The 72,089-nt window shown below is 38.4% G+C and overlaps 1 long non-coding RNA gene across 1 annotated transcript; it reads right to left on the bottom strand.

Moving 5' to 3' along the window:
- Nucleotides 1-54,735: 54,735 nt before the first annotated feature.
- Nucleotides 54,736-71,341, bottom strand: LOC114095941 (uncharacterized). Its single transcript, XR_003583330.2, has 4 exons — nucleotides 71,230-71,341; nucleotides 67,412-67,686; nucleotides 54,920-55,596; nucleotides 54,736-54,796 (listed from the first exon to the last, which is right to left on the bottom strand). It is a non-coding gene; the product is annotated as an uncharacterized lncRNA (long non-coding RNA).
- Nucleotides 71,342-72,089: the final 748 nt, after the last annotated feature.

Genomic DNA, 72,089 nt, shown 5'->3' with positions numbered 1-72,089 from the left:
GGTCTTCTGTATTTCCACTTAAAACAGGATTTTTTTTTTTTTTCTGAATCTGTGAAGAATGGCACTGGGATTCTGATGACAAAGGCATTGAATCTGTATATCTCTTAAGGAAGTATGAATATTTTAACAATATTAATTCTTCTAATCCATGACTATGGAAGGTCTTTCCATGTTTGTGTCTTTCCATTTTTTCTCCTTTTTTTTCTTTTTGATTAGTGTTTTGTAATTTTCGTCATAGAAGTCTTTCGCTCTTGGTTAAGCCCATTCACATTTAAAAATGGGGAAATAATCTGAATAGACATTTTTCACAAAACAAGAAATATAAATGAGCAATAAATATTTGAAAAAGTGTGTAGTAATATTAGTCATTAGTGAAATGCAAATCGAAACAAAATGAGATCCCATCTTACCCCAGTCGGAATGGCTATTATAAAAATTAAAATAGCCAGATGTGGTGGTGCATGTCTGTAATCCCAGCGGCTCAGGAGGATTGTGAGTTCAAAGCCAGCTTCAGCAACTTAGCGAGGCCCTAAGCAAGTCAATAAGACCCTGTCTCTGAATAAAATATAAAAAGAGTTGGGGATGTGGCCCAGTGGTGAAGTGCCCATGGGTTCAATCCCTGGAACCCACCCCCCCAAAAAAAAGAAAAGAATAAAATGCTGCGGAGGATGTGCAGAAAAAGGAGTTGCTGTACGCTGATACACTGTTAACGGGAATGGAAATCAGAACAGCCATTATGGAGGAACAGTGTGGAGGTTCTTCAGAAACACTGACAACAGATCTAACCATATCCCACCTCTGGAGAGATATGCAAAGGAAATGGAATCAGCGTACCCAAGAGAAACCTTCATGCCCATGTTTATTGCAGTGCTATTCACAATAGCTAAGAAATGGATTCAGTCTAGGTATTCATCCAAAGATGAAGGATCAAAGAAAATGTGTGTGTGTGTGGGGGGGGGGGGGGCGGGTGTGCGAGCACACACACGTGAATAAAAACTGGTACCCTCCCCCATCTCTTTTTGCACCAAGCTCAAAATTCAGCCTTAGGAAAGAAAATGGGGTTAATGGGGACTACTATGAATAAAGCCTGTCTGTTTCACAGGGGCCCCATGAAGGAAGACTAATGAAATACTTCAGAGTATCACAGTCATCTAATCAAAATAGCCCACTGAACAGAAAATGATTTTGAAAATTACACATACACATATTTATGTGTGTGGAAAATACATATGGAAATCTACACATACGAAATATACGTCACTTAAATATTATATTTTAATTAAAATATTCATTCAGTAAACTTCTTTATTTATTTATTTATTCTAATTTGTTATATATGACAGCAGAATGCATTTCAATTCATAGTACACATACAGAGCACAATTTTTCATGTCTCTGGTTGTGTACAGTCACACCATTTGTGTGTTCATACATGTACTTAGAGTAATGATGTCCATCTCATTCCACTGTCTTTCCTACCCCACTGCCCCCTCCCTTTCCCTCCCTCCCCTTTGCCCTATCAAAAGTTCCTTCATTCCTCCTGTGCTCCCCCACCCCCACCATTATGGATCAGCACCCTCATATCAGAGAAAATATTTGGCATTTGTTTTTTGGGGATTGGCTTACTTCACTTAGCATATAGTATTCTCCGACTCCATCCATTTACCTGCAAATGCCATGATTTTATTCTCTTTTAATGCTGAGTCATATTCCATTGTGTATATATACCACAGTTTCTTTATCCATTCATCTACTGAGGGGCATCTAGGTTGGTTCCACAGTTTAGCTATTGTGAATTGAGCTGCTGTTAAACATTGATGGGTCAAGCTGAGTCACTGTAGTGTACCATTTTTAAGTCCTTTGGGTATAAACAAAGTGAGATAGCTGGGTCAAATGGTGGTTCCATTCCAAGTTTTCCAAGGAATCTCTATACTGCTTTGCAGATTGGCTGCACCAATTTGCAGTCCCACCAACAATGTATGAGCATGCCTTTTCCCCACATCCTCACCAACACTTACTGTTGTTTGTATTCTTAATAGCTGCCATTCTGACTGGAGTGAGATGAAATCTTAGAGTAGATTTGATTTGCATTTCTCTAATTGCTAGAGATGTTGGACAATTTTTCATATATTTGTTGATTGTATATCATCTTCTGAGAAGTGTCTGTTCAGATCCTTGGCCCATTTATTGATTGGGTTATTTTTTTTAATTTTTTTTTTGGTGTTAAGATTTTTGAGTTCTTTATATATCCTAGAGATTAGTACTCTGTCTGATGTGCATGTGATAAAAAATTTGCTCCCATTCTGTGGGCTCTCCATTCACCTCACTGATTTCTTTTTCATTCAATAAATTTGGATTGATTCAATAGTCAGTCTTTGGCTTCAATAGTAGATGGGTGACCAGTGATCGGAACTTCATGCTATTTTGTTTTTTCATTCATTTTTGTGTAAATCACAGTCCTAATGCAATGTCCCTGACTTCTGGTTTCTTTTTCTTTCAAGTTGACAGAATATAAGGATACCTGGGGAATCGTATGAAGTGATCTCTGGCAAATTTTCTGACTTCTTACACTCATTTCATTCACATCTAAAATGACAATAACTTTTTAAAGGCCTTATCAAATCTCTACTTAACATTAAACTTTGCTTTCACAGTCATTCTTTTCTCAGTTATACTTTATTAGATTACATGACATTTAGCTAAAATATGTTTACAATAATAATTGTAGCCAACATAATAAACCCAGCTGGCTTCTGTGTCTGGTGGGATGGGAGGGGGTAAACGAAGAAGCAGCCCCTGTGGGTGGGGCTGTTAGTGTGTTTTACAGAAAGAGTTGGAGTACTGGTAAACTTAGTGAATCATCTTTGTGCAGACCAATTCAGAGAGTTTCTGCTGTTTTGTGAGTTTCTGTGTCTCCTGCCAGGAGTCTCCAAGGCTTTTCAGAGCTTCTTACTTGTTACAGCTGTGGAATAAAACATTCTCCACAAGGAGAGCAGGGGCAGGTCTCTTTCTACTTTACTGTTAAGAAACAGATTCCAATTTCTCCTGTGATAAACTCAGTGTTCAAGAATGATGACGCTCCCTCACCCTGCTCTGTTCTTGATGAACATCAAGCTTTTTCTCCATCTGTTTTTTTTTAATTTATTTCTATTTGGTGGCCATATCATTGCCTCCTACTTCAGCAGTTTTATTATCTTTTTGGACTCTCTCAGATACATTGTGGCAACTTTATTCCTTTGCTTTATTCCTCAGCATAAAGTCTACAGTCAAATGCTTTTCAGTGCTCATTTTCCATTTTCTTTCTAGGGAGGTAGCTAAATTGCCTTGACTAAATCTCTGCACAAGAACATTAACGGTTTCCATTAAGATGAGGAGGCTCCCAAGGAGTTCCCGTCATTGAAGGGTTAAGAAAATACTAAGAACGATTTGAAAGTCAAGCCTTGAGACAGTGTCCTGTGCTCGTCAGCTTGCTATTACTGTGACAAACACGGGAGGAGAACAACTTACAAAGAGGAAAGGTCAGAGGTGTCAGTCCACGGTTGTTTGGCGGTGGCTTTGGTACCATCCGGATGGGGAGCGTGTGGTAGAGGAAAGCTGCCCACCTGAGGGAGACCAGGAAGGGCGGAGAGTTCCCTTGACGGGCGTGTCCTCAATGACCTCACTTCGTGCCACCAGGCCCCCCCCCCTCCTAAAGCTCACCACCGTCCATTAGCATCGCAGGAGGGCAAACAGGCCTGTAGCAACCTGTGCTTGGGAGAGGACTCTGAGAGTCAAACCACGACATGTGCCTTCGCAGTTGATGGAAGTAACAGGGGCACTTGCGGGACAGTCCCCTGTAGCACAGGAGGTGGGGGATTCCTTATGGTTGGAGAACAAAAGGAACCAAGACACCCTGATTCTTAAAGAGCGAGAGGAGCTAACCACACCCCGACTTCCCACCCCCCATACAGTCTCTCCCTCTTTCCTCGACCTTTGGACACTTGCTTTCTCACTTGTTCTCATGACTCTGGTGCTCCTTAAGGTGTACAAACCGCACCTCGGACTTGCGTAGTAAAATGTGTTTCAAACAAGGTGTGTGATAAACACGGAAAAGTCTCCAAAGGAAAACGTGATTGGACAATAGAGGAGCTCAGTGATAGAATAACTGCTTACAAAGGGGTAAATTGATTCTGATTTGGATGAAATATCTCAATAGAAATAGCAGGAAAAAACATCTATGCCTATCATAGACCAGGGGTGTGGCTCGGTAGTGGAATGCCTGATTAGCATGCATGAGATCCTGGGTTCATCCCGAGACGCCTCCCCACTCCAAAAAAGCCCTCCAAAATGAAATATATATATATATATAATCATATATATATATATATATATATAGAGAGAGAGAGAGAGAGAGAGAGAGAGAGAGAGAGAGAGAGAGAATATCCATTTATATACACATCCATGCCTTGTATTTTACTGAGTGAATGCTAAGAAGAAAATACCTGGAAGAATGTATACCAAAATATGTGTTATCCCCAAATGTTGGAATTAAAAATACCTTCACTTTAATTCCCTGTACTTTCTGAATTTTTAAAATAAGAATGAATTAATTTTTGCTAAAGAAACAAAATTGTTTGCATTTGTTGGAGACAAGGGAAACTTCAATAAATACATGCTATAAGTATATCAAAACATATTTCTACCCCACTGCAGAGTTTAATGTGGGCCAGGTCTCTCTTGTACCCCTTCATGGAAATATCAGAATACCATTAATATCCTGGGCATGGACTTGTGAGTTTTTAAAGTGTACATCAACATAAATCTGTATAATTGGGAGATAAAAATGTATTAAAAATCATTACTCATAAATTCTAGCACATTTGCAAGAACAAAAAGAAGAAGAAGAAGAAGAAGAACAACAACAACAACAACAACAACCACCCAAAACCACTGTGTTCATCCAGTACAGGACCACAGAGACAAAGCACAGTGTTTCTTCATTCTACCCATGTGCCACTCAACTGAAGCATAGCAGAGGTCACACACATCAAGTATCAATCTGCCTGGAGCAAATGCTACTAAAACACAAAAACTGTCTTTGTCAGCACACTGTCAGATTCAAGACTAAGGAATTATTAATTCAGGAAAATTCTAGGGTCTTATATTGATTCATAAAAATATTTTGTTTGTAGAAGTGGGCTTATAAAAAAGCGAACAAAGCTGAGAAAACAAGAAGTTCAAGTGCCCAAGGAAGTGTAAATTGAACTGGGAAGGTTGAAAAGAACGGGACAGGGCCCCCTTTCTGAGCTGCTAGCTCACAGTCCTAAGACCTTCTGTGTTAAGGGAGATGGGAGAGAAGAAAGAGGAAGAAACAGAGATAATCTGTATTTATTTCTAAAGTATAACACTAAAGAGATAATAATAAAATAAAGGATATCAAACCCTCCCTAGTCCATTTGAGCCCAGGTTAAAAAAATAAATCCTTCCTATTGATTGATTTGGGAGGGGTAAAGAAGAATGTTTCGGAAGAGATGAGGAGAGAAAAAGAGAAGTCTAACCTGAGTCAGCTTTACCGGTGGCAGTGCCGATGAGAAAGCAAAGGACTGACTTTCTATATTTTTCATTTCCTGTGATCCCCCTTCAGATAAGGGAGGAGGACAGAAGTTTAGCTGGTTAAATCTGCATTCGGGAACACAAGTGGGTGGCCATGGGTGCACTCAGCAGGTGTACTGGGGTCACCGCTAAGGGCCAAGAAATGTGCTCAAGATGTGACCGAGTCCAGGACACAATCTTTTTCCCTCCAGGAATTTCCTTTAAGCTCAGGAAGAACTTATACTAAAGACCATATTTCTGTAATCATCTCCTTCCTAAATTTTCACACTATTTCACAATTCACCCACTGAGGAAAAGGGGAGGCTAGATTTGATCAGGGTTATTTGTGCATATGGAAATATCACTGCGACCCCCATTAATCCAATTATTAACACGTACAATTAATTAATTAAATATTTTTGGATTCACCTACTAATGAAACATTTTAGAAGTTTCTAAGATATGCTAGGTTCTGTGTCTAGGAATAGTGGATGAATACTGAATAATACAGAAGCCTAACAGAGTGGAATGTGCACAATGGGATACATAATGTACATGGAATACAGAATAAATGATAAAAATGATTCCTGCCTTTGACAAGCTATCAATCCAACACAGATAATTCACATAAATTAACAAAAAAAATCAGCCAAACAAGACCTAAAACCATAAATTACATAAAATGTCATTATAGATCTAATATCATTAGAACTTGAAATAGTGGATAAAATAAAATTGTTTAAATATTTTTAAAATAAACTCAAAAAATGAGGGAAGTTCTTCAGGTATTCATACTTAGAGAATTCATAGTTCTTTTCAAATATACATAGAAAATTTACAATAAACAACTACATATTAATTAGCCTTACCATCTATGCCAAAAGAATTCTTTTTAAAAAATGTGTTTTCCCCCCTTTGGTATTTCAATGAGAAAATTCTGAACTTTAAAATCTGAAATGGGTTCCCATGTACTGTTCATGTATATTCATCTGAACTCCTTTTTATCCCAAATATATATAAACATCTTTGTTTTTCCAACAAAATAATAAATATTTATGTTTTAAATTCAGTAGATGCTGAAAAATGAAACAAAAAGGAGAAATCTTTAAATCCTAAAATAATAATAATTGCTTACATTTTGGTACAGTTTTTTTAACATTTACTAACTAAAACACAATATGGATATATACATATTTATGTTTTTATGTTTATAAAAATTTAATTCTATGCAGAAAATCTTTTCTGTCCATTATTAAATAAAATTAGAAATCAAATATGCTTTGGAATCCTAAAATTATTGTATTTTTCATTTGTGTCTGGAAAAAATCACAACAGAATTTGGAGAACATCTAAAATAGATCAATACAATAAAATTTTTTCATATCAAAACTTGTTAGGATATAGCTGAAATATTAGCTTTATACATTAATAAAGGAAACACTATAGAAAAGTAGTAAAACTAAGAAATTAGATAACTCCCCATTGACTAAACCCAAAGGAAAAGGAAAAGGCGTAAACAAAAAATTAGCAACAATTAATAAAATAGAAACAAACAATTTATCTGGAGAATGAGCAAAAGAAGAATTTGTCTGAAAAAATCTAATAAAATTAACAAACCATTGGTAAGGTGGCTAAAGAAGATAAAATGGAAGTCCCAAATAAAAAACAATTAGAAATAAGAAAGTTTTTTTAAAAAAAGAGTATCGTATAGAGAAACATTTTAAATGTCAAGATTTACGAAGTGTTCCAGAAAAATAAATGTCCTATGGAATGCAAAACTTTCTGGAGAAGAGAAAGGTAATGCTCTTGCACTTGCCTATCATGTGTGAGGCACTGGGTTCAAATGTCAGCACCACATTTAAATAAATAAATAAAGGCCCATTGACAAACAATAAAAAAAAAGATGAACACAGTAAAAGAAAAGAATGTTATAGGCCAATCTTTTCTAAGAAACAAAAACATAAAATTAAAATATTATTTGTTAAAAAAAAAAATCAAATACCCACAAGGGAAGCTATTAGCCAGAAATTTGAAGAAGACAAACGTTGGTGAGGACGTGGAGAACCAAACCCTTGCGCACTGCTTCTAGGAACCGGGAATGTAAAGTAGTATCTATCGCAGTGTGATCTAGCAAGTCCAGCAAGTCCTCAAAAGAATGGAAAGCAGAGTCCCCAAGAGAGATTTGCAGCCGCATTCTTCTGAATAACCAAGACGTGAAGAGCTGCCCCCGTTTCCAGTGACAGAATGGAGTGACATAAGGTCGTGCACGCATCCGCTGCAATATCATTCAGCTTTGAGGAGGAAGGAACTGCTGGCCCTCGCTACACTATGGATATGTCGCTAAGTAACATAAGCCAGCCAGTCAAGAAAAGTCCAATACTAGGTGATCTAGGTGATCGCACTTAGATGAGGTCCCCACAGTAGCCAAATTCATAGAGACACAAAGCAGAGGGGAAGTTGTCAGGGGTTAGGGAGGAGAAATACAGAACTATTGTTTAGCAGGAACAGAGTTTCTGTTTTCCAAGATAAAAAGATTTCTAGCAATGGGTTGCTCATCAATGTGAATATACTTAACACTACTGAACTGTGTGTGCATAAGTGGTCACAATAGTATTATAATTTTATGTTATGTGTATTTTACCACTGTTTAAAAAAAAAATTGCCAGTCAGATTTGGCAATGATATCAGAGGGAAATTTGTTATGTTCAAAATTAAGAGCAACAGAAATGAAAAATATCTGAACAAATATCAAAGACTGTATTTCTCCTCTTAGGTTCTTTATGACACTTCTGATTTTTGAAAAGAAGTCATGCCGTTGCTTGGTATAGCTGTCAATGCATGCAGATGTAATGGGTGGACACAGGGGTCAGTGGGGTGGAGACAAAAGCCTATGTGCTTTCAGAATCTACATTTTCTTTGAAGTGGTGAAATATTTAAAATCATCCTTTACCAAAAAGAGATTTGAACAAATGGAAAAAGTTAGATATGTATTGTAATCCCTAGAGCAAATGCCATTTAAAAAAAGAGAGAGAGAGAAGATCTAAAATCTAATAGATAAATTAATATAATATTAAAATGACTCAAATAATCTACAATGAGGCAGTAAACAGGGAAACAAGTGATCAAGAGAACAAAGAGAAAATTCCATTGTACAGCAATAATCCTATTAAATGAAAATGATCAAGGATCTTAACACAGCCAAAGAAAGGTGGAAATTTTCAGATTCAATTTTTGAATGATTCAGCTGTGTCTTGCCTATAAGAAACACAGTTTACATAAAAAAGACATAAGAGGGTTCAAAATTTTAAAATGGAAAAATTCATAGCATGCCAACAGAAATCAAAAGCAATTTGACTATATTAGTCTCAGTCAAAGTAAACTCCAAACAATAGATATTATAGAGATAAAGAGATACTGGAATAATGACTTTACAGTGACTTTACAAGACTACAATACAAACCTAACAACAGATACGGAAATACAGGAAGAAAATCTGACCCAGTCAATAAATGGAAGAGGAAACAGAAAAATCCTGAATTATAACTGGAGACTTCCCAACTCTTTTCTCAGTAATTACAGCAAATGAGTGAGGACATAGAAAACATGAACAAGAGTGCCAACCTTACCTTGGCCCAAGGGACATTCACAAGCCCCTCAACCCACAGTAGCGGAAGGCACATTCTTTTTGAGCATACATGGAATGTTCACTGGGATGGATCTTATTCAGAGCTGTCACACAGACTAATGTATTAAAAATAATGGAAGCCACTAAAATGTGTTCTCTATCACTATCAATTAAACTTCAAACCAATAACAAAGTCAGCCATAAAATTCCCAAATATTTGGAAATTAAACAGCATACCTCTGAATAATGCATGAGTCAAAGCAGAAGTTAAGAGAGCAATTAGAAAACATTTTTTTTTTTTAATGAAAATGCAACAGATCAAAATGTCTGGGATACCAGGGAAGCAGGGTTAAGTGGTATTTATAACAACAAAGACCCAGGAAAAGAGATTTCAAAAGATCAGAGAAGAAATCAATAAAATAAAATTAAAGTAAAAAAAAATACAACAGAGAACTCCAAGCAGGTGGAACCAAAATCTGGTGACCACATATAGAATTTCTATTTCTGGCTATTATGAACATGCTTGTGTCATACTTATCATCCCACAAAAAGCAACAAAATAAATAACTAAAATGCAAATAAGAAACATCTTTAAATATAGATAAAGTAACAGAGAGCTACCAAACCACCCACCACTTGAGGAATCAAGATTTTAGAGAAAAGGAAATTACCTTATTATCATCCCAATATTCTGTGTCATTTTCCCCCTCAAATTATCTGACAATTGGATGGCAGTACAGGACCCAAAGACAGAAATGCCACAGGAAGAAGTGACTAAAGAGCAGAGAACCTGGATTTTATGTTTTCAAATTATAGACATAGGATAATAAAAATTGGGACCAAGGGCTCACCAAGGGGAGAGGACCCTGGTAATCATGACAGGTTTGCAGTTGGTACGCTTGTGGTCTGCCCAGTAAAGTAATAACACACCAAAATACAGAAGGCCTTTCCAAGACTGACTCCTCAGCTCAAATTAGCTCAACTCCTGATCAGATTAATGTAATCTGTCTAAACACCTGAGAAGTCCATATGTAAACATCATCTGTAGAGAGAGATCATCAATCAGAATATTTATAATTTTTCATATATAACATTTAGCACTCAATAAAAAAACTGCCCTCCACATATGGAACCAAGATAAAGAGAAATAAAATAACCCCATCAATAAATGGGCAAAAACATAAAAAGACATTTTTCAAAGGAAGAAATACTATGTCCAACAAATATATGAAAAAGTGTTTAACATCCTTAGTAATTAGGGAAAGGCAGATCAAAACTACACTGATATTTTCTCACTCCAGTTAGAATGACAATTATCAAGAAAACTAATAATGTATGCTGGTGAGCCTGTGAGGGGGAAAGGTACACTCCTACCTTGTTGGTGGGATGCAGACTAGTACAACCACTCTGGAAAGCAGTACGGAGCTGGCTCAGAGAGCTAGGAATGGAGCCACCGTGACCCAGCTATCCCACCCCTTCACACTTACCCCAATAACTAAATTCATCATCCTGTAGTAATACAGGCTTGTCAGTGTTCACAGCAGTGAGTTCACAACATCAAGTGATGGAACTAGGCCAGATGCCCATCAACAGATGGATGGCTACAGAAAATGTGTGTAAATACACAATGGAATTTCACTCAGCCATAAAGAAGAATAAAATTATGGTATTTGTTGGTAAATAGATGGAACTGGAGAACATCATGTAAGCAAAGTAAGCCAGACTCAGTAAATGCAATGTTTTTTCTCATATGCAGAAACGAGAGCAAAACAATAAAAAGAGGCAGGGGATGCCCATGAAAATAGAAGGGAGATGAGTGGAGTAGAGGGAAGGGATTGAGGGGAAGGAAGAGGGAAGGGGAAAGGGAGGAATTATAGAAGGAAATTCACCAAAGTATGCTACACAGTGAATTTCACCTTTATGTATCTCTATAAAGCACCAGTTAAAAAACAGTGAATCAACAGAAGGAGGATCAGTAGCATAGAGGAGGGGGAGCAGGAGGTGGGAAAGAGGAAGTTCTGAGGACTGAAATGGAGTGACTTCCTTTCCTTCCCATTCCATCCCATCCCATCCCATTCCATCCCATTCCATTCCATCCCATTCCATTCCATCCCATTCCATCCCATCCCATCCCATTCCATCCCATCCCATTCCATCCCATCCCATTCCATCCCATTCCATCCCTCCCATCCCATTCCATCCCATCCCATCCCATTCCTTACAACCCTTTATTTACTTTTCTCCTCTTTATTGTCATACTTTCCCTATTCCCTTCTTGTGATTTTTTTTTAGTCTCTACATTCAAGTAAACTATTTGAGGCCAAGTATTTTTTTCAACATCTGATTTTAAAAAAGCAAGTATGATTGTCAAAATGGACCCATTAAGTGTAACTATAATGCACTAATAAAATATTCTAAAAATAAAGTAGCTCTTTAAAAAATTGAAAAGAGGAGGATTTCAATAGAGAACTGAAGTCTAAAAAAATCAAATAGAAATTCTGAGGCAGATAATTGTGTATTTTAAATTAACAAATCAATAGATGAGTTTAATAGATTTATAGAAGTAAATATACTACACATAAACTAGAAAGTAGGCAAATATAAAATATCTAGAATTTAACTATATATAAAAAACATGTTTAGAAATAATCTCAGAAAAAAACACATGATACAGAAAAGTAAAAATAATGTTTAGGATAGAGGGCTAATGTACATCACCATCTAGATTCAAGTTGTCTAATTGTCCAATTAATTTGTATTTAGAAGGGAAAAGAGAGAGTGTGTGGTAAAAGTATATATTGCAGAGATAATAATAAGGGATTTTTTTCAATACTGTTTTTAAAAAGTGAATAAAATCAATGATTCAAGTCTTGCTATGGACTCAAGCAGGACAAAAAATAATGAAAATTACTCATACACACATCAAGACACAACTGCTAAAAAATAGCTAGAAAGAGAAAATTATTTAAAACATATAGAGAAGAAAAGGGACATTACCAAAGAACAACAATAAGAGTAACAAAAAAAATTCTGACAAAGAATGAAGTCAAAGACTACAGAATGATACCTTTGGACATTAACCTTGGACATTAACAGTAACTGCAGTAATTTAAAATATGTACACATTTAAACAAGTAATCTCATACTTGTTTAAATGAAAGAGGGGAGAGATTGTAGGTAGAATTCAAATGTTCTGAAGTCCCTCTTTGCACTGAATAGGAAGTAATAATCATATTGGTCCACATTAGAGTCTAATAAGACAAGAATACATGGTGCAATATCTAGCCTAACTACTAAAGAAATAGCAATAAGAAATGAAGAGAGAATAATACTTAACTAAAAAGTAAATAAATAGAGAAAAAGAAATAAGCAATAGATGTAATAAAAATTAGTAGTGCAATAAATTTAAATTCATGTATAACAGTAATTTGATTAAATATAAATGGAATAAAATTTCAAATTAAAAGAAAAAGACTGTCAGGCCAAATTTTAAGTTTTTTTTTTTTTTTTTTTTTTTTTATGCTGCTTTAGGCCTTACTTTAAATATAATGACACAGGAAGGTTAAAAGTAAGATAATTTAAAAAAAAAAAAAATATATATATATATATATATATATATATATATATATACCATGCAAATGTTAACTCAAATAAAATTGTCATAACTGCACTAATGTGAGGCAAAATAGATTTTAAGCCAAGAAGTATTACTAGAGAAAAAGAGTGATAGTTCATATTGTTAATTTGGTCAATTTTCAAGGAAATGTGACAATATTAAATTTAAATGTATCTAAAAAGAGAGCTTCAAAATATTTGATTTGAAATAAACTGTGATGAAAGAAAAATAAACTGCCAATTATAATGAGAAGTTGGCATATATCATTACTATACTTGTGTTTCATCTGCAGTGGGACAGTTTCTTGCACGCTGACAGCTTCCCTTATCTAGTGCCTACACATCTTTGCTTTTCAGCTTGGGGACTTTCTCTAGAATTTTGGGAACATACATCTTCATAAATATACAATTTAAAATACAGGGGAATTAATGCCTCTGGGTGCATTCCACAGCTAATGGAACTTGGGTGTTAGTAGATAAGTTGTTTTGCCATTCTGTTCAACAGTAGGAAAATTCTAATGCATGTGCTACACATTATTTTAGGGGTCTCTAAGGACATTAAGCCCTATTTAGAGTGATAACTAGCTCAGTATAGTGTCCTTTATTTACTTTTCTCCTCTTTCTGGTCTTACTTTCCCTATTCCCTTCTTGTGATTTTTTTTTTTTTTTTTTTTTTTTTTTTTTTTTGTCTCAACATTCAAGTAAACTATTTGAGGCCAAGTATTTTTCTCAACATATGATTTTTAAAAAGCAAATTAAACCACTATTAGCTATCTTAGTAATAAACATCAAAAACACTGGTAAAAATATGGATTTTGAACAACACAACTAACATAATTGACCTAAATGAAATGCAGTGTCTAAATGTGATTTTTGCTGTTCCCAGAAATCACAGAATACAAATCGCATTTTCTTTAAATGTTGTTTTTAAATTTACAAGTCCTGTAAAAGAGATTTTTCTCTGTACTGATTTCTAGACTAATTTCTTTCTGATTAAAGAGCACATGCTTTAAATATTCTGTGACTTGTCTTATAGCTTAGCATATGGACAATTTTGATAAATATTCCATGTGCATATGAAAAGAATTTGTATTTTGATGGGTAAATGTAATGTGGTACTTTTGGTATTCTGGAACAGGAAAAAGACTGTAAAAACTAAAGAATTTTGAATAAATTATGCACTTTAACAATAAGGTATTATTATATTGGCCCATCATTTTTACCAAATGTAACATAATAATGTAAGTGCTAATAACAGAGGAAAGTGGGTGTGGGGCATATGGAAACTCTGGATCGTCTTTACAGTTTTTCTCCCAAAAATGAAAGTTTATTTTAAATGCAATGCCAATTATAATTCCTAAAAAATAAGACACCCACATATAAATCTAACAAATACTATAATGGATCCATATGATTAAAATTATAAAATGTTGATAAAATCAAAGAAGTTCTCACAAATAAATGGGCTGACATACTATGTTCATGGATTGGGAGGTTCGGCATAATGTGGATGTTAATTTTTCTCAAATTATCATATATATGTATATGCATTTTTATAGCCTATAAAATTTTGTTATATTGTTATGTAAATAATTACATATTATATAAAAATTGTATATTATATATAGTATATAATATATTTTAGGAATTTTGAATATCATATATAATATATATTCTATGTATACAATATATTTTTTCATATAATATATACAAAATATATTATACATTTGATTATACATATATGTATAAAATACATATTTTATGTATGATTTATAATTTTATATTTTATATATAATTCCTGGAAAAATTTCAGAAACAACCTTAAAAATATAGAAAATATTGTTCTAAAATATATATGAAAGACAAAAAAACTAAAGTAGCCAAAAATTTTTAAAAATAAGAATTAAGTGAGAAGACTCACTCTCTCCTGTTTCAACATTTACCATATAACAAAAATAAACTGGCTAATGGATAAGTATATAGATCCAAAGAACAGACCAGAAACCCCAGAACTAGACCCATAGAGGAACAGCCAATGAAGTTTTGGCAAAGGTGCAAAAGCAATCCAAGGGTAGAAAGATAATCTTTTCAATAAGTTGTGCTGGAGCAATTGAATATCACTAGCCAACTACCAAACTTCAACCTAAGTCTCACCTTGTGTAAAACATAACTGGACATTGATTACAAATTTACATGTTAAGCTGTAGAGCTTTTAGAAGACAACAAAACAAAATATTTGGAACCAAAGACTTATGGCATCTCAAACTAACACTGAAGACAAAATCCCAGAATGGAAAAAACAATTAAAATTTACCAAAATCTACAAGTTTTGCTCTGTGAAAGACCTGTTTCAGAGAATAAAAGAACACACTGCAGACTGAAAGAATATGTTCACAATCCATATATGTGGCAATGGACTCATACCTACACTGTATGCAGACTCTCAAAACTCAACAGCAATTTTGTGATTTCAGATCTTACATTGACTTCTTCAATTCAATTCAAATTAATTTTGTGTATGTAGTAAAAAAAAAAAAAAAACAGGTCTAATTTCACTCTTTTGCACTTACATGTCTATAGTTTTCCCAGCATCCTATATTGAAAACTTTTTCCTTTTTGGTATGAAACCAAAACCTCAGGCAACAAAATAAGAGACAAATGAGATTGTGTCCAATTAAAAAGCTTCTTCACAGTAGAGGAAACAATCAATAAAAATAGAAAGCAATCTAAGGAATGGGAGAAAATGGGTGCTAGCCATATATCTACTAAGGGGTTTGTATTCAAATATATAAGTAACTCACACAACTCAATAGCAAAAAATCAAATAACCAAATTTAAAAAGTTGGTAAAAGATATTTCCCCAAAGACATACAAATGTCCAACAGGTACATGAATAGATTCTCCACATTGTTAATTATTAGAAAAATGCAAATCAAAACTGCAATAAGATATCACCTCACATTTGGTAGAATGGCTATTAAAAAAATAAAATAAAAGATAACAGGTGCTGGTAAAGATGTGATGAGAACCCCTCTTTGTACACTGTGCCTGGCAATATAAATTTGTATAGTCAGTTTGAGAAAACTGAATAGAAGTTGCTCAAAAAAATTAAGATAGAACTACATATGACCCAGAAATTCTGCTTCTGGATATATATTCAAAGGACATAAAATTAGTACCTTAAAGAAATGTCTGCACCTCATATTCACTACAGCATGTCTCACAAAAGCTAATATACAAAGTCAACTTAAGAGTCCACGGATTGGCAAATACCTAAGGAAATTGTGCTACATACATACAAATTAATATTATTTAGACATAAGAAAGAACAAAATCCTGCCATTTACAACAACATGAATGATCCAGGCACAGAAAGACAGATGGCACATGATCTCACTCATACATAGAATTTAAAACATTGGAATTCTCAGAAACAGAATAATAGTGGTTGCCCTGAGAGGTGAGGAGGACAAATATGGAAATGTTGGTGGAACGGTGTAAAGGTTAGTTGTAAGATGAACAAGTTCTGAAAATCCAATCTAATTTAAGGCATGTATGTTGATGAATGTATTAATCAATTTGTGATAATCATGCAATATACATGTATATCAAATCAGCACAATGGACAATTTCAATATATTAGTGTTTACTTGACAAATATTTTTAAATAAGAAAAAAATGCCTCAATAGTCTTAAAAGAAAATAATCCAATTAGAAAAAGGGTAATTCACATGGAAAAAAAATCACCAAAGATGAATATAGATGGTAAATAAGCACAAGAAGAGGTTCAATCTCACCAGGTATCAAGGAAATGCAAATTAAGGCTGTGATATCATTTTAACATCTATTAAACTAGCAAACGTGAAATAATGACAATTCCAAACATTGGCAAAAATTCAAAGAAAATGGATCTCTCATCCATTATTAGTAGAGATGCAGACGGTATAACCACTCTGGAAAATAGTTTGGCAGTTTCCTAAAAAACTAAAATGTAGGGCTGGGGTTGTGGCTCAGCAGTAGAGTGCTCGCCTCGCATGTGTGAGACCTGGGTTCGATCCTCAGCACCACATAAAAATAAATAAACAAAATAAAGATATTGTGCCCTCTATAACTAAAAAAATTTTAAAAATAAAATAAAATGTACTTATCACAGGACTCAGCAAACAGACTTCTACCCATCTGTCTCAGAAAAAAATGAAAAGTGATGTTCACAAGCAATCTGTCTATGAATGTTCAATTGATTGACATCTGGAGGGAATCAATTGGTTCCCCAGATAACTTAGCATTCCCACGACGGGGGCTCATGTTAACCACAAGTGATTCACCACTCCCAGTATGGTTCCAGTCTTCCCCGGTGTTGTGTGCCTCAAATGAAAGTTTTTCATCCTACAAAAGTTGGTCATAGTGAGCAAAATTCATACAGGTTGAAATCGAAGATGCAATGTATAAGAACTGCAAGAAAAAAATTGACTTTCACGTGAGTGCTCGTAATAAAATTATTTTTAAATAAAAGGAGAACCGGCCATAAAAATATCTGGAAAGAAAAATAGCAGTTGCTTTTAAAGAATAGGATGCCAAATACATTGGCATATTATTTTCCAAAATAATCCTGAATGGCTGCTAACAGTCAGTACTATTTAGTACGGACTTTTGAAGTCTGTCTGGGGGTAACACCATCCAAGTCATGGTCAGAAATATGAAAAGTGTGGGAAGGAACAGAAGACTTTAGAGGCTGCAGAATGTGCCGTTTATTTCCACGTTCAAAGGCAGAAGAGAGGAAGCCAAGAAGATGCCTTTATTCCTTTGTGAGATTTCTATTGTTCATCATGCTCTAATTATGAAATTTGAACTTAAAAGGATGAAAGGGAAGCTCAGTCCTCTGTATAAAGTATATCTTTTCTGGAAACAGTTCTTAACCGTTTAAATGGCAGGTTTGCGTACCCTGGGCTGACCTGATAGTTAAAGCAATATTCTGTAATACCCAAAACAGTCTGCAAAGCTGTGTTTCTTGATTCATTTGTGTTCCAGACAAATTAGAAGGCTGTATGGCAGAGAGAGAAAACACTGCTAATCTTTCATGACTGTTAGGTGGTTTCACGAAATGTAATTGTGGAAGCAAATTTCTCAGTTACCAAAAAAAATATAGAGAGAGATGTTGTGCTATTTTCTTCAACTCAAAATGAATTCATTTATTCCTTAATCACAGAAAAAGCAACAGCTCTCCAACTGAACAAGAGGAGATGTAGGAAATTTCTACAAAGCAGAATTTTAAAATAAAATGAAAAAAGGACTTGGAGAATACTTTCATTTCTTTGAAGCACAAGCGGGAGTTAAGAGGAGCTGTGGATGCGGCAATCCAGAATTAATACCTTATATTTGGAAAATCAACATGTTTGGGGATATGAAAAGCGCAAAACAACGTGAAACGAAATAATCTTGGGTCATTACGCATCTACAGTATTTGCCCGGCTCAGGCACATTCAGAGTTATGTTAAAGACATAACAGTCCCTACTTCCATTCAAGGCATTTTTTTCAATAAATGAAACTCCAGCCACAAAAGCAGTTGACAATGTGAAATTACAAAAAAAAGCTGTCAGAAGGCCTGTGTGGGAGATACATTCGCCATAAGCACAAGAGCTAGGAATCTGAGAAGCTTTTTTAATGGATTCAGAGACCTTTGAAAAAAAAAAGGTCTCCTTCTCCAGTAATTGAATTTGACACCAATGTTCTTTGGATGCTAGGGCTGTACAGGGTATTTTCCCATCCACATCTAGGCTAAATTGGAGATGGTGACCTCTGATAGACTAGAGCAATCCAGGAAGTAATAGAAACCTCACTTCATAGAAACTGGTGACAGGTTGGGATTAAACGCTAGGCTCGCCAGGAACAGCCAGAGTCCTTCGTGGGGACCCACAGGCTTTAGTGGAATGGAGATTTTAAAAAACATTCTACAAACGCTTCCTTTTTCAACTTGCTCTAACTAAATTGAAAATTATAAACTAAGATCACCTCACAATGGAGACACAGCCAGGACTTAGATCCAAAGGATATGCCTGAGGTTCCTTAGTTCAATGTCATTTTGCAGAACTCTGTAACAGTGGCTGAGAAGTACTGCAGAATGTGGTCAGGGCTCTATGCATAAGGATACTCCTTGTGTTACTGCCTCAAAGGGTGAATAAGTCAACACACCTAAGTGTTTAAGAATAAGGAACTGGTTAAGACAAGGCACATCAGAGAGGGAGTTTTATGCAGGCATTTATAGAATCTTTTTAAAGAATATTTAATTATATTTCTCAAGCTACATTATGAAGGAAGCAAAATAGAGAATTACCCATGTAATGAATATACATATATCTGAATATATAATATATGCATAGATTAAAAGTCTAGAAATTATTGCGTGAGGATCACCATGCAATTAGCTTATGAAAGGTTCTTTTTGATATTCTTTTGCTAATCTGCATGTTCACTGCAATGAATATATATTATTTTCTAACCAAAAAACTGAAAAATCGAGTGTAAGTATAGTTACAGTCCTTTTAACCACTAAAATGTTGGCTGTACTTACATGCTTATTGTTACTTCATCTACTAGAAAAGGTTTTATTTAAAACACTGTGTTTGGAACGCTGAGAGAAGGTCCAAAGTATACAGTTGTCCCTTGGTATTCATAAGGGATTGGTTCTAGGATCACTGTGAATATGAAAATCTGGGGATGCTCCAGTTTCTTATATAAAATGGTGTAGGATTTTCATATAACCTACACACACACTCCTGTGTTTCAAATCCGCTGTAAATTATATAAAATACCTTACACTAAATAGTTGCTATCATGTGTTGTGCAGAGAATAATGACAAAAAGTCTGCACATATTCAGTACAGACGTTATTTTTTGAAAATATTTTTGATCCAAGATTGGTGGAATCCCCAGATGTGAAAACCACAGATATAGAAGGCTAACTGTACATATGTGCATCCCTTCCCTCCCAGAAGTGCACAGAGAAAAAGGAAAAAGAATTGAGAATAGAGAATGAATTTTCCTCTGTTCTGAAACAGAAAATGATACAAACCTCTTCAACAAACTTGAAAAATTATATGCAAGCTATAGTTCCCTCTTCCTGGTCTTTAAAAAGACTAGAATTTGCACATGTCTTAATCATTTATTTCCCTTAAAGATTAACTAGTTGAACAAATTTTGACATATCCATACTATTAGAAGTAATGATTTCAATCTAAACAAATTGATTTATAGACATGTATTATTAAATAAGAAAAGAAAGACACTTAAAATTATATGGTTTCAGATATAGAAGAGGTAAAGATATATGTATATTATTTGTAATTATGTATTCCTATAAAAATACATATATACATGTAATTGTGGATACACACACACAGAGTCCCTGACTTATTATGGTTTAACTTACGCTCTTTTCAATTTTATGATAATGTGAACAAAATATGAATTCAGTAGAGACCATACCACACATTTTGATACTTCCCGGAGCTAACTGTATGTGGCAGGATACTCTGGTGTGATGCTGGGCAGCAGCAGTGAGCTGGGCTCCCTGTCACGAGGGTAAACAACTAGCACTCCACAGTGCACTGTGCTGCCAGTGTTTTTTGGATATTGTGTTTTGTGTTTTCACATCCCATTGTGTCTACAAAACACCCATCTGTGTGTCTACATGACATATCAATATTTATTATAAAATACACTTTGTTTCAGATGATTTTTCCCAACTGCAGGCTACCATAAATGTTCCAAAACATACATGTATGTCCGTTTGTACAAAACAGTGACTTGCAAACTCTTTATGACAGATGGTATATATGCATGAGAAGGAGAAAGAGAGAGGTTATGTGGACTTGGAAAAATGTGAAAGACTCGTCACACATGGACGTTCACCTAATAAAGGAAGAGAGAACTAATTAGATGTCAAGTAAAATAATCAAAATTATTTTTACATCATCCACATAAATGTTTATTTCATGAATGAACAGTGTAACTGTCACTGGAGTTGTCTTCCTAACAAAAGAGCCAAACAAAATGTATGAGTCAGCTGTTTTCCCATGTTGAACAGGTAGAACAGGATGTCATCGCTGAGAGAAGGAGAACGTATGAGACAAGCTCAATGAGTGTGAAGTGCAATTAGACCTTGGGAAGAGGTGGAACCTGGATTGAGCACCACCGGGATCCTCCCTCTCTTCCTCTGGGTCTTACTTCTGTTTCTCTTTGCCCATCAGCTTCACTCTCCATGAAAGCTGCATTTCTCCACGTGGCCTAAGACAAGGCCAGAGATGCAATTTGTCCACAATTGCCCTGATTTTCTGCCTAACAGTATCTTTCTGCCACAGACCAGCAAGAGCAGCAGTCTTGATGAACCGAGGAGGCAGGTATTGGAGTTCCAGATGGCTGAAATCAGTTGGAATTTTCAGAGCAAGATTTATGAGGAAATTGAACTAAGTAGGGAAGGAAAGATCAATTTCATGGGGATTCACTAGACTGCTAGGCTGAGAATTAGACGGATTGTGCTACAGGGTCAGATTCTGCAAAGTTAAGCAGAGATGGTCTGCCACATGAATAAAAGCCAAAGAATAATATTAGGAGACCATCCAGCCAAAGCCAAGAGATCACATTATACTAGTAACTGATAACATTCAGTTAACCATCTTATAGAGTAAGAAACATAAGATTTGGACCAAAAGAGAAATAGACCAATCTTCACAAAGTATAAAAACAATCTTAACAGGACCAAAATCATTAGATAGGATTTAATGTGCAAGAAAAAAAAATTTAATACCTTTTAGAGCAACACGATGTAATCCATATTTCCTAACATATACCAATCACAATGTCCAGCACATATACAAAAATTAGTAGAAAAGGGACATACAATGCTGACGTGAAGAACTTCATGGACTTCCTAGCAGATTGGAAGCAACCAAAGAAAGAGTCGGTTAATTTGAAAACAGATAAATAAGATTTATCCAGTGCTAAGGACAGAGGAAAAGGGTTGAGACACAATGAATAGAACATTAATAATCTTTAAGAGAATATTTAGAAAAGGATAAGAAAAAGTCAAGCAAAAAAAATTTTAAGAAATTATTCATAGAATTTATCAAATTTAGTGAAGAGGACAAACCTGTAGTTCCAAGAAGTTAACAAAAACAAACAGGAAAAACAGAAAAAAAATCTACTCCAAGGCACATAATAATCAAACTGGTAAAAAACAAAGATAAAGAGAAAACTCTAAAAGTAGCCAGAGAATAACCACATACTAAATACAAGGGAACAGTAGTATAAATGATGACTAATGTTATATTAGAAATGACATTATCCACTAAAATTGGATATTTATATTTATTTCATGAGCACAGAGTTTATAAAGAGAGACAAGAAAAACAACAACAAAAAAGGACAAATAGGAAAAAATAATAGACATAAAAAACTACCCATGTCAACAATCATTGTATATGTTAATGGACCAAATAAACATTACAAATAAAAGGCAATGATTGTTGGACCGTATAAGATAATAATAATAATAAAAAAGTCTATTCACATATGTGTGTTGTTTAAGGAGATATTCTTTTAATAAAGTAAATGTAGAAACTGAAAGGTTTCAAGTAGAAAAAGGTAATGTCAATCAAACAATAGCCTAAGAAAGTTGGGGTGAGTGCATTAATATCTGATATAATGGACGTAGATAAGGAGAATTGATGGAGATTTTTTTAAAAGGACATATTTAATAAGAAAAGAATACTTTTAAGGAGTTAACAACAACTATAAGTGTATATGAACCTAATAACAGCACTTCCAAATACACGAAGAAACACTCAAGAACTAAAGGAACAACAGGCAAATGCGTGCCATCAGTTGGGGACTTTAACATGGTCATTCTCAGTAATTGACCGACGTATTTAGGAAGGATTATTCCTCCTAAGGCATCTGGGTCATAAATAAGTTCTAACACATGTAGTGACTGAAATATCATACAGTATGTACTCTGACCAAAATAAAGTTGAATTTCTAAAATAATAAGATATCTACCTTGTCCCAATTATTTAAAAGTTAAACAATATACTTCTAAATAATACAGGAGTAACAAAGGTTATGAAAACAATTAGGAAATATTTAAACTGAAACATAATAAAAAATGATAGACCAACATTTGTAGGATAAAACTAAAGCAATGATTAGAAAAAAAAAAGATCATAGCCTTACATGGCTATATTTAAAAAGAAAAATGGTAAAACTCACTTTCTGCCATAAAGAAGTTAAAATTTAAACCAAAAAAAATCATATTAGCAGAACAGATATAGTTAAAAGAACATAAATCAGTAAAGTAGAAAACAAATAATAGAAGAACTTAACAAATCAAGAAATTGGTTCTTTGAGAAAAATTAATAAAATTGACAGCCCCCTAGCAGGAATGATCAAGAAAAATAAGAACGAAATCATGAAATAGAAAGCAGGCAGGAAAACAACCTGGTGTGGTGGCACATGCCTATAATCCCCGTGGCTCAGGAGGCTGAGGCAGGAAGATCACAAGTTCAAAGCCAGCCTCTGAAACTTAGAGGACCCTGAATAATTTAGCAAGACCCTGACTCAAAATAAAAAAGGTTTGGGAATGTTGCTCAGAGATTAAGAAGCCCTGGGTTCAATCTCCAGTGCCATGCTTCTGACACAAAAATAAAAAGAAATAAAACAGACAAGAGAGAATTAAATCAGAAGTTGATTCTCTGAAAAGACTAACAAAACAGATAACCCTAGAAAGACTGATGAAGAAAAAAACAAGTGCATATTACTAAAATTAGGAATGGAATCGGGGATTGTCTTCTGTATTCTCCATATCCTGTAGACATTAAAAATCCAATAAGGGAATATTACAAATGACTTTATGTCAGTTAAATTGACAGTATAGATTAACAAATCATTTGGCAGAAGAGCATAGATAAAGTAAAACAAGAGAAAACAGAAAATCTAAATGCACTCTATTTAGGGATTTCAATTTGTTATCAAAAATCTTTCCACAAAGGAAATTGCAAGCATAGTTGGATTCCCTGGTGAATTCAAAAATTAGGAAAGAAATAATGCCAATCTTGCATGAATTCTTTAATAACACAGAGAAGAAAGAAAACTAGAACTAAATATTAGAAAAAGTTTAAAAATCCATTTACAATATAATTCCCAAACATAAATACTTAGACGTAAATTCAACAAATGATGCATAATACATCTGCAGTGGAAACTACAAAACTTGCTTTAAAAATTAAAGATTTAAAAAAATGGAGAGATTAACTATATTCATAACTGAGTGAGTTGACAGGAAGATATCACTTCTCCTTAAATTTGTCTATAGATTTATCCCAATGTCAATCACTACGCTGGCAGCATTTTTTTTTTTTTTTTTTTTAGGACGTATGAGTCAAAGAACCTAAAATAGCCACAGTATGTTGAGGAAACAAAGTTGGAGGACTTAGTATGCCTACTGAAGATATCCAGTGATCAGAACAACATGGTATTGGCATAAGGATAGGAAAATAGATCAATAGAACAGACCAGAGAATCCAGAATTAGACAGACACTTATGTAACCAACTTTTGATGAAAGCATCTAAGTAGTTAGTTTAATGGGAAAAAGAAAGGTGTTTCAAGAAATGGTGCTGCCCAAACTGAGCAACCACATGGATCAAAACTGAACCTCAACCTTTATCTTACCCATAAATAAAATTTACCCAAGATGGTCAATAGGTAACGAAAAATATCAAAATTTTAACGCTTCTAGAAAAATAAAAACAGGAAAACATCTCACAAACTGGATCTAGGAAAAGAGTGCTTAGGTAGGATACAAAAAGCAACAGCCATGAAAGAAAAACATTTGTAAATTAGAATTCATCAAATTAAAAACTCTTGCCAACCAAATTACATCATGAAGAAAATGAATAGGCAAGAGTGAGGGAAAATACTTACAAATTATATACGTAGAAAATATGAAATAAAACTCAATGATAAAAAGAAAAAAAACCTAAAAATAGGGAAAATCTTAGACACATTACAAAGCACTCAACAGCATTGTTATTAGAAAAGTGAAAACCAAATCCACTAGGTACCCTCTAAACTCAATGACATTAAAAAGACTTGCAATCCCAAATATTAATGAGGAAGGAGAACAGGAACTTGAACACATCGTTGGCAGGGGCATACAGTACTGCAGCTCACTGGTAGATCATTCCGCAGTTTCTTATTAAGTTAAACTACTCTACCCAATAGCCTAGCAATTACCCTCCTACACATTTACCCACATGAAATGAAAATATTCAGCTACAATGAGACTTGTGTAAGAATGCACATAATAACTCTGTTTATAATAGTTCAAAACTGGAAACTACCCAAATGTCCATCAACGGGAAAATGGAGACACACATTGCGATTTATTTACACAATGGAACGTGCAGGGCAATAACAGGTAACAGACTCCAATAAACATAATAACAGGAATGAATCCCACAGACGTTATGCAGAATCAAGGAAGATGGTCACAATGCTACATCCTTCACAATGCCATTGATTTGAAGTTCCAAAGAGAAAATATGATACAAAACTAACAATAACCAGTGAAGTGGCTGCTGGGGAGATGTATGAACTAGTAGGGGTGAAAGGGAACCTTTCAGGTGATGATCACAGCACAGTGATGGCAGCTTCAGGAGCTATATAGATATGCCCACCACCAGAAGCAGAGCAGGGCCCATCTTTCCACAGTATCTCTATTTTCCACCTTTGTGTGTGTGTGTGCGCGTGTGCTGGGGGTGGGGTGTCCAGGGATTGAAACCATGGGTGCTCTACCACTGAGCTATATCCAGATCCTTTTTACTTTTTATTTTGAGACAGAGTCTTACTAAGCCTCCCAAGCTGGCCTCAAACTTGCAGTCCTCCAACCTCAGCCTCTCAATTCACTAGAATTACAGGCATGTGCCACCACGCCTGCCTCAGTGATATTTTTCAAAGCAAAGACTGATAAACTGGACTGCATAATGTTAGTTAAAATTTCTCCCTTTCAAAAAACAATCACCATAAATAAAAATCAGGGGGAAAATGACAAACAGGGATAAGAATGACTTATAAAACATACAATAGATAATGGGGTTAAGACCCAAAGACCTGCCACATATCAATAGGAAACAAAATAGAGACCCCAATAGGAGAACCAACAGGCAATTCCTAGAGGAAGGAACTCAATTAGGAAAAAGGGAAACTTATTAAACATGGAAAACGTGTTCCCAATCACAAACACAAAAAGTACACATTAATGGCTTGGGGGTCTAGCTCAGTAGTACTGTGCTTGCCAAGAGCATGCAGGAGGCCCTGGGTTCAATCCCCAGCAGCCCCCCCAAAATAGCACAAATTAAAACATGGAGATATATGTGGTACATCCAGATTATGGCTCTGATAAAAATTAGAAATATAGGTACTGATATGGAAAGATCTCTGGGTTATGGCAAGTAAGGGAAAAGTGAGAAAAAATGTCATGCATAGTCTGATTCAGTATTTTAGCAATATATCAAATGCATTTAATAATACATGCTAATAATCATATTATATAAGCATCACATATATATAGTATAAATATGTTAAAACATTAACAATTGTTGCTTGTATATAAAATATATGAACATAATAGATATATTTATTATCATTTATTCTAGAGTATATCCAAATATATATTTCCATAAAAATAATCAACAAAATGCTAAAATGGCAACCTTCAGGCACTTTGTAGGTGTCGGTAGGTGATGGGGTATTTTCACTTTCTAATTTATGTTTAATGACTTGAAATTGTGAGGGACATACCTAGTGAAACCAGTTAAAGTGGTCAAAAGCTATGGGGCTGATAATTATTTAAAGCCCTTCCTGGCACTCAGTGGTGCTGGGGGAAGCCCTGCCACACGCCCCTCTGGTACACGTGCAGGGCAAGGCTGATTTCTAGAGTAGCCTCTCTGCACGGGGCAATGTGGAAAGAGTGCTGAATTGCAGATTAATCAGAAAAGAATTCAAATGAGAGCAAGTGGGCGAAGAAAAAAGGATCTCGGCGGGCATCTGAGGTGCAACTTTCACTTTTCTTCCTTAATCGATCCTCATCATGGCCCCCAGGACACTGGAGGGGGGAGCCAGGATTAAAGGTCAAGATTTATCTCTTTATTATTTGGATTTGGCTCTAATCTATTTGGTTTGGCACTCAGGAATTTTAAATTGGTATTTCTTAAAGAATAAAGTGTATTTTTTCCAGTCACAACAGGCTCTTCCATTATTTCCTAAAAACAGAAAATAAATCTAAAAGGAAAAAAGAAATCTAAGAAGTGAAAAATAATCATGTATTATTTTGAAAGACAACCAGTGATAAAATACAGGGTTCCTGGGCCAAAGTGTACAAATATGACACATAATTCTTAAAATGTTCTCAAAAAGATTATGCTAATATAATTCCAATTAACAATTTACCTTCCTTGAACATAACCAATTAAAAATTTCCACCCTCCCTTCAATAGCCAATGAGCAAAGTCTCCGCCCACCCGCCCAGCCCCCACCTGCGGCTGTGTTCTTCTCCCTGGATATTTCTGAGAGTCCTCTGGATAGTCTACCTAGGCCAGCCCTTGGCGTCCCTCCCATTTCAGACTTCTGCATGTCACCGTCCCCACCTAACCTGCCCTTTCCCCTAAAGCTATCATGGTTTCACGTGCGGATATGGACTTGACCTTTAATTCCCTGGAGCATACACAGCTCAAGTGAAGGCAGCATGCAACTAACTCAACTAAAACCTGGAAGCCAGTACAGCAGGATACCGGTGAAAATATTATTTGCTACTTCTTTATTTTATTTCATTTTATTTTTTTTGCTCCTGAGATCTTTTGGAGTCCTATGGCCTCGTCTCTCCTTAGCCCAGATAAGAAATTACAGATTAAGTATTCTTTATCTGAAACGCTTGGGACCAGAAATGTTTCAAATTTGGAACTTAAAAAAAAAAAGATATTTATGTAACCTGGGTTTGGGATGGGATAACCAAGTGTGAACATGAAATTCATGTTTTGTAGCTACCTTATACATGCAGCAAAGGTAATTTTACATAATACTTCTAGCATGCCTATGTTTTAATGGCAAACCATTTCTTGAGGATAGGTGTGGAATTTGTGGCTTGTAGCATCATCTTGGTGCTCAAAAATTTTAAGTTTTAGGGCATTTCTGATCTGGGATTTGGGGATTAAGGGTGTTTATCCTATACCATACCCCAGTGGGCAGTTTACCTCCTGCAAGCAGAAGGCTCCTGAACCCTTCTCCCATATTTTCATTACAGATCCAGTTGTTCTTTCTTATATGCAGCCAAAGGAAAATATTCTTCCTCCAAAAGAAGACAAGTTTTATATTTGTGTATAAAGCTTTACATATCAACCTGAAGCGTCTTCATTTTGATGAGCGGTGATGTTTCTGAGAACTCTGTGTACCTTACCTGTCTCTTCATACCAAATGATTGCTTCCAGAACACAGGGAGAGCCTGCTGGACACAAAATCCAGCTGCCACCCCAGAAGGCAGACCCTTCTTAAGGCTCACCAAACAGTAATTCTTTTCATTGCCAATGATTTAAGATCCAGATTTCACCCCAGCCATAGGAAAATATTGCTAGCAGTTTTATAGTAGTCAGATGGAAATAAGAGCTCATTTATGTTGAGTTATCTTTGATGGCAATCAGTTACCTTGATTTACATAGTTCACCTCACCTCTAACTCATTGTTATCCTTTACATGTATGACCCCACTTCCCAGATCCATGCTCTGTGTAGCTGCTTGGGCTTCCTGCTACACAGGAACCATCAGACTATAACCAGAGTCCCAGAGCCACCAGCTAAAGGAAGGAAAATAGCATGGAATTCAGGGGGTGGTTCCGCTCATCTTCTAAGGAGATTGTGTGGGGACTGCTGCATTTTGACCAGACACTAGATGCCATTTGCCTGGTATCACAAATGACCAGTCATTTGGACTCTTCAAGCAAGATTAGCTCAGGATCCAGGGCCACCGGGAGTTACATGGCCCCCCACTGGCCTTGAGAAGGGTTTAATATCCAAGATGTGGCTGCTTTCTCTAGGACCAAGCCCCATGACTTCTAAAATTGCAGAAACTATGTTTACTTTGCATTCATTAAGTCAACAATATGCATTAGTACCCACACACCAGGAACCCAGCTAACTTAGCAGTGAACCACAGCAACATTAAATGACACTGTTCTAGAATGAGCAGAGACTGAACAACCATTTTGAGAGTTAACCCAATCAACAAATGGGCCAAGGACCTGAACAGACACTTCTCAGAGGAAGACATACAATCAATCAACAAGTACATGAAAAAATGCTCACCATCTCCAGCAGTCAGAGAAATGCAAATCAAAACCACCCTAAGATACCATCTCACTCCAGTAAGATTGGCAGCCATTATGAAGTCAAACAACAACAAGTGCTGGCGAGGATGTGGGGAAAAGGGTACACTTGTACATTGCTGGTGGGACTGCAAATTGGTGTGGCCAATTTGGAAAGCAGTATGGAGATTCCTTGGAAAGCTGGGACTGGAACCACCATTTGACCCAGCTATTCCCCTTCTCGACTATTCCCTAAAGACCTTAAAAGAGCGTACTATAGGGATACTGCTACATCGATGTTCATAGCAGCACAATTCACAATAGCTAGACTGTGGAACCAACCTAGATACCCTTCAATAGACGAATGGATAAAAAAAAAAAATGTGGCATTTATACACAATGGAGTATTACTCTGCACTAAAAAATGACAAAATCATGGAATTTGCAGGGAAATGGATGGCATTAGAGCAGATTATGCTAAGTGAAGCTAGCCAATCCCTAAAAAACAAATGCCAAATGTCTTCTTTGATATAAGGAGAACAACTAAGAACAGAGCAGGGAGGAAGAGCATGAGAAGAAGATTAACATTAAACAGGGACGAGAGGTGGGAGGGAAAGGGAGAGAGAAGGGAAACTGCCTGGAAATGGAAGGAGACCCTCATTGTTATACAAAATTACATATAAGAGGAAGTGAGGGGAAAGGAAAAAAAAACAAGGGGGAGAAACGAATTACAGTAGATGGGGTAGAGAGAGAAGAGGGGAGGGGAGGGGAGGGGAGGGGGGATAGTAGAGGATAGGAAAGGCAGCAGAATACATCAGACACTAGTATGGCAGTATGTAAAAACATGGATGTGTAACCGATGTGATTCTGCCATCTGTATACGGGGTAAAAATGGGAGTTCATAACCCACTTGAATCAAATGTATGAAATATGATATGTCAAGAGCTTTGTAATGTTTTGAACAACCAATAAGAAAAATTTTTAAAAAAAGAAATAAGCCACACTGCTTTTCAGCCAATTAATTGCAGTTTTTAAAATGTAACATTTTGAGGTAATGAACCACATGAAATGACTTCACTGTATTCTAAATTCTGAAAGAAACTGCCACGGGGCATTCATTGGAAATATTAGCTTTATCTGAAAAGTAAGAGGGAAGACAAATTGATGATAAAACAAAACAAAACAAAAACAGGAGAAAGAGTAGAAAATATCTGGTTGTATCAGAATGTGAAAAAAGATAGTAAGGGCTAAATGTGGGGTGCACACTAAGTTGTAAGAGGTTTGAGTGATGTGGACTTTATTTCCCTCTGAACAAGTTTGAAAAGAACCAATAAAATATATTGAAAAACAAACAAAAAAATACAAACAACAAAAAAAAAGAGAGGGTTAGCAGAAGGCACCACAAGCACCCCACAGTAGTGCTTGGTTTCCCACCTGATACCTCCTCACTTCTCTGAGGCTTTTCCTACCAGGATCCTGTTTGCTTAATTTTCTATTATCAGATCTCATAATGTTACCATATTTGGTAGAATGTGCTAGAATGTCCTACCCAGGATGCTGATGCTCACCTCTTATCACTGTCTTCCACTTGAATCTGCCTCGTCTCAAATCAAGCCTGATTTGAAGAGAGGAAGTGACAAGACAAGGGGTCGATAAAGTTCACAGAAGCTCAAAATCATACAGAAAGAAGAAATCTCTCCACAGGGAGTAACAATTAAAAGAGCCAGATTTCTGAAGAGTGATGATTTGTGTTGTTTTTCTTATCCTCACTACTTTATTTGTTGTTATTAAACTCATCTCAATGAATAGTCGCATAAGTTGGGAAGAAAGTTGGTCACATGTTAATCAAACCTCTTCTTTTTCTAGTCACGGAATTGTCAGGTGGAGAACTTTGTTTTGTGTGTGTGTGTACTTATGTACCTGAAGAGCAAATAAACGTTCAGTAAGTCATTGGAAGAACATGGCTGACATTTTATCTGCTCAAGGTGTCAGGACTAAGCCTTGCCCCAATATCACCACTATAGAGTATGAAATTATCAGACTCCACTTGCACTGATCAAAGCCTTACAGAAGAGGTCTGCATGCTCCCTGCTGGAGAAGCCTGGTCTTCTCTACTCTCTTCCTCCTGGGCATCTCATCAAGGGACAGCTTCTCCTCTCCTCTCCTCTCCTGCCTGCCCAGAGGCTCCTCTTTAAGCCACAGGACAGAAATGTGGACTTAAGGAGGAACAGCCTCAGAGTTTCATGAAAAGAACCCTACCAGGTTCTTTTTTTGAATAATCGACATTCCCTGGACTAGACTCAGGAGCTGACATCTCTTAGGTGATTGGCAGAGGCATTTAGGATTTCCAGGACTCCTGGATTCAGCACCTGGTAATTTCATGAAAGCTGACTCAAAATCCAATGGAACAGGAATAAATTCAGGCTGAATGAACTCAAAAGGAGAATCGAATTGTGATTATTTAATTTTGAACAAAGACTGGGGAGTTTTCAATGTTCAATGGCATATGAGAAGGCATTTTCTCCTCTTGTTCTATTTGCTTTTTCTTTTGTTTTAATTGTCATAAACTATATGCAATATTTAAAAATTGCCATTTTAATCATTTTTTAAATGTACAATTCAGTGGTTTTAGTGACATTCACAATGCTGGGCAAATATCATCCTATTTCCAAAATGTTTACATTTCTCCAAACATAAACTCTGCACCCAGCTGGTGGTTAAGTCCCCATGCCCCCAGCTTTGCCGCAGGCCGCTGGTCACCTCTATTCTACTAATTGTCTCCATGAATTTGGTTGCTTACATATTCATATAAGAAGAGTCCTACAATATTTGATTATTCATGTCTGATTTGTTTCACTTAGCACGATGTTTTCAAGGTTAATGCATATTATACTATGTGTCAGAAATTCTTCCCCTTTTGAGAGACTCTTTGCCACCTGAACCTCAGAACATTAGTTTCCAGGGTATATAAAGAACTCAAAAAACATTAAAAAAAAAAAAAAAGCAAATGACCCAATCAATAAATGTGCAAAGGAACTGAACAGGTACTTCATAGAAGAAGAAATACGAATGATCAATAGACATGAAAAAATGTTCAATATCTCTAGCAATTAGAGAAATGCAAATTAAAGCTACATGGAGATGTCATCTCACTCCAGTCAGAATGGCAAGTATCAAGAATACAAGTAACAATAAATGTTGGCAAGGAGGCTGGTGCGGTGGGAGGCTGAGACAAGAGGATTGTGAGTTCAAAGCCAGCCTCAGCAAAAAAAAAAAAAAAGTGAGGCACTAAGCAACTAAGTGAGACTCTGTCTCTAAATTTTTAGATAGACAGATAGATAGATAGAGGAGGAAAGGCACACTCATACATGGCTGGTGAGACTGCAACCACTCTAGAAAGCAGTATGGAGATTCCTCAGAAAAAAATGGAACCACCATTTGACCCAGTTATCCCACTTTTTGGTTTATACTCAAAGGACTTAAATCAGTATACTATATTGACATGGCCACATCAATGTTCATAGCAGCTCAATTCACAATAGCTAAACTATGGAACCAAACTAGGTGCTCTTCAACAGATGAATGGATAAAGAAAATGTGGTACATATACACAATAGAACATGACTCAGTGATAAAGAAGAATAAAATTATGGCATTTGCCAGTAAATGGATGGAACTGGAGACTATCATGCTAAGTGAAATAAGCCAATCCCCAAAACCAAAGGCCAAATGTTCTCTCTGATAGGTGATGCTGACTCACAATAGGTGGGGGTGGGGGGCAAGGAATGGAGGGTCACTGATTGGACAGGAGGGAATGGGGGGATATGAGGGCAGATAGGAATAGGAAAGACAGTAGAATAAATTGGACATAACTTTCCTATGTTCACATATAAATATATGGCCACTGTATCCTCCACATCATGTACAACCACAAGAATGGGAAGTTATACCCCACGTATGTAAGATAGTCAAAATACATTCTACTGTCATTGTTATGGTTTGGATGTGAGGTGGCCCCCAAAAGCTCATATGTGAGTCAATGTAAGAAGTTTTGGAGGAGAAATGATTGGGCTATAGCCTTAACCTAACAGTGACTTAATCCCTGATGGGATTTACTGGGTGGTAACTGGAGACAGGTGGGGTGTGGCTGGAGGAGGTGGTTCACTGGGGGTGTGGCTATGGGGTATATATTTGTATCTGGCCAGTGTATTCTCTGTTCCTCATCACCATGTGAGCTGCTTCCCTCTGCCACACTCTTCCACCATGTTTTCTGCCTCACCTCAAGCCCCAAGGATGGAACTGGCCTTCTATGGACTAAGACCTCTGAAATCATGAGCCCTCATATTTTTCTTCCCTAAAATTGTTCTGGTCAAATCATTTAGTCACAGCAGTGAAAAAGGTAACTAAAGTAGTCATGTATAGCAAAGAAGAACAAATTTAAAAAAAAAAAGAAATTCTTCCCCTTTTAAGACTGAATAATATTCCATCATGGTGTATGTACATGTGTATATATTACACACACATATACAAATATATGTATGGATAATTTTTATTATTCATTCATTTGCTCAGGGATGCTTGGGCTGTGAACAATGCTGCAAAGAGTATTTGTGCACAAGCATCTTTTAGAGACCCTGTTTTCGATTCTTTGAGGTATGTGCCTAGGAATGGAATTCCTGGGTCATTCCCTTGATGTATATTTAACTTCATAACTACACTTTTACATCTTGTTCTTTCTGATGTCTCACAATTCAGGAACAAATACTCTAACTGCTTCTTTTAGTGACAATATAGCTATTTGCATTCATTTAATAAAAATCTTACATATTTCCCATCAGAATATAATTGGACAGCTTGAGTGCATAATTAAGGCTATACTTATTGTACGGTGTCATAATTCGGAATAACTCTCACTTAGTCAACTCCGAGGAGCACTTTAGTAAGGACTCAAGGCTGGATTCCATGGGTGGAACCACACTTCTTCCAGCAAGCTGCCCTCGGGCCTGTCAAGACTTGCAGTGTCCCAGCCTGCACGTGGTCAGCAGGTCATTTGTAGCCAGCCAGGACCTGAGGAGACTTGGGGACATTGCAGGAAGGGGAATCCACACAAATTTGTAGGCACTGCAGGTAAAATCTGATGGGGATGAATTTCTTGGATTTTGCATCTTAACACACTAGCGTGGAAGAGCAAATATAAACGATCTTTGTTTTAATCTCTGGAAAATAGAGATATAGAAAATCCCATCTACATTCCTTCCAACATCTTCAACAGAGCTTCCCCCCACCCTGGCCTTAATGATTAATGCCATATGACCCTAGATGATTCTAGAATATGAAATGCTGCACCTATGTGGGCCACCAAAGCATAATGAGACCAGCCGTTCTGAACCCAGAACCATCCTTGGAGATAATTCATAAACACAAGGAGGAACTATTCAGAAAAAAAAAATCCAAAATATGGAAACAGAGGAATTGATAACTCCTGTTCTTGGCCTAGAACATCCACTCACAGGACTGCCCAAGGATTCCCTGACTCTCTTGCTCATATGTGAGACAATGTAAGAAGTTCTGGAGGAGAAATGATTGGGCTATAGTCTTAACCTAATAATTTACTAGTTAGAGGAATTTTGCAAACCTAGACAGATACTTCAATCTGTACAAAAGAAGTAACAATGCAAATTGTCCTAAAACAATGAAAATGAATTTTTCCCTGTAGATAAACAAATGGTTTTAGTCTGGAAGAGGAGATTGCCTCTCAGAGGTGAGAACTGTATTGTTGAGACTGTAGCACTAACTGGTCTCATGCATTAGCCAGGTTCTACGTGATACACAGTCTCTCTTTCATTTAAGTGTAGATATTTCTGCCTCTCCTGTGTCTTTTAGAGCCAGTTCCCCATTCTTTGGTTTCATCATTCATGTCTTACATGAATCCTTGACATGTGCTCACTTGAAAAAAAAAGAAAAGAAAAATTTACAAAGGAATGGCAAGACAGATGGGCTGCATCCCTTCCTGATAACCAAGGAAGCCTAGACTGTCCTGGAGTAACATCTTTAAAGTGCTCACAGAAAGTAACTGTCAACTTAGAAGTTACACTCAGTTCACCTGTCATCCCTGACCTTGGTAAAATACAGACATTCTCAGACACATGGAGATAAAGGGAGGTACGACCCATTAGGAAGAATTAGTAAAGAAAATGTTTCAATGGAAAGAAAAGGAAACTAAACGGAAAAGGATGAGATCCCTTTTTAAAAAAGAAATGGTGGCATTAAAGTCATACAGAGGGGCTGGGGTGGTGGCTCAGAGGTAGAGCGCTTGTCTAGTATGTGTGAAGCACTAGGTTCAATTCTAAGCCTCACAAATAAATAAATAAAATAAAGGTCCATCAACAACTAATTTTTTTTTAAAAAAGAATGCTACAGTGAGTAGTCTTTAAAAAATGCATATGGACAGCAATAACATGAAAGGTGGGGAATTAAAAGAGAAGTGAATGCATAGGAACATTTTTTTGTCTTTTGGAAAATGAAAAAATAATGAATTAAATGTGCATTTGTTTGCAAAATTTGTAGTTACCTGTGTATTTTTTAAATTTATGGTTAATAAAAATTTAGAGATATAATTTATAACTTCCGAACCAGCACAGAGAAAAACAAACAAATAAAAAACTATCCATCTAATGCAAGAGAACTAGCAAAGAGAAAAAGGCCAACACAGTAATAGTAAGGCCGACAAACAGTGGGATGAATTATGTCTTGGAAATGATACAGACATCAGTAATCCTAAAAATATAAATAAATTAAACTCATCTATTACAAATGGGGATTATCGGATGGATTTTAATTCACTTACTTGGTGGTTTCAAGATATACTAAAGCAAAACCTGGCAGTGAGATTTAAAGTAAAATTGGAAAAAAATATACTCCAGGCAAATATGAAAAGCAATAAAAAGCCAATATAGCAAATTATTACCACACAAAATAGAATTTAAGGCAAAATAATAGAAATAAAGAGCTACACTGCATAATAACAAAGGGAAATTATCCAGCAATAAAGTATGAAAATCATAAAATTACATGCAACTATGCACATAGCTTCCAAATACGCAAAGGCAAAAACTGACAACATTAAAATGCAAAATTGATACACTTCTATCAAACAGAAAGAGCTAGTCAGGAAAATATTGTTAAGGATAAATATTTGGATAGTAAAATTAACACGTTTAAGAAAAAACATGAAATATTTGCAAAAAAATGCTCCAACAACTACATCACAAAAAACCATAATGACAAAACTGATACCATTGAGACTACATTCTCTGATAACAATGTAATTTAAATAAAATCAAACAATAAAGAGATGATTTAATGTATATGACAGAATCTTGGTCTCTTTCCTCAGGAATTATGAAATAATTCATAAGTTAAGAACATAATGAACAAAATGTCATTAAAACTACAATAATACTAAAACTTATTAAATAGAGGTAAAATGTGACTTAGAAAATATGTGGCCTGAATATATTTTTAAATGAAATATTGAAAATAAATGTACTAAGGATTTAGTTCATAAATATAGGGGGAAATTGGCAAATTCAAGGATAAAAAGAAAGGAATTTTTATTTATATAATATACACACACATATATAAGGATTAATTAAAAACATATGTAAGACAAGCATTTTTAATAAACTAATTTTATAGTACCCAAAGTCTGGCAACATGATTGCTTCAGTTTGAACATGTTTCCCAAGTCAATGTGTTGAAAACTTGACCCCAGCAGATACTAGCCCCTCAATTTTGGACTTCCCAGCCTCCAGAACTATGAAGAAATAAATTTCTATGCTTTATAAATTACCAAGTCTCAGGTATTTTGTTATAGCAGCCCACATTAACTAAGACACTGATCAAGGGGGACAGAGAATAGAGAAAAAACAATTTTAGGAAAAAAGAAAGAGATATAACTATATTTGAGATTTTTAAAGCCCAAAAGGATACTGTCAACAATGCCAATAAATTTGAAAACTTAATCAAAATGGACAACTAGAAAAATGTGAATCATGAAAATTACTCTATAATGGCAGTGAGTCATAAATTATATAAAAATACTTTTAGTATCTTCTCCAAAACACAGATACCAAGCCCATATCAATTAACAAGTACTCAATGAACAACTAATTTTATATAATATGTAAGGCAATTTCAAACAATAAAAAGGGGATTTCTTTCTAGATATCAAAACAAGACAAGAACAATTCAAAAAAGATAAATTATAACTGAAGATAACTTAAAAAGATGAAAAATCACAAGTAAAATGTAAACATCCATAATCCATTAATGTAGCAAAAAAATTTAATCAATAAAATATTTAAAAAGAAAACCCAGCATGACCCAGTAGAATTTATCTCAGAAACTCAAGGACAGTTTGCTATTATAGAAAAACATTCACCCATTATTACATTAACAAAAGGAAACTATATGGCCACCCAGTACATGAAAAATAGAGTTTAATCAAGTTCAACAGCTCATTATAATAAATATTCACTATACTAAAAGTAGAAGGTAGCTCTTTTTAAGTCTTAAGATAACATACTGTTATCCTTTTTTTAAAAAAATTATACATGGTACTGGAAGCTTATTATTGAAAAAAACAATAATGATTTTAACAAAATTAAATTCAAGAAGATTTGCAAGAACTTTATTAACATTCATCAAAACTGCTGGATTCAAGTTCATCATCTAAAAGTAGAAGTTTTTCTCTGCAATAGAATGAAATATTATCTTAATGCAATAACTAAAAACAGCAACTAAAGTCTACTCCATAAATAACTTCCATTTCTGTCTGGAAGCCCATGGCTTTTATTCTTCATCGTCTACATTCATCAGTTTTCCCAGGAAGTGTTTGGAGAGATTTCTTCTCAATCCTCCTTGGAACTGTGAGCCTTTTCCATCTCAAGACTGTCTTCCTGAGCTTATAGATATTTTCTTTTAAAATTTGTTTAGTCAGATGAATATCTAATATTTACACATTAGATGTCCTGGATCTATCCCTATCTCTTTTCCCTCATGGTTTCTGTCTCTTTGTAGCTTCTTTTGAAGTTGGAATGATTAAGGCAGTGGGATACTAAAAGCAGTGATAAAATTATAGATAATTCTAATAACGAAGAAGCACAAGTAATAAACCCAAATCCACTGGGAAGTTCGGCCCGTAACAGGGATGGAGCCGTGAGCAGGCAAGTTTACACGTTTTAGACTTCTGTGTCAACTTTAGCAAACCTTGAAAGAGAATTTAATCTTGAGGAACACAGATGCACACTGACTCTGGCATCCTTAGTAGGTCTTTTTGTCAATAAACAGGGGTCACTTACAACCAGACAGGTTGTTTTCAACCACCATGAAAGACCCTGAGTTAGAGTTTACAGAGCCGGCACCACGCAGGAAGTACATTCACCACATCATTTTAGGAAAATCAAATATGTTGAAGCCAGAAATGCACAAAGTGCTGCAGATCATCACCGGTGTGGTTCACATTATTAAAATAAGACCTTTAACGTTCCACATAATATTTATGCAAGATTTATCCATTGTAAGTTCATACAAAATCTACAATGTTTTGTAATAAATTAGGGAAAAGATGATGAGACCACATTGTTCTACAAAGAGGTTCATGATTTAACTGGTAATTTACTTAAAATAATTGTCAAAGTTGCCAATGAGCTACATACACATTTGTTTTTACGAGATGAGAACTGATCATCTATTGAACTTTTCTATTACAAAAATCAGCTCTGTGGGGTGTGGTGACACATGCCTGTAATCCCAGCAACTCAGGAGGCTGAGGCAGGAAGATCATAAGTTCAAAGCCAGCCCCAGCAAGTGGCGAGGCACTAAGCAATTCAGAGAGACACTCTCTGCCTCTAAATAAAATACAAAAAGGGGGGGGGGGGGCTGGGGATGTGGCTCAGTGGTTGAGTGCCCTGAGTTCAATTCCTGGTACACCCTCACCCTCAAACTCAACTCTAAGTAGATGGTTGCTACAAAATTTATTTCCAAAAGAAAAAAAAATTCATGTACATGCTCTATCCCTTAAGAAGTAACATAACTTTTTAATGGTGGTTGAGAAAAAAAGAAACTGTACTTAAAAATCTCAAATTATGGATTAAACATTTTGAAAACAGATATTTGGGGACGTTTCTGTCCTTATGTAATTTATTACAATGAGAACACAATATATATCTTGTGTAAGTGTATCTTCTGTGAAATTTATTATGTTTGCATACTTAAAATTATAGAAATATAATTTTTCTACCCTACCCTATTTCTTTGAGAAGTAATGAAAAATAATACAAATACCTGTAAGTTGGAAATAGGCATTTTTAAAATAGTCCATCTGACTTTCAAAAACAGGAACAGCATGAATTCCAAAAAGTGCAGATGGGTACAGTTGAAATAAATTCCCTTGACAACATTTTGGATGGGATTGTGTAACAGGTGTTTGGTGAGCCCTTAGAAGACAAAATCATCATCACTCAAGGAAAAGTCAGGCTGAGCAAGCTTCCTTTCCTAGATTGAAGGGTGGGGAGGCCTCAGTCACACTGCATCTAGACTTCAGTAGGATATTTGGGGAAAGGTTGTAGGATGACATCCTTCAGGGAAATACAGAAAAATGTGGACTGAACACTGGGTATTAAGTGGACTTGCAGCTCACAGAAATGCATGGCCCTAGGGTGTTAATCAAGGAAGGATTATGAGCTGGTAGATTGAGACTCACAGAAATACCTATAACAAGGCATAATTAAAACTCCAACTAACATGCAATATAAGCAATCGTGCATAGCAAAGATTGCTCATGGTCCCCCAACTATTTGCACCTTCTTTCAGATAGTAGAAATTTTGGTGGAACAGATGAATGTATGGTTAAAAAAAAAAAAAAAGACTACCTTTCAGCCTCCTTTGCAAGTTGGTGAAGTGTGGATGAAGTTCGTTTCACAGGGTAATAAGGGCAGAGGTGATGTGTTCTGGAGATCGTGTGTTTAGGGGGAAACCCTTCACCTCTTGATCCTATTGCCTAGAATGGGAACATGTGGGTAAGCCATCTCAGCTCTAGGAATGGTGGAGAAATTAGAAATCACCTGCAGTTCAGATCCCACACCCAGTAATACCTGTGAACGCCATCTTGTTGAAGCCACATTATGTTGAGTCTCCACATGAGCACCTGCATCTATACGCTAATCTGATCTGATGTTTATATCTGACTGGCAGAGGACATTAAACTGGGAGGATAACCAACCTGGTCAGTGACATCAGGAGGTCAGCATCTTAAAAGACTGGGAGAGCTGAAACCCATGCGATGCATTTTAACAGACCTGCGCTATGCTAAAATAATCAATTGCATAATGACATAGAGGGAGCTCCACCATAAAAGGAGCTCATGTACTTAAAAAAAAAAAAAAAGATTTTCACTGACTTCAAAGCTCAGTCTGAGCTTCATCTTAGGCTGCAATAAGGAGATGGGATTTCACCTTCAATGATGTTCAGAGCCCCACTTCCACCGTTGACCAGACCACACAGAAAACAGCCAGAGGGAAGGTAACCAGGGTGCAAAGTGAAATGCAAACAGCAGACCCTTGTGGAATGGCCGAGCTGCCCGGGGCACTCGCAGGAAGCCTCTCCTCTCCCACTCGCCTTCCTGCATGTCCGGCTGGATCACTGCCTTCCCACCACTCGGCCCCTTGCAAACTCACGGCCAATGACGCCTTTCCCTCATGACAGTAGTGTCATTTTGATCACTCAAAACCATTTTTCACTATCAAATATTTCCATCTTGATGAAGAACAGCTGTGAGGAGACGCTTCAGCATATACCTTTGGTTTCTGAACCCAATTATCTGGTAACAAAACTTAATAAATAAAAATGGAATTTCCGGTTGAAGCCAGAAGCTGATATCACATTCAGCTCAGAGGCTCTGGGCTCCTCCCGTCCAGCCCAGGCCCACGGTTCAAGGTCGTGAGCTGTTCTGGATCTTTCTCCCCTGGCTCTTTCCATTCTCTTCTCCCATGCCCTCTGCTGCTTCAGGGAGAGCAAGTCAGAACAGGGTGGGGACAAACGGACATCAAAGTCTTCTCATTTATCTGGAGCTGTGGGTGCTCTCTCTTGACTCATGCCAGCTGGCTGTCCTGTGCTCCTTGGTGGCAGAAGTCCCAGCCCTGGCCCATGCACAGAGCCAGTTCAGGGTTTCCCAGTGGTCCTCCTAGCACTCTGTAAGCTGACCATTCCCATGTCATGGACTCTGTCTGAATGAGCCCCGCATGTCCCCCATTTTCTATGATGTGGCCCACAGGCTGGGAATGCTCACATGGGCAAGGCTCACCAGGTGGCTGTCCCCACTCCCTTCATGGCCCCGAACATGGCCTTATGATTCAGACACTAGAAGCACAGGCTGCTCTCCCTGCTTCCCCACCACAACTGTCACCACTGGCAGAATCCTCCAAGCAGGATGAATGCCATCTCATGTTCACACACCATCTCAGGCTGCAGAGCACAGTCAAGCTCCCTCAAGACCACCCTCACTGCTTGGTGTGCCAGGGTGGCCTGCGAGTTTCTACACCCATGTGCCAGGCTCTCCTTCTTGCAGATTCCCTGCCTCTGTGAGCAGCTCTCTCGGGGCCCTTCACCCGGTGGTCAGGGCAAAGCAAAAGGAAAGTCAAACATCTCATCCTGACTTGCAGTTCCCTATGCTAATCCAATCAATCATCTCTTTGAACTCTTCTCTGCCTATTCAGAAACCTGCCTACTGGAGGTGAGGACTGATTGATGCATTTTTTGCCACCTCTCACAAAATCCTGCCAGTATGTGCCTTGCAGCCTCTCCATGGGAGGTGCGGGGGAAAGAGACTGCTAATTGTCCTCTACAATATGTTCTGCCTTTCTTTCCTAGCAATGGATTTTTAACACATCACTAAAAGCACATTGTTGTCTAACCAGTAACTGTGTTTCCCTCCCTTCTCTACAGCTGGGGTTCCGGATTCAAATTTAGATCTAATAATTAACTGCATGGGATTAGAGGACATAGTCAGTACAGACCCTTTTCTGGCTATCACTGTTGGCTAGCAAGGTCATGGCTTTGTCTCTAGATCATGTTTTCTTGGGGTGCCCTAAATTCATCTTTGTCTGGATGTCATTCCTCAATCTCAGCATAATTTCATACCTGGAGAGGCAGGAAATTCCCAAGCCCCTCAAGCCCTGCCTCCTTTCTGATTAACAACAGTATTTTCTTTTGCTTCTCTTGTCTCCTCTTATGTTTTAGTTCGAGCAATAAGAGGTCAGAAGGCGCTACCAGCAACTGTTGGGAATCTCCTTCGCTACAGGTGACCAGCCCACTGGGCACAGTTTTTACTTTTGTGTTAATCAGGTAATGACTTTCCCAGTGGCTAAGACGATCATAATTTGAGCAACAGAGTTATCTTAGTCCATTTTGTACTACTATAACAAAAAAGCAGAAAAGATATTATTTGGCTCATAGTTCTGGTAGCTGAGAGGTCTGAGAACATGACCCTGGTGTCCCACAAGAGCCCTATATGCTGTGTCATAATATAACAAGGATGAGTGAGCATGCTCAGACAAAGAGGAAATCAGGCCAAGCTCACTTTTACATCAATCGCCGTTTCCTGGTAACTGACACACTCCGGCAATAACAGCATTAATACATTCATGGAAGCAAAGCCTATTTAAGGCCCCACTTGTTAACACTATTACAAAGACAATTAAATTTCACCATGAGTGTTAGAAGGGACATTCAAATCACAATAATAATAAATCACAATGTTATTGAATTATCACCCAATGAACAAAATCAATATCCATGAGCCCATACGGGTGCACATAAATAACCAAGTAAATGGACAAACAAAAGAGAAGAACCAATCTTCCTTACAGAAGAAGGCTAATAAACATAGAAGGAATCAGGGAACCACTATTAGAACACACAGTAATCATTGCTAGAAGCAAGACTCATTGATGATTGCTAGAACTACAGGGTGGACTTTAAGAAGAAACAGGTGAGTATAGATGCTCCTCGACTTTTGATAGGGTTACACCCAGATAAGCCAATCATAAGTCCTCGACATCCCATGTTGAGAATGCAGTTGATGCACCTCATCCCCTGCACCTTAGAGCTTAGCAACAAAGTCCACACAGAGAATCGTCGTCATAGGGGCATGATCACATGGCTGACGTGGAGCTGCAGCCCACAGCCACCACCCAGCAGCATCAAGAGAGAGGATTGGGCTTCACTGATCACAAGCCTGGGAAAGATCAAATTTTAAATTTGAAGTATGGATTCTACTGAGTACGTACACCATTGTGAAGTTGGAAAATCATGAATCAACACACTGTAAGTTAGGGACATCTCTACCTGCCTCATATTCATATCCCTCCCCAAACTGACTAATTACCATGTGGTTTCAAGACATGACCACAAATTCTTTGATACCCCTCCCTATGGGCTGGACTTAGTGAGTTGCTTCTAATGAACAGACTACAGGAAGGGAATAATTGTGACTAGTAGACTAACCTTAACCAAATGACCAAGGCTCACATCACCTGATATTACGTCTTCACTGAGAGGATACAACCAGAAGGGCAAACCACCTCTGTGGAGTCCTTCCCCAGAAATCTACAACCTCAGCATATGCGATGGCTTAGATCTTACATGTCCCCCAAGGCACATGGATGGAGTGCTTGGTCCCCAGCTGATGGTGCTGAGAGGAAGTGGGGGAGCCTTTACAAGGTGGGACCTAGTGGAAGGAAGTTAGGTCATCAGGGTGTGCTCTTAAAGGAGCTGTTGGAACCTCAGCCCCTTCCTCCTGCTTTCTCTGCTTCCTGCACATACTCCTGCCATGATGTACTTCCTTGTCACAAGCCCAAAGGCAACAGGACCAAGCACTATGGACAAAAACCTCTGAAACCATAAGCCAAAATAAATCTTTCCTCCTATGAGTTGATTTTCTCAGGTATTTTGTCACAGTGACACAAAGGTGACTAACAGCATATTTATAAAAAAAAAAAAAAGTCAGGTAAACCCAGATTGAGAGACATTCTACAGGATACCTGATGACTATTCTTCTTTCATGTTGAAAGCCTTGAAAGGCAAGGAGAAACAGAGAAACTCTCACAGAATGGAGGGAACTAAGGTGACATGATGACCTGGTAAATCACAGTGTCCTACATCGTATCCTGCAACAGAAAAAGGACCTGAATGGAAAAACGGCACACCCCAGTCATGTCACTCGTTTGGTTAGGAGTATTGTACCAATGTCAATCTCTTAGTTTTGATAAACACACCATATAAGATGTTGATATTAGGGGAAGCTACATGGGAAGGCTCTGTACTTAGTAACTCTTTAGTAAATCTAAAATTATTTCACATGAAAAAATTTTAAAAAACAGGTAGAGTTTGAAATGATTTAGTGAGAGGTGGAGGTGGCAATATCGCTTATCTGTAACAAAGTTACATCTTTATAACATTTTATTATATCTATGTACAATTTTTATAGCTTCTATATTCAGTAGGTATCTCATTAACATTTGTTTAAAATCCAAACAAAGTAAATAACATTCAGCAGTAGCTTCCTGATCTATCTAGAAAAGTGTCTTTGTTTTTCTTAAACGTTGGTATGTTACACCACCCAGATAGAAAATAGAACACAGAGTGTAGAATACACACATACTAACCACAAAAACAACCATATTGTAACACCAAAATATATTTATAAAATTGGTCAAGGAAATTGAATTTAACATATGCTGTTATCATGCAAGTATTTTTTAATGAAATAACACTTTGTATTTATATAGCACCTTTCTTCTGAGGAGCAAAAATATGGCTCAGATATTATTACTCATTCTCACACCATCCTTGACAGGTGGGGAAGTAGCAACATTTATACCAAGTTTTAATCTCTGGGAAGCCAACACATACATAGAGAGAGCAAGCAAACCACACAGAGAGCCAGAGAGTTGGAATTTTCCAGCCCTAATGCCTACTGTGTTCTACCTACTCTTTTCTCTGAAATCTTAAAAGCTAGTTTAAATGCAAGGGAAAAGAAAATAGAGAAACAACAGGCAGACAAAACAGGTTTATCCCAACCCACTCAGGAAGCTGAAGGCGGAAACCACACAGAAAATAATCCAGGGTAAAAAATAACGCTCAGCCTTGACCATCTACCTAAACAATCTATACTGCAGCCCACATACAAACTAAAGTCTCCCTTCTAAATATGTCCCACATTGTTGAGGCTTTTTGTACTTCCTCAGATGAAGGGAAGACCCATTTCCCCACCAATAATCACATAATATGCAGATGATCAAGAGCAAATCCATTAGCAACATAGGATAAATAAATTTGAGTAGCACAGAAATGCTTGCATAAAACATAACTTCAAGAAGATTGAAAATGTTGGATGATGCATTTCTGAGAACCTCTTCAAAAATTATTCAGAGGAATAAAAAAAGGCTTATTAAATGTAAATGCAAATAATAGAGTTGGAGCGTAAAAGTATTCCTTAAATTTAAAAAAAAAAAAAAAACTACCAAAGAATGAATTCCTTAAGAGCATGAGCGACTTTTAAAAGACTTTAACATATTTAATCTCCAGTGAACTCTAAGATATCAATGGTGTAGCATTCATTTTTCTTTCAAATAATATGCCGTGTTTTAAGAACCTCTTACCACATATCCATCCAGTAGCAGCCAACCTATGGAACAAGTCACACACAGTGAAGAATGAAATGTTTATGGGGTCAACTTCTGGGTGAAGGGGACAAGGAAGGGAAGTTACGTTCTCTTCTGATAAGTTTCAATAACGTAAAAAATAAAATAAAATAACAGACAACACATATTAAGCACTAGGGTGGTACTGTGGTTCTATGTACTGGAACTGGCATTGTGCCAGTCATATTATGTGCAATATCTCATTTTATTATCACAAAGCTCCTTTGAGACATCCCCATGCTACAGACCTAGGGAGGTAAAGACGCTTGTCAGAGGTGAGACAGGTACAAGCAGCTATGTGGCTCTAAAGCCCTTCACCCTCTGCGATTGGCTCTTCCCTGGCCTTTGCTTCTCAATTAGTGCAAACAAGTGTATGCTACATTTCACTTTCTTCCCCCAAATCTAAAAGCCATTATTTTTAACATTGAAAACTCGAAATCAAAAATTCATTCAAATCTTATCTAGAGAAATACATCTCCAAAGTCTCATAGCAAGAAATTCAGATGAAAGAACATAATTCCACTACTTTGATGTTCATGGGCTTAAACTTTATAATTCCTAGTTTGGTCTTCATTTTTCCCTATGTGACTGATTTCTAACCTACCACGCAGCACCATGAAGCTGCACATACTATCAAAGAATTAAAAAAAAAAAAAAAACAACTCTTTTAACAATCTAATTTATGTGGACCACAGTAAATTATAATGATACTTCTTTAATTAATTAATATAATTAGCTAGTTAATTAATTAATGCCCCTGGCAGGTGAAGTTTTTAAACCAGAGGGCTCCTTGGCCCACAAAGGAAAGGAAAAAGTAATGAACCTCGAGCAGTCTCTGAACTTCAGGACAGTCAGAGGCCTACCTTCAGAGGATCATGTCCTCTGTGAGGTCACAGAGAAAATTAGGCATTCTAGAACATTCTGTACAATCCACCCACTTGCTTCCAATGAGTTACTTAGGAGACAGATCCATTGTTATACACAAGCAAATAGGACCTTTCACCCCTTGCTTGATTTCTTTGTTCTTACATCTCCCACTGAGCAGATTTATTTTTAGTCTTGCTGGTTACTAAGACTTAGGACCTCCCCTTCCCAAGACCCAGAGCAAGTCAATGAGGGAGCCAAGAGGCCCATCTGGCCACACAGAATTCCTCTCCTAACTAGCTAAACCAGGCTTCACATAGGCTTTGCCTCCTCTTGGTTGGCCCATGTACCTGTGTTGCTCATGTCCTGCTCCTGGCTCCAACCCCACTATGTGGAAGTCAGACTGCAATTTCTTTCCACCTGACTACTCTTAAGAGGTCTTCTCCTGCCTTCAATTTTGAAGATTGTAATTCCTTTCCACCAGAGCTGTCCAGGGCTTAGACTCATATTCAAGCCACCAGTAAAACTCTCTGGGCCATCCATGACCACATGATTCTCAGGTTCTCCTTCTCTGATCACAAAGATCAAAGTCATCCTCTTTCCCTTTCTGTGACCCCCCTTTTCAATCCTCAACTTTCCTGCCATTTGTTTTGCGTGTTCAATCTTCCAACAGGTATTTATCTTGCAAACACTAACTGTGGCCCAGGCAAGTATCAAGATGAGTAAGACACAGTTATTGCATATACAGCCCAGGCTCTTGCAAGGGACCAAACATCAGGCCATCAGAGAATATGGTGGAAGGAAAGGGGCAGAGGTCAGCCCAGGCACACAGGCCCTGCAGGAAATGGCCATCTCACCCAAGGGACATCTATCTCTTTCTCCTTCTGCTTCATGTTCCATGCGTTTTCAGGATTTGGTTTCATTGGCATGTTTCCATGTATTCCTTTCCATCAATCTGCTCCACACAGACATGAGGTAGACCTTCCCAACTCCCCATCTGACTTCCAAGGCAGCAAGTCAGACAGATCAACTCATCAACTTCGCAGCAGCAGGAAATCAAAACCCTTATCGTCAAGCCCACTTCAGTCCATGGGTGAGTTTTCTTAACCCACATATGATTAGAGAAAGGTGGATTTTTCCATAGAGTATTCTTAAAATTAGCTTTGTGAGCAACCAACCTTCACTTGATCTTTTCACATCAATTTCTGATCTTCATAAAGATGGAAAATGTAAAAATCCCCAGTTCATTTTAATTCTCTTGGTCCCTAATGTGATGCTCTGTATGCATCCTCAATGACTGGCCTTGATTTTACCTATTCTGGTTTGGTTTCCATTGACTAACTTCAGAAAAATCATCTTTAGCAAATTGGCCCTGAAAGTAATTGAGACAGAAGATACAGGCCGTCCCTCAGCAATTGTGTTAGCTGGGCTGTGAGTGCTGAAATCAACAGCCCAATGAGGGGTCAGACACATCAGCTTTAAAAGCCTATTTATCACATATTCAGAACCTTTAATCATTTTATAAGCCTCACACAAAATGTCAGTTGTCATTCTTTTTCTCTTCATGATTCTTTAACAGACCAAAATACCAATAACTTGTTCCTTTTCTTGAAACAAAACAAAACAAAAAATTAACTTGAACTTGAAAAAAAAAAATAAAGATGCTGAAAGAGAGGGACAGAAGAATCAAGGGACCTAGAGAACCCATTTTAAATCCTGCCCTAGCATTTACTTATGGCAGGTTTTCAGCGTATGATTTAAATTCCTTGAGCTCCAGTTCCCTTATCTATAGATCGAGAAAATGATCATTCCTGCCCTGAATTTCCAGGGTTTCCAAGAGTTGCCAGGGAGGATGAGGGAGAGTCCTCTGCTCAGCAGGCTCAGCAGTAGCCCTCACCTCGCTCCATCATTCTCATTGAAACATTTCTCCCACCCTGGGCTGCCCTAGGATCTGGAGTTTTTCTGCTGCTCTGGCCTCGTCCACCACCCCCACCCCATGCATGATGGAGTCTAAACTTCTCATCCTAGGCGCTTCCATTCCATACGGGAGCCTCTCTCCAACACATCTCATCCACCCTGGCAACTTCAGTTCTCAGATGCCCTGGTCTTTCATTTGGGTTTCAGAACCTTCTATGCAGTGTTTACATGACACCTCTGTTTGGGGGCATCTCACACTTAACAGGTCTTAATGAAACACAAACCCTCTTCTAAATTGAGCCGTCCTCCCCAGGTTATCCATCCCAGCCGGTGGTACCATCACTCACCCTGGGGTGAACCCGAAATCATGGATCCCCCCACTAGCTGCCCTACTCCGGCCATCTCAAGCTCTGTCCTGCTCCTAAAGAACTGCATGTGCTTCACCCTCATTTCCCATGCTACCATCCTGGTCCCAGTTCCACTCATCTCCTGGACCATCCATCCTGCTCACTCCTGGCTGAGCAGAGTGTCCCTCCCCACATGCAGACGCTGTGGCCCCAGTCCCCTGCTCACACCCCTTCACAGCTCTGCAAAGATCAGAATGGACCTCCCTGGCCAGGCCCTGGCTACCTGCCAGCCCCACCTCCCCTCGTTTCCCTGCCCCTAGACCAGCTTACCTCCTTCTTCCCCTAGTCCTCCTTGGGACTCGGTTCAAGTTCACTTCCTCAGGCTGGTGTTCTATGACCCAATAAACCTGCAGACCCTTCTTTTCAACATTCCCATCTCACCACCGTGGGTTGTCTTTCATGCCACTTTGCTGACACATGGTAATGTGGTCCTTCCCATCAGTGGCTTTCCTGGGCTGGAATGTATGATGCAGTAGGGCAGGAAATACGTAAATATGACTTGCTTATCCTAGAATTTCCAATGGCAAGCCTCAGTAGAATTACTGCATCCATTACTGAATTATTAATGGAATTAATTATTAAATTATTCATTACTCCTTTAGTTAAGATTGAGGTGGGCCAGCAAAGTGGTTAAGAGCCCCAGTTCCCTAGTCAAACTGGTAGGGTCCATTTGTGGTTCTTCCACTTGCTTCTAGTGTGACACTGGAGATGTGGCTACTGTCCCTTTCAACCCCTATCGAAATTGAGTCACTTGAACATGAAACTTAAGAAAACGCAATTTAACTTCACAGCATATAACTAGATAAAGCCCAGTCTACAGCCAAAACCAAGATGCCTGTTTTTTTAGAAACACGTCCTTAGTAAACATTAACTTATCAGAGGATATTGTTTAAAAGAAGAAAAAGCAAAGTCATGGCCTGTTGGGTTTTGCTAAGAAATGACGGCCTGGATGATACCTCAGGAGGACATCAAATGGCACCTATTTTCAGCAGAGGTATCTCAGAGCACACCCCCCTTTACCTGAGTCCTTTCCCCTTAGAACCCACACTTCCTGTGCAGGCCGTCAGCGATGCTTCCCCTCCAAGAGAGACAGCCCGGGTTGTGCCTGTGTGCAGACAGCGAGGTGGGCCGGGCCCCTCTCCTTGCAATCAGCACAGGCCCTCAAGCATGAGATTTAATTGCTTGTTCATTACTTTAGCTCGCAGGGGCTACAAGGTGGCATGGCATTTCTGTGCACGCCATCCAACAGAACCCTGGGAGCTGTCAGATTAAAAAAAAATAACAACAGAAAGGCAAAAGGAGCCTGTCTCTAGCCGCACAGCTTCAGGGGCCCAGGACTCACCGAGAGCACCCCCATCAAAACGCACGGCAGACCCTTGCCGTCTGCCCTGCCCTTTCCAATTCTGCCTGAGCAGGGAGGGGAGTGCCACAAAGAGATGAGAATTTGAACTCGCAGCCCCCGAGTGCACCACCGTCCCTTTTCTGCCCGATTGTATACTTACAGTGTCCATCAAGTCAATAACTTCCCACGGCTTCACAGCAAAGCCAAGAGATTAAAAAAGAGACATTGTCCTTTTGAAGATGTGGAAAGTAATAAGTGAGCAGGCTGAATCCTCTTTGGGTTTAAAAGCTGTGCAGTTCCGCTTTCAGGTGTCAAAATTGCCTTAAATCTTCAGCTTTGTTATACCCTGCTGCTATACCGATATAATAGAACCGGGCCGACTCTCTCAAACAATTTGGAGATCATTTTTTCTCTCCAAAACTTGTTGAAATATATATATTAGCGCAGCCGTTTTTCTTAACATTTTCTGTTTAAAAAATAGTACTTTTTCTGATGTGCCTTAAGAGATCAGGGTAGCCAAGGAATAGCTCTCTTTAAAAAAAAAAAAAAAAAAATTATTCCCCATCTCCCAGGTTTCAAGGTTACAGCTAGCTCTCCTCCCCCATTTTATTTCCACTGTTGGAGCAGATTTGACCTCGTCTGTCTAAAGGCAGAAAACTTCAACAAAGGCAGGAGGACTATTTAAAGCGATGAAAAAGATTCTGAATGAAGGATTACGCCTTTGATGAGGCCTGAAAGAGATGCAGTGCTTAGGAAGTGGATAAAAGTCAATAGCAACAATTCTTTGCTCTGGATGGAGCCTTGAAGGTGCACTTTCCCCTGATGATCTTAAAAATAAAAACAAACAACTGGAGACCCATGACTCTTCTGGTTCTGTGGTATCTATACCTCCCTGGGATGGGAATTTACTGAATTCCAAAGGTCCCTGGTCAAGTGCAGCCTCCACGACAGACCAGGCACCCAGCAACTACACCAGGAGAAATCATAGTAAACAGGCCCAGACGAGGAGGCAGAAAAGCCACCTTCTCTCTCCCAGCCCCAAAGAGAAGACAAACATGGACAGACACACCCAGCAGCATTGAAAGTTTGCTCTAAGAAGAATGTATTGAGAAAGAAGGCCATAAAAGATGCTCCCTGTCCCTCCAACCTTCCCCACATGTTCCTTCTCCCTCCAACCCAGGCCACACATCCTGGCCACCTCCAGACTCTATTCTCCAACTGGAGCCAGACAGACACACTGCCCCAAAGCAGGTGGAAGCCTGTCACATCCAACTTACTCTCACATGTCAGGGAGGCACTGAGGCCTTCATGTATCTGTGGACTGAGACCCATTGCTTAAACACAGGGACCAAGTGTTCTCAACAGACACTGCCCTTGTATCTCAGTTAGTTGCTTCAGGATGAATGTTTACTAAAAGATCAGCACATAACAAATCTGGTTTCTGAATCTTGAGTTGAAAGAACTGAGGCCTGCACTGCGACCTGTCTAACAATGCCCCTCCCCAGTGTTGAATCAGACTACTCGCCCTCACTGTATTCTGTTGCTATCGTCGGGCTGTGTTGGGATTTTATTTGGATGACCCAACCTGGCTGCAATGATTTTATGAGCAGACCCAATCACTCTGCTGGTGTTCACATTGTCTGCATTGCTTCAAAAGTCAGGCTCACCAGAGAGAGCAATTTCTTAATGGAAAGAATTTGTTATCATTTTAGGCCACAAGCCTGAATCTTTGAAACAGCATGACTCAGATAGCACAGCACTCACAGAATTAAGGTTTTACACCCCTTGGTTCTATGTGAGCTTTTCTTACTCTCTTGAGGATGAGAAAATTAAATTACTGGAGCCATCTCATTTGTCCTATGTAATGTTTTGCTACACCTACTATGTGCTAGATGTTGCGGGAAGTATAAAGATTAATTTTTAAAAATCCTAGTTTCGGGGGAATTAGTAGCTTATGCATACTAAAATCATAAGAGTTAGGAAAAAAATTGAAAATTTAATTGCTTTGCTTTACAGATTAGGAATTAAGGACTTGAACTACTTCATATTTCTGCTAATAAACAACAAAGGTAATTCTCAAAACCAGACCTTTTGACTAAAATAAGGCCTGTTCCTTTCCATTTTGTTTTCTAACAATGAAGAAGGTCTGGCATCTGATCCCAGATGCCTGAAGGACTTGGAAAGTTGGTGTTGCATGTCAGTCAAAGGCACTCACCATGCTGGCATCGTGGCACAGACCTGTCATCCCAGCTGTTCAGGAGGCTGAGGCAGAAGAATTGCAAGTTCAAGACCAGCCTGGGCAACTTAGCAAGACCCTGTCTCAAAATAAAAACTAAAAAGGGCTGGAGACAAAGCTTAGTGGTAGAGCACCCTTGGGTTCTACCCCCAGTACCATACCAAAAGTCAATCAATCAATCAATCAATTGCACACCACTCACCAAGGACCCGCACCATGGCCAGCCCACACCTGCAGGCGTGCACACACACACACTCACATAAGACTCACCACAAGTGTTGGAGATAAGGATTGATACTCAGGATCTAAGCATGGAAGGCTGGGTGTAGAGTGGTCAAGTAACCCATCCAAGGTTAAATGGCACAAATGGCAAGTCAAGTCCTCAGCCTTCAGGCCATCCTTTGCCCCTTCCCATAAACCTCACTTCCAATTTCCCTTAATGTGCCCTATCATGGACTGAATGTCTGTGTTTCCTCAAAATTCACATACTGAAATCCTAACCACCTCCATGTGATGAAATTCAGAGGGGAGGCCACTGGGAATCATTAGGTGACAAAGGTGGAGCACATCATGGTGGTATCAATGCCCTTATCAGAGGAGACATAGGAGAGACAGATTTTTCCTCAATACCTTGTGGGGTTTACAAAAATAAAAGACAACCATCTATAAACCCGGAATGGAGCCCTCAGCAGACATCGGATCTGCTGGCACTTTAATCTTGGATTTCCAGTTACCAGAATGGTGAGAAGTGACATTTGTGTTTCAGACCCTCGCTCTATGATATTCTGTTGGAGCGACCCAAATGGATTAACTCATTCCCTTGGTTTCATTGCTATGTATTCCTCACCCCCTAGTTTGTATCTAAAAACGGACTCATAGGATTTTAGATATAAAAGTGTTCTTAGGCATCATCTAGTCCAGGCGAGGGGACTGGCCCAACCTTGGGTCACATCACAAGAGCTGCATAAGCTCAACAGGGCACTTAGGAACATGGGAGAGGCCAGGTGAGAAGCCAGACACTAGCCCACCCCTGATTTGGGATGATGTGGGTGTCCTCTTGGTTTCCCCAGGCCTTAAAACCCAGTGAGTGTCAATAAGGTTGATAATGAGAATAAATAGATAAATCAGGAAATAAACAGATGTTTAAGACATAACATCCTAAATGTCTAGTAAGGAACCTCTGCCCCCCCCCAAAGGCTTTGCTTGTTCTTCCAGAGTCTCGCTGGCTGTCCTACTACCCCCTGCAGTACCCCAGATGCCACTTGACAATATTTCTCCACCCAAACCCTCTGCCGGTATTGCTAGCCAGGGAGGCTCCTCTCTCCTGTCTGCCTGTGCGTGCACTGTCTGAATCGGTTGCTGGTCTCCGAGGAGCCAAGGCTACACAGTGATCCACCCTTAGGAAGTGCCTCTCCTGCAACCTCCAGGTGCCACCCCTCTGTCAGGCACCAGCACTATCGGCATCCTTGTGTATAATAAAGTCTCTCATAAAAACAGCCCTTTTAACTCCAGCCTGGAAGATAAACCCACTGGACTATGGTAAGTATCAATTACAGAGGCAGACACACTCCACTGTCCCCTCAGCCCCAGATATTCCCACCTCTCCTGCAGGAAGCCATCTGCTGGTGGCACCACAGCGAGGCATAGGGTTTGAGAGAACTGAAGTCCATGCTAGGCCCAGACTGGACTCCCCACGACATAGAGATCACATAATCTAATGTAAACTTGCATTTAACCTTATAATTTATGCAATAGGAGTAAAAGTATAATCTAGGAAAAAAAATTCAGGAATGTCCTTGGCATGTTCTCTCTCCTGGAAGTCAAGGGTAAATGAACACATCATAAGAGCCAGCAAAACTCAAACTGGTTTTCCTTAAGGGGGGAAAAGTCACTTAATTGCATAACAAGAAGCCCGCTATGAGTAGAAAAGAACTTCCTGTTTATTTCCTGTGTTCATTTATTCATGAATCTATGAAACAAAGGTTGATGTACCAAAAAGCTAGGCCAAGTGCAAGTTCTGAAATGAAGCATTCCGTTGAGCTCTGGATTTCCTAAAGGCCAAAATAAAAACAAAATAGATGAGTTATAGAGTTCTTTACCTTATCCATTTAATAGGGAAACATAGTATCTCACCAAATACACAAAAGCCTATCATGAGGAAATGAATTAATCACCTGGATCTCTAAACAAAGGAAATCACCAAGAGAACAAGGTCTTTCAGGGCCCTGTCTGGGTGACCTCCACAGCATGTCCCTCTACAGTTTCACATCAAAGGCACATCCAACTTCATCTGACTTCTCCTTGCACAAAACATGAGATGAAGAAGCGTCGCTTTATTGAGTGATCATCTTGAGGAGGTACTTTGACAAACACCCACTGCCCTGCACACCACTGGTCCTGACTCCAATGGGCCCGTGTGTCACAAAGCATCATAGAAGACCTAGCAGAGCCTGAGGTACAGGTGATCCCCGGTACTTATTCCCCCATCACTTTCACCCTAGGCTAATTCTCCTGCTTCTCTGGAATGGGGGCAGGAATCTTCTTAACCCCTGGCTCTCTCTTCACCCAGCTACCTCCCCCATCACCAGAACAACAAAAAAAGCTCTTGGGAGCCTTCTTCTGGACTGAAGAAAACGAACACTTCTTGAGTTCAGGCCCACCCCAGATAGCCAGGGCCAGCCTCTGGAGCAAGAGCAGGTGTCCAAAGCAGGTTCCCATCTCATGATGGATAACTGGGGCCTTGGAAGAAGGAGAGTACAGCTCCTCTGCCTGAGGAGGCTTCTGGGGAGGCACACCATAGAGAAACACCTGGAAAGCAAGAGACGCAGGAGGCTGAAGAGATCCGTAGATTCTGGAAATAGAGAAAAGTCACCATTTCACATGAATTCTGGGGTCAGAAAGGTCTGATTTGTACTCTCTATTTGATTATCTAAATGAATTTACACAACAAACTCAAGGCCTGTGAACATCAGTTGCTTCATCTTTAAAGTGGGAACAGTAATACCTACCGTGAATGTCTATCATGTATTTCTCTAAAGAAAAGAAGTCATTTAACTGCACAAGAAGAAGCATACTTTAAAAAAAAAAAAAATCTGTGGGCAGGAAACAACTTTCTGTTTATTACCTGCATCACTTTATTTGTTACCTGTCAAAGAAAGATAGAGGTACCCAAAACATAAATTCAACACACAGATCACTCTTAGTATAGTCCCCGGCCTTGATGGACTCTCATTAAACAACCACTAGTGTGGATCACAGGAGGCAACTCGAGACCTCCAAGAATAAGCAAAATTAGGTTGGCAAATCGATCAGAAAGGACATTTCAGAATGAAGGGACAGCATGAGAATAGGCTCAGAAGGAGGATTAAGCACCTCAGATATGAGAGGGATTCACTGGGAGCAGTGACAGGTGAGACTGGATGAAGAAACAACAGACCCAAATCCTGGGGTAGCAGTGAGGCACGGACAGGAGGCAGCCACGGAGGGCCCTGTGTAAGCAGAGCCATTTAATGGAATGAGAGTTGTCGAGAGGGGCCTGTGGTGATATGCAGAGTGGATGGAGCAGAGGAACGTGAGGGGTTGGCCTGTGCCTCTACAGATGGCAGATTAGTAGAATTCTGAACACCTCCCGCAGGCACAGCCCAGCTCTGCATTTCCAACCTCACTGGATTTCACGGGCACCTACCCTTCTTATGCCCGTCACTATTCTGCAGGGTTAAGATTTTTCTTTTCCAAAACCTGAAGGATTTTTAGATATGGATTCCATAAGGATTCTGGTCACTCGCCTTCTACTGATTTTTAGCTTAAAACATAGTAGAAAAATTATTGACATTATTTCCTTGAAAACCCTTCCCTGCCTGTACATGTCTGTGTCAATAATTGTCATGTTGGCAATTGGAAATGGGCCTTTGGCAGCTCGCCTAGGAATGTCAAATAGTCTCCATTAGGTTTGAAAGCTCTGAGTTTCAGTAATGGGTTGATACTCCACCTGATATGATTGTACAAAATTACATAATTGATTTCTGGGACACTGTGCCACACAAATTTTATAGGTTTCTTTTATTTTGTGCCTCAAAAGGCAAGTGTGCTTTCGTTCATTTTTCTCAATAAGAGGATTTCAAGTCTTGCTCCTGGCTGGTCCAGATTAAACTCAGGTATTTTATAAGGTTCTACACCCTTTTGCTCAGTTATTTTATACATCAAAGCCTGTGATTTTCCACCGGCTTCTAGGAGCCCGTAATTAAAAAGGGGGGCTGAGAATGTTGAGTCTCCCAACTATACAATGCACAAAGTATTATCATTCCCAGCATAAAATAGAAAATGAAACATAACTTCTACGGTATTTTTGCAGTAGTTTTAAAAATCTGGTTTATGATGATTGCAAATGTAGTATTTGTTATATATCTCGAGAGTAATTTGGCTAATGCAAACATTCTTTTCTTTAAAGAATCAGTTATTTCTAGACTCAAGAAAGCCTGTGGTCAAGGTGAGAAAGAATTGGCTTCTGTGCAATCTGTTCTCTCTTTGTCAATAGATACGAGGTCTAATAGGACTCCCATTCAGGCCTGACTGCACCACAGCAGACAGGGAAAGCTAAACTGCCCACATTCAGTGACACTGAGAAATTGTCCCTAATATTTGAACAATGGCCATGAGAAATCCAATGCCAGGGGGAAAAGGAGTTCCTAGGTTGCACAGGTGCTAGGGGAGCTGAGCACTGTGAAGATAGAGACAGGATATTATAAAATGCAAACGGCACATACTACAAATAATAATCATCTTAAAAGACATTGAAAGGCAAGAGGAGCTGAACTGAAAAAGAGGCCTCCTGAACGAAGTTTATTTCATTTGTTTAATTCAAGTCACAACCTGGATGCTAACTGCGCCAAAACCCACATTCAAGTATCCTTATTTTCAAACATGATTTTCAGACTGAAGCCCTTCAGAAAAATTCTCCTTCCATATCCTTGACAAATACATTTCTTTTAGGTAGGACTATCTAAATAATCAATAGATTGTCTTCAACACACAATCCCCAAAATATTTCCTAGTAAGGAAAGTGACAACCTGGTAAGTATTATGTAATCAGGACCTGATACCATACCTGCTGCAAGATGTGCCCACTCACTCACACAGGAGTCGGATGATGCTTTTACCAAAAGCATAATACAATCTTTATTCCAGAGTTCAAGAGAACCCTGAGAATATGCTTGCCTCAACAACTCCATAACATGCATAGCTTACTGCCTGATGTTGCATTAGTAGGAGAATGGTCATATTATTGCTTAAATGAAAATCTTTGGAAATTAATTTTGAGATTTTCCCAATTTCCCCAGAAACACTTGGGAAACATTCTGAGGGGTTGTAAAACTAGTGCCAACTCATTTTTCACACACACTCATCATGTTTTTTCCAGTCAAAATGGGGAGACTGATTATCCTATGCTAGGCACAGCCAGGGAGGTAGGAAGACACAGAATTAAAAACAGTTCCCACCTGCATGGAGCAGAAAGACTATCAGATACCTTAAAACAAAAAGTACCCCCAATGTGTTCTCAACAATAAGGAAGATGTACCCAGACAACTCCATAAATACGTAACTATTTCTGGGGAAATTTTTAGATAGAAAAAAAAATTGAAATAGTTAAGCTATTATCCAAAGAAGAAGTCATCATTAGTAATTTCTTTGTTTACACAATTTCGTAAAGTTTAGGGGGAAAAATTCCTTGTCGGGGTTAATGTTTGAGAGATTGCTGGGGTGAGTGAGCTGTCTTTGACATATTTACATATGATTATCATGGTTTTGTTCTTACCAGCAGTATGAAATTCAAGCATCATTTGGACATTTATATCTCTGTGACAGCCCGTCATTTTCATCTGTACCCAATTTTCCTCTCATCCTGGGCACACAAAAGTCCTAACCTTCTGATGCCATGTAGGGAGCTGGGGAAGTCGTTCTATGAATGGTTCAGATCAATTTGTTATAATGCCATCTTCTCCATGTTGGAGCCTTTAATTGCCCATAATAGACATGACCAGTATTCTCTTCCCCAAACCATGCCTTCTTCCCTTCAATGTCTGATCTTCCAGCCTAGATCCTGGAGAGAGAACAGCAGAGAGCAGAGCTCCCAGCTGACCTTGAGGGACATGAAACAAGCATAAGAAATCACTCTTCCCTATAATAAATAACTGAGAATCAGAGATCGCTTGTTACTTCAGCACAAGGGCGCTTATCCTGATTTATACCTCCTTTTACTTTCACTGTTGAAGTGCTCCCAACATTTTCTATTTGATGGGAATTGAGAAGGAGTTAAAGAAAATAAGAGCCCACAGTATGCCATCAATGGGCTTGAGAAGCTTTGACAACATGAACGGTTTTGTGTTTCACAAGAAGAAAAGAGATGACTTCTCATAACCAGAGCATATGGAACCATGCCCGTGATCCGATAGAGAAAGATATTTTTGTTCCTCTCTTCAGAAAAGTAAATTGTCTCCAACTACCTATATCCCTCCTAGGCAGATGGCTTCAGATTGTAATAGGTTGGATCCAGAGACAGGGCTAGAGAGCACTAAAAACAAGTACTATGGGACTCTATGAAGCAAACACCAGGAGTGATCAGGTCAGCTCATGAGGCTACCTCACATTAACCATTGATTTTCCTAACATTTTATTGATTTATAGTGCTGAACATCAGAACTAATTTCTACTAGGAAATTCTCTGATCTCCTTCTATCCTCTGACATCTGATCCATTGGCAATTACAGTCTCTTCCTCAAGTATACCTATTTTTCAAGACTTTGGACTCTCCTGGGCTATCTTGTGCAGGTGATAACCAGTGTTTTTCAGCCCTGATTGTTCAGCAGCTCAGTATGCATGGCTTTGTCCACATCCAGATGGAAGGAGGTTCAGACTCAGCACATCTAGAGTGTTAACCTTCCCTATGGAGAAGTTTCCAAAACATCTCACCAGTGACCTTGCTGTGTAGTTGGGTTTGAATATCACTGCTATAGAAATCTTTCCTCTAAGATCATTGAGTAAATAAGCAAATTTTAATAATAATGACCCTCATGGTTAACATATATACAGCACACACACGCAATTGCTAAGCATAACTCATTTAATTCTCATGCCGACCTTGTGAACTAAATACCAATATTACTTACATTTTATAAACTTATCCAATAACAGGAATTAGTGGGAGGACAAGAAGTAGAACTCAAATCCACCAAACCCAAAAGGCCTTCTTCAAAGCAGAAGGCCTGATTCAAAGTAGATCAGGCTTCTTACTTCAAGCTGAATTTGTTTCCAGTAAGAACACGGCCATGCTCAGTTGCTCCGTGCAGACTGGCTCAACGCCATCCATCTTACCAGTTCTGAATGAGCACCAGCGAGACTACAGTTCCCAGCCTCCTTTGAGGTTAAGCTGGGCCTCCATGCCTGGGTTCCAGCCAGTGGACTCTGGGTCCCTTCCAGATCTGGGCAGAAAATACCTCACAGGCTGTCCACACCAGCTCTGGCATCCGTAAAGGCCATGTGTTTAAGATTTAGCAAAACAGATTAGAAGAGGCCTGGATTTTCAAGCAAATTCTTAGAAAAGACTTTCCCAAGAAAACCATCCAACCTGCACCAAACTGTTACAGGAGCAAGGAATAACTCTCAAATTTGTTAAGCTATTAAGATTTGGCGGTCAATCTCTTAGCACCTAGTGTTCCTCATTATTTAAATTCTTAGAAAAGACTTTCCCAAGAAAACCATCCAACCTGCACCAAACTGTTACAGGAGCAAGGAATAACTCTCAAATTTGTTAAGCTATTAAGATTTGGCGGTCAATCTCTTAGCACCTAGTGTTCCTCATTATCACTAGGTGATAATGATACTTTAAATAAATATACTTTCCTACCAAATAAATTGGAAATATTTGTGAAGAATTTATAATTCAGTCACTTGAATTCAACAAAAATATTCCGAGTCTCACCATCTCCAAGAAGCTTAAGTTTAGCAAACATGGAATCAAGACTTTTAGCTAGTAGACGATTGGACAGTTAACCTGCAGCACATCCGAGGGAGGACTCTTCCCTGTTTTCCCTGTAAACTCTTTCTTCTGGAAAACATCTGAGACACTGAGTTGGTCATGACATCCTGTCGTACCTGGCTCTTTGGGTCATTTTCTTAGGAAATCATTTCAGAAAGTCCCCCTTTTAAAGTCTCCTGAAGCCACACCATGTGGGAGTGGGTGCAGCAGGCCAGTGATCCCAACTGCTCACAGGATGCAGAGGTTGAAGATGCGGTTCCAGTTAATCAATTACAACCCATGTGGGGCTGTTTTAATCAGTGCTTCAAGATGCACCTGGAAACAATTAATGCCTGCAGGTAACAATAGCAAGAATACAGACGGTGTTCCTGCGCTGCTATAAATGACACCTTTACTTTGTATCAGCTGAGGTTCTCAGGTATCTTACAAGAGCGAGGCCCAGTAGCACACTTGGAAAGAAATGATTATTTTGTTCTTGTCATGCTAGTTATCATTGCGCAAAACTGATTGCCACAGCATCGTGGTCAGTGAGACTTAAATTCATACTGAATGATGGTTCAGGATATTACGTACATACAATCTAAATTTGTCATAGAGATGTTCATCCACTTAAAATATTTTTTAAAAAGTTTGGCAAAATGCAAGTCTGGGATGTCACAGCACTGTGACAGATCTCTCAAATAAAAAGATAACAATGGAGACTCTACATCATTATGGCACAAAAAATTAGTAATAGGCTGAGCAATCTGAAGACTCGATTCAGGGCTTAATGTTCTCATATTTTTAAGTTATTAAGCAAATACTGAGATTTATGTTTTTTGTCTTATAATAAGGTACGCAGAGACACAAAGAGAAAACTCTTCCAATAAAAGTGTTTGAAATTAAGAATGACATTTCAGCCTGAATATATTATCCATGCAGTAGGATGCTGAAAAACAGGGGGAACAGAAATTTGTATGAAATGCACGGTTCCAGTGATGCTTCTGCTCAAGAACCTTTAAAAAATAAGCCATTGGTTTGCTATACATATCGTTTTCCCTTATTTAGAAAATGTTCCTTTGGATAAAAGCAATGTCTCTCAAAGACAGTCCAAAGATAGCCTAAAAGACAGTCACCTGAGATGTTAAATAAAAATCAGTTCCTCAGCCTCATCCTCAATCTAATGAATCAGAATGTCTGGGCCCTTGACCTACAGCCACCATGTAGCCACCTAAACAGCCACCATGTAGCTCCAAGAGCCGCTCTTAGGGATAGCTTGCTTATGAGAGGCAAGTGGGAGAAATATAATGCATCAAAGAGAGAAAGAATTTCTTTGTGTGAGAACTCTGAGAATTAAACTCCCATAGAAATGTTTTTCTCAAAATTAAGATCTTTAAAGATCAGAATAAATAACAAGTAATAAAATATGTATATCTAAATAAAACAGCAATCAGGTGAAAAATTCATACAAAAAAAAGGGAATTCTGTTCCCAACAAAAGTAAATTGAATATTTAAATTTTTTATTCTAGTAGATAGAACCAAAGACCATAAAATTCATATGGATAATAACTAAACAGACAGATATAACAGTCCCCACTGTGATTAGCAAACAGCTTAAGAAAGCACCTTTTATTTTTTTATTTTATGTTTTCTCCACTGTTAGCTTTCCTTCTGTTTTTAACAACAAAGGCTCTGTAGCAGTCAAAGGGGAAAGGTTTTGAAGTAGCTATTAGAGAGACAGCTTTTCCTTCTAAAACAGTCAGCACAATTCATCCTTCAGATATTAGAACTGCTCGGTGGGAGGTTAAATCCTGAAAGCTGTTTGGTCAGGATTTCATATTACACCTTTCCATTTATAGGCTGGCTTCCAGCGATTCTCCTTGCTCTTAAATCAAGTCAAAAATTCTCAATATGGCTACCCAAACCCACATGGTCTGGCTTCTGTCTACCCCACATGGTCATCTTGGAGTGGCCTCCAGCCAACAGGAGGCTTCTCTCAGGTCCTCTACTACCACAGGCTCCCTCTGTGCAGGGCCTTGGTACTTGCTGGACCAGGAATCCCTCTCCACCTTCCCACTTTCTTTGCCCTCCTTTCATTTTGTAATTACAAATCTTTTCTCAGATCTCAGTTCTTATGTCTTCAAGGAGACTTTCTCAGCATCCATGTTTATAGATCAATTCCTTATAATATATTCTTAAATCACCATGGACCTGCCCCTTGCATTACTAAGAATAGTTAGTATTTTAGGTTCATTTATGTGATTCTTTGGTTAAAATATCTCTCCTATACTGAATGCTGTATAAGGACAGAGACTGTGTCTTTGATTTTTACTATAAATGCAGCCCATCACCTAACAAAGTGCTTGAAATCATAGTGGGTTCTCAATAAATGTTTGTAACATCTATGAATCAATCAGGGACCAATGGTTTAAAAGTATCTTAGATATCTGTTGGTTCCATATTCCTAGCCTCAGATTTTATTATTGTTTTCTTTTTAAATATGGAAGGTTCCCTCTTATTTATCAAATGATACACGTTTAAGTGACTTAATCAAGTTAATAATGACACATAAAAAGTTAAATCCAGACATTTGCTGAAACCAAAAGTCCAAATGATCTCCAAGCAATGGAATCAGAGCAAGAAATTTCCAATCTGATATCCACAACACTTTTAGATCCCTAAGAACCTTTTCAGGCATTAAAACTAAAGCAACTGGTTCCAGGATGGCTACAATGACATCTGATTTCACGAAGTTCAGAAAACAAAGTGTGAAATTACAAGTCAGATAGCAGGAGAATATTGGTGGAAATAACTGGTATTTTCATGGGAATAAAATAAGAAAATTGAATACTGAGACCTGCTGACCAGCTGAATGCCCAGAGTGTCACTCCTGTGATGAACTATCCCAAGCACAGACAGAAAGGTACAAAAGCTGTTTTTCACTCCCTTTCAATAAAATTTTCTCTCAGTTTCATGAACCCAGCTACACAATAGGTACCAGAATTTGTGGGTTAACTAACAAATAGTTCCACTGATTTTTTTTAACTTTGAAAAATCTACTAAAATATTCATCTTTAATAATATATGTAAACATACATATGGATATATATGGAGAATATAGATGGGAAATTCACGCACACATGTATACAGAGAGAGAGAAAAAAAAACTTCAGGAGTTTATTCTGTACAAAAACATTGTACGATAGCTAAATTGGTGTTACTGTTTTCACAATTCTATACAAGAAAATTCTAAGGCTCAGCCAACAGAGCTGCTGAGTGGCCCAAAAGGAATTCATGTGTATCTCAATCTCCCATGACCCCCGCCATTCCAACTTCCTCTTTAAGAAAAGAGAAAATCATGCCAAGTGATTTTGGCAATGTTCCAAATATATATAATTATAAAATATATAAAATAAATATAAATATGTAAAGGTGATCACTCAATCAGGGATTTCCTGAAGGGAAGTCTTAAGCAGGTTCTGCAGAATTTTATTCCATGCCAAGACAAAGGATGTAACTCTTCAGAGTTCCAGCCACGTTCCCACTATTTCCTTCACACAGAGGTCTGCTCTTAATTTTTTTTTTTTTTCTGTTTCATTCAAAAAGCAATTCCACTACCAACCTGAGGTTAGCTACATTAATCTAATGTCAACTCCATTATTGTTAATTATTTTATGGTGGCTATATTTTAACAGAAAGGGTACAAAGATCCCTCATGTCATTTGATAGCCCACCAAGAATTATATTGAAATAACTACATTGATTTCCAGATCTCAGCAAGCAACTAGGACATAATTAAACTTTTATCTCTGCAAATTTTGCTGTCTTTTTTTTTTTTAACCTGGTTACCTATTGTTCAGTAGACTAATCTTATTTTGCTTCTCAGGTGGGCCTAAAATTTCATTCAATGCTTAAGAAATAAATTAAAATGAAAGACATGTAATATCTGGACATTTCTCAAATAAGCATTTCCATTGGCATATTTTCTCTGGGTTCATCTTTTTTTCTATTTCTTATTTGACTTTAATAAAGCTATACTCTATTGAAGTTAAATAAAAGCGTTCCTCTGAGCACTTGGAGTTAAATTAAAACAGCTATAAATCTGAAGAAGCCACCATTTAGAGATTCCGCTTGACCTGACGTGGAGGAGATAACCTGTAGCTATGGAGAAAGCCGGCTCCAGCTCTCTCCTCCCGGCACATCTGTCCTTGCACCTAGTTCCCTCCTCACCCTCAGTACAGGCCTTAAAGCTGATGAGAGGGAAACTTTCCCTAGTCTCCTAGGAATGCTTTCTCCCATTAAAAAAAAAAAAAAAAAATGTGGCAGGTGAAGATGCTTTATGATGAGGTTGGAAGAAAAAACAAATAAACATAATAACACCCCAGGCTGAAAATGAACTTTAATTCACATTCCCACTAATCTGTGTCACCTTGGGCAAGTTCTGTTGTACCCTGTGCCTCAGTTTCTTTATCCAGAAATCAAATGGGACAGGTCAAATTCAGGGCCAGGCTCGGGGTTGAATAAGATGCTCACTTCTGGTACAAAATTTATATGGTTTTCCAAAAGTCAAAATGGAGGCAAAGAAATTTATGATGGACAAAATATCAAATTTTTAATTAGGGGAAGTCTTAGGATAACTGACAACTTGGTCTTGACAACTCTGTCAGGGACCCTACTTCAGATCTGTCTCCCTCTAAACACCCTGAAACTCAGGTCCTGGTCTGCGGGTAGCCTTGGGCACGCAATCCTTCTTCCCACAGAGCTGCCTGACACAGCCCCTCGGAAACTGACTGGTAGGTCATGTGTCTCCCTATTAACTCCTGTTTCCCAGGGAGACAGCGATGTCATGCTGCTTCCTATCAGGGACTCTGTTTTCCTCCAAGAATGAAATCACAATCTCATTTCCCTGTGAGCTTTGGGAGGGCACAGACATCTAGCAAGTGGCCCCAGGCCACCCTATACCCCAACTGCATTGGCGTGATTAGGTGCAGGAGACTGAGCCGCTAGGGGACACTCCCAAAGATTTTCTGGGCTGTGCCTTGCCCAATCATCAGGTCAACTGCAGCATGCTGTGCTGGCTTCCCTGAGCAGGGTGACAGGGCCCAGACATGGGATAAGGGCAAGGAGAGAGATTTGGGGAGACAGTTACCAGCCCCCCAAGGACAGGTCCGGCTTCCTCCTTTTGTTCCTGGGTTAAATATCAGGTAGCGGCAACCTGAAGTGACTCAAAGCAGGTAAGGCCACCTCCACGCCCCAGGGTGTTCCAGCAAGTGACAGGGTCCTTAGAATGTCCCTGAGCCAGAAGAGGAACAGGAACGTGAAGTGTTCCCCCTACTCCTGTGTGTACAACAGGGTCTCAGAATTAGATGCGCTGAGTTATTTGAAAAGTCAGAGAAAGCTGTGTCTCGGCCACAAGCAAGCAAATGGCCCACACTGATTCTTCCTTGGGTATTTTCCCTAAAAACCTGCCTAAACAGCACAGCGGGGAACAGGTCCAGGGTGGTCCAATATGTGCGTGAGGCAGTCTGGTGAGGCGGAGAGCTGGAATGTTCCATGAGGGTGCCGAGTTCCAATCAGCTCCCTGGCTCAGGCTCAGCCAGCACCCCTTTGCTGCTCCTATGCAGGCAACACTCATAAATCTGAAAATGTGACCTTTTTTTCAGAAACTGTAGTTACTTAGATAATCTGATCTGCTCCTTCCGTGGTGGCTCCAGCCTAGCTCCTGACTTGTGATTTATAAGAACTCCAATATTCTTCTTTCATATTTAAAAACCCTTATGCAAATCACGCCAGCAACACCGCAAAGGAAAGTTTTTGCATTAATGCTCCATATTATTCACATACAAAAATTCCATTTAAATCTCATTACGCTTGTGACATAAATCCAAACAAACTAGAAAATGCCCCGTTAAGGTGGAAAAGTGACATATGTCTTCAGTCCCCTGGCAGAACAGCAAGGAATAATAAATAAATAAATAAATAAATAAATAAATAAATGGCTAAGGGACTTCCCATTTGGGGCAAAGAAGCAGTGGCCACATATGTCACTTTTCTGCCTTTAACTGAATGTGGCCTGTTTGCTTTTATCTCAGTCACATGTAAATGAAGAATTTGTCAGCCACCGTTTCTGGCTGGGTGACGTATGTGGTTCAGGGAGGCTGAGAGATGTGTTTCTGCAAACAGCAGCATCCTGGGAAAATCATAAAAGGTCTGTCTGCTGACAGCGGTGTTTGATTTCCCTCTAGGCATTTCTTGGGGTTCAAGATATAATTTATCTGTCATGTAGTATTAACAATATACCTTTCAGGGACCTAAAGATTAGTGAGGCCCCTGAGCTGCAGAACGCTGAGTGTCCTTCATGTCGTCATGGCTCATCTCTAATCCAGTTTTTCCTTTAAAACAATTATAATAATATCAGAGGGTTACACAGGCTTTACAATAGTACCCTGCACTCTTTATGACCATTGCTAATTGCCAATTAGTCTAAATTTTAATTCCGCAATATGTTTTGGTTGGAGATTTGGGGAGTTGAAGAGGGAGCAGTGTGGCCTTTTGCAATTGCAAATATGGGTTTAATCTCCCCTCTTGATGTGGAAAGGCGCAATCGCAGACTGGTTCTTTGAAGGACGGTATGACAATATCATAATCACTTACGTGGTCTCCTCAAAGAAAAAAAATGGATTTTGTCATGGCTCTCAGCAGCTGCAGGACTCCCCAGACTTAATAGGAGTCTCTTAAAAAGTAGGAAAGCCCTCGAGCTTGACAATGGAATCCTGTCGTTGGCAGTGGCCTCAGCTCTGTGCCAGCTCCAGGGGAGCCTTCCAGGTGCCACCAGAAAGGGAGGCAGGCTTGCTTTGCAGACCCAGAGCCTCCTTCTGCTCTGTGGTTGTCAAGAGTAACAGGCATGCATGGTTCCCCATCTCTGTCCACTGGAAAGAAAGAGATGAAAGAACACAGAAATGGAGGGTGAGCCTGGATAAGGACAGAGGGTCAAAGCCACTCACGTGCCCACTGCCTGGGCTTTGCCCTCTTGCACCTAATCTCAGCTCCAGGGAGGCTTCCCAAAGCACCTTTCCCAGCTGCTCCCAGCCCACCCAGGTAGAGCCCTCCTGTAACTGCATCACAACATTGAACAATGTCATTGTTCCTGGGGGCACTGCCCCCTACAGAGGGACGCTGGGTGAGGAATTTACTTGTCTGTGCCCCAGTTTACTCATCAGTAAAATAACAGCAAAAAAGGCGGAGAGGAGGGGGGAGCCTATGAAGAGAGAAGGGAGATCTGTGGGCAGAGGAAGGGGAGAGAGGGGCGAGAGGGGCAGAGGGAGAGAGGAAGGACTGGGGACTGCAGTGCAGTAAATTATATGCCACGCAGGCATGAGGATGTCAAAAGGAACCCCAATGTTATGTGTAACTGTGGTGCACTAATAAAAAGCCTTAAAAAATACCTCCTTTGGGTGAAAAGTCTCTCAAGTATTTACAAGAAGCTCTTTATGTAAAACTGTACTAAGCAGGAAAAAAATAAATATTCTATCTTTACCCTGAAAAAGGGGCTGCATTTTCAAAACACCTGGCACATAGAACAGATTCAGTAGGTGTTCTATATTATTATTCTTTTCTTTGTACAACTGTTTTTGACTTTCATTAGACCAAAAGCCAGTGAAGTTGGGGTCTGTGTTTTGCTCACCTAGAACACAGGACAATGCTTACCTGAATAGATATTGATAGATTAATCTATTCCAGTGATCAGAAATCATTCTAATAATTCTCAAAATATGCATAATTTTAGATATATTGGGACGATGTCTTTTTTAAATAAAAAATGTGAAGGCTTAATTGACATAAAAACTGCACCTAAAGTTACAATATAATAAGCTTTGACATATGGCTACATCTAAGAGACTATCACATCAAGAGACAGCACCCTTCATGATCCCTCCCCTTTGGCCCCCCTTCCCTCCCCAAGCAACCTCCAGCTTTCTCTCTGTCCTGTGGATTTGTTTGCACTATCTAGACTTTTGTATAAATGAACTCAGGCATTATGAACTCATTGTTGTCTGGATTTATTTCGAGATTCATCTGAATTACTTTGTGTAGCAATATTTTACTGAGTGGTATTATATTATATGGATGTACCTAGTTTGCTTTTTCTTTTTACTTTTTGATAGACATTTGGGTTATTTCAATGATTTTAATTATAAAACGGCTGCTAAGAACATGGATATGTGCTTTCTCTTCTCTCAGGTAAATACATCTTGTCATGGAAAGGTTGGATCCTATGACAGGTACAGGTTTAACTTTGACTTAAACTGCCTAACGGCTTTCCAACATGATTTCAGCATTGACACTCCCCCCAGCTGTGGGAGTTCCAGTTGCTCCGTGTCCTGGCTAATACTTAATTTGGTCATTCTATTTTTCATCTGCACACCTGTGAAGTAGTATCTCACTGTGGCTTCTATTTGCCTGTCTCTAATAACTAATGATGTTGAGAATTTTTACATTTTTTTGCCACCCATATATATATCTTCTTCAATAAAACTATAGGTTCACGTCTTTAGTCTTTTTTTTCCCCTTTAAAGTGAGTGGGTTCTCTTCCTAGTAAGTTTTAAGTTCTTTATGTAGTCTGCTTATGGGTTCTGTATCAGATATGTGGTTTGCAAATATTTTCTGCTCTTCTGTGGCTTCTCTTATGAAAGGAATCTTTTAATTTTGAGAAAATTCAATTTATGAATCAGATTTTGATGGATCAGGCTTTTAGTGATGTATCCAACCCAAGATCACAAAGATTTCTCCCTGTGTTTTCTTCTAGAAGTTTTATCGTTTTAGGTTTTATGTTTGGGTCTATGCTTCACTTTTGAAGAGTTTCTGTTGGTGTCCAATTGACTACTTTCCATTGTCTCTGCCACGTCAAATTATGATTGTGCACTGTGAAGGCAACACAATAATAATTTCAGGAATGCAAGATACTGTGGTTCGGATATGGGTTGAGTGTGTCCCCCCCAAGAGCTTCATGTGTTGGAAGCTTGGTCCCCAAGCTTGGTAAAAGTTGAGGCCATGCAAGAAGTCATTGTGTCTGTTGGCTTTTTGTCACTGTGATTAAAATACCTGACAATAATGGCCCAGGGAAGGAAAACTTTATTTGGGTTCATGGTTTCAGAGGTTCAGTCCATGGTCAGCTGGCTCCATTGCTCTGAGCCCAAGGTGAGGCAGAACCTCACAGTGAAAGGGCAAGGTAGAGGACAGCTGCCCAGATCATGGTAGCCAGGAGGATTCCCATGGCACCCCCTGACCTCCACCACCCCAGGACCTGCCTCCTCTACCCAGATGCCACCTGCCTGCAGTTACCACTCTGCACAGTAATCCTTTCAAATTATTAATCCATCAAATGGATTAATCCACTGATCAGGTGACAGCTTTCATGATCTGATCATTTCACCTTTGAATGTTGCTACATTAAAAGGAGTTCCTGGGGGACACCTTGAATCCAAACCATAACTGTCATTACTGCTGTCTCCCCTGAATCACTCTCTGACTTCTTATCTGGGCTGGTGGGGATCTGGGGTGCCCATGTGGATTCTCCCAGTGGAGTAACTGTCCTCCACCTCGCCCTTCCACCATGATGTTCTGCCTCACCTTGGATATGGATTGAGTGTGTTCCCCCACAATAGTGTCTCTCCATCTTACATGTCCTCTGTCTATTGTTGTTATCCACCATTAAATAACAACACCATTAAATAACAGCATCCCAGTCCCATGCTGTTTGAATGTTCAACCTCCCAAACTGATGTAACCAAATCTTTTTGCTTAACAAAGAATCTAGCTTCAGATATATCATTTATAGGAACAAAAAACTAATACCCAAGGAATCAGAAATTTTACTCCCCATATGTTTGTGTTTAAGGTGTTATAATAAGACATGGAATCTCGAACAAAGAGCCAGTACAGAGGAAAAGTATTGGAAGGTTCTAGAATAAACCTTGTTCAAAATAAATACCTAACAAAAAGATCAGAGTAGAGGAGAAAGGAAGAAGGAAGTCTCTGGAGAAAGCAGAGAAAAATAGGGAGCAGAAATACTAATAGATTATTGGATTGTTTGGTTATTAACAGATATTATTTGACACGTTTTGATATCTTGAAAAAAAATTTAAAGAAATTCATTAAAATAAGAAAATGAAAAAAATGTACAGTTATTAACTCCAGGAAAAACAGAAAGTTGTACAAGAAAGAAAATCTAATACTGCTATGCTACATGGCTTGCAAATGCAAAATATTTATATACTCAGAATAATGTAAAATTTATGAAAAAGATAACCAAAAATGTAACATAACTCTATTGGTAGAATAGGCTACAAAGAGAGGAGATGCAAACAAGAAAACTCCTCAACTACCTTAATAGAGCAGTCAGAGATAATATCTAAAAGTAAATTAAAAATTCACAATATAAGCATAATTCTTGGAAATGTAGAGGTAAATACCTGAAGGTAAGAACCAGAAGAATTTGAAGTGATTGCTTCCAGGGGACAGGAGGCAAGGAGTGGGTGGTCAGTGGGAGGATTAAGCAAGGGACTCCCAACAGCCTGGAGAAATAAAGAAATGAAGTATTTATAATGGAGTATTACTCAGCCATAAAGAAGAATGACTTTAGGGCATTTGCCAGTAATTTAGATGGCTCTGGAGACTATTGTACTAAGTGAAATAAGCCAAACTCAAAAAAAAAAAAATGTTCTCTCTGATATGTGGATGCTGACTCACAATAAGGGGTGGGGGGGTGGAGAATGAAAGTTCAGTGGATTAGACAAACAGGAATGAAGGGAAGGGAGAGAGAGAGGGAAAGGGAAGAACAGTGGAATGACTCTGACATAAGTTTCCTATGTACATATGCGAATACACCACAGCGAATCCTACCACCATGTACATCCACAAGACTGGGATCCTAATTTGAATAAGATACACTCCATGCTTGTGTGATTATATCAAAATGATTCTACTATCATGTATAACTAAGAAGAACAAATAAAATTTTAAAAATGTATAATTTTTAAAATTATATGCATGTATAACTTTGTTATAAAAAATTGACTTAAAAAAAAAAAAACCAGTTAATTCCTATGTTTGCTCTTGAACTTCTTAATCAGTGAGACTCCTGAATTTAGCAGGAGGATATGGCCACCCAGAGAGAAGGAACCTGGGAAAGGGCACCCAGGAGAGGCCACCCAGGGGAGGGCACTAAGGCAGCAGAAATTTCCTTTGTATGGTGGGAGCCTCTGTCACACCCCACCCCCTCTCTTCCCTCTCTTTGACTTCTCTTTCTGGCTTTGCAATCTTCCCCACCCAG

The sequence above is a fragment of the Marmota flaviventris genome, chromosome 6 (genome assembly GCF_047511675.1).
Source record: "Marmota flaviventris isolate mMarFla1 chromosome 6, mMarFla1.hap1, whole genome shotgun sequence".
Lineage (NCBI taxonomy): Eukaryota > Metazoa > Chordata > Mammalia > Rodentia > Sciuridae > Marmota > Marmota flaviventris.
This window is presented reverse-complemented; position numbering and strand designations above follow the sequence as displayed.